This window comes from Muscardinus avellanarius (assembly GCF_963383645.1).
Source record: "Muscardinus avellanarius genome assembly, chromosome: 5".
NCBI lineage: Eukaryota > Metazoa > Chordata > Mammalia > Rodentia > Gliridae > Muscardinus > Muscardinus avellanarius.
In genome coordinates this window covers 87,940,445-88,012,533 of record NC_137790.1, presented here as the reverse complement: position 1 = coordinate 88,012,533, position 72,089 = coordinate 87,940,445, and the positions used below count along the sequence as shown (strand labels likewise).

At 41.9% G+C, this 72,089-nt stretch overlaps 1 protein-coding gene across 1 annotated transcript; it reads left to right on the top strand.

The window, feature by feature from the left end:
- Window positions 1–17,128: 17,128 nt before the first annotated feature.
- On the top strand, window positions 17,129–70,044 carry SENP2 (SUMO specific peptidase 2; the record flags this gene model as incomplete). Its single annotated transcript, XM_080696769.1, has 17 exons — window positions 17,129–17,373; window positions 22,416–22,471; window positions 30,028–30,161; window positions 31,339–31,405; window positions 34,545–34,635; window positions 35,869–36,037; window positions 38,239–38,342; window positions 39,762–39,856; window positions 40,429–40,480; window positions 42,621–42,684; window positions 44,349–44,525; window positions 50,659–50,790; window positions 55,139–55,342; window positions 57,306–57,385; window positions 63,469–63,553; window positions 66,948–67,043; window positions 69,982–70,044. Exons 1-17 carry the CDS (start codon window positions 17,273–17,275, stop codon window positions 70,042–70,044), a joined length of 1,770 nt encoding a protein of 589 aa, XP_080552895.1. The 5' UTR covers window positions 17,129–17,272.
- Window positions 70,045–72,089: the final 2,045 nt, after the last annotated feature.

The following is a 72,089-nucleotide window of genomic DNA, read 5'->3' as shown; positions in this document are numbered from 1 at the left end:
ATCCTGTTTCTTTTCTTTTTTGTTTTGTATTTCTTTGTGGTACTGGGAATGGAACACAGGGACTTTCTACCTCCGGGCTACACTCCCAGACCTATTTTATATTTTATTTGGAAACAGGGTCTCACTAAGTTGCTGAGAGCCTCACTAAGTAGCTGAGGCTGGCTTGGGACCTCCTGTCTCAGCCTTCCAAGTACTGGAATTACAAACATATACCACCACACCTGGCTACCTTGTTTCTAAATAAAGAATAAAAAAATAGGGCTGGTAGTATAGCTTGGAGTTAAAATGCCCCTGGGTTTCATCCCCAGTACTGAAAAAAACAAAACAAAACAAAAAACCATAATTTTGAAGCAGGAGCCTGGATAGGTCCTTGAAGACCTTTGGCTAAAAGCCTAGGACAGCCGGGTGTGGTGGCACATGCATGTAACCCCAGTACTTGTGAGGCTGAGACAGGTGGATCTTGGGTATGTGGCCAGCCTCTGCTACTAGTGAGGCCCTCTGCAATTTAGTGAGACCTGTTTTAAAATAAAGAATAAAAAATAGGGCTGGGGTGTATCTTGGAAGTAGAATGCCCCTGGATTCCATTCCCAGTAGGGGAGGGAGTGTTGGAAAAAGATAGGAGAATAAGGCTTCAGTTGTAGTCCCTCCCCTCCAGTCTCAGCCTCCCTAATGCTGGGATTACAAGCATGTGCCACCATGCCCGGCTATTTTTATCTGTTGAAAGTCATTTGCAACTTCCTTATATCCTCCTTGTACCAATGAACACCCCCTTTTACTTATTGAATTTCATCCATTTAAAACAATCCTTAAAGCCAGGTGTGATGGCATACGCCTTTTTTTTTGGGGGGGGGGGTCTAGGGGCATTCGACCTTGGAGCTACAGCCCCTGCCCTATTTTGTATTCTTTATTTTGAAACCGGTCCGACTGAGTTACAGAGGGCCTCACTAAGTAGCTGAGGCTGTCTGTGAACTCCAATCCTCCGTTCTCAGCCTCCTGAATGCTGGGATTACAAGCCTGCGCCATCACGCCCAGCTGGCATATGCTTTTAATCCCAGCATTTGGGGATCTGAGACAGGAAGATCGTGGATCGAGGACAGCCTCAGCTACTACTTAGTGAGGCCCTTCGCAACTCTCTGAGATCCTGTTTCCAATTAAAGAATAAAAAATAGGGCTGGAGGTGTATCTCGGAGGTAGAATGCCCCTGGGTTCCATCCTCAGTACCGAAAACAACAACAACAAAAAACAATCCTTATAGAACGTGTGTGTATATGTGTGAGAGGCACTTGGGATGGAACCCAGAGGCATTCCAACTTCGTCTACACACCCAGCCCTATTTTTTAATTTTTATTTTGAAGCAGGGCCTGCAATCCTTCCGATCCTTCTGTGTCAGCTTCCCAAGTACTAGGGATTACAAGTGTGCCCACCAGACCCAGCTTTATAGAATCTTTCTTTTTTTTATTTTATTTTATTTTTTTTTTTTTGCGGTACTGAAAATGGAACCCAGAGTCATTCGTTCTACCTCTGAGGTACACCGCCAACCCTATTTTGTTATCCTTTAATTTTGATAAGTCAGGTCCCTCTTTTCCCCCATGTGATCTTATGGTGGGGACAGGAGGCGGAACCCTGGAAGCAGAGATACCGGGAGACTCCAGGCGCCTGGAGACATACTTGAGATCGTAAGACTACAGATGTAGCAAGAGGATAGGCATTCCCATGCTTAGTCCCACTCCCCAAAATACCAGCTTAAAAGCAGGATCATTTCCACCCTGCCACATGGGCAACTCAGCAGGCCAATCAGGACTACTAGCGACTTCCAGGCGGATGGCTCAGTTGGTCCCTTCCCCCGACCTTGTCCCGAACCCCGAAGGTGCCAAGTTCTTTTAGATTAAAGCAAATTTTTGTTACCTCAATGGGTATTTTGTCTCCTTCGCAGTCTCCCCAAGCCCCAACACCCCCAGTTCAACCTTTCAGTTTTGAAACAGGGTCTCACTTAGGTACAGAGGGCCTCACTAAGTAGCTGAGGCTTTCCGGGAACCAAGATCCTCCTGTCTCAGCCTTCCAAATGCTGGGATTACAAGGATGCATCACCATGCCCGGCTTATAGAAATCTTTTAACTTAGACAAAATACTTCTTTTCAGTAAAAATGCTTAATATCCAGCCTGGCGTGGTGACACATGCTTGTAATCCCAGTACTTGGGAGGTTTAGACAGGAGAATCACAGGTTCGAAACTAGCCTCAGCTACTTAGTGAGGCTCTCAGCAACTTAATGAGACCTTGTTTCCAAATATAAAATAGGTCTTGGAGTGTAGACCAGAGGTAGAAGACCCCCGGGTTCCATCACAGTACCACACACACAAACACAAAAAGCTTAATATCCAAAAGAAAGTAATTTAAAACCATTCTTTACATATATGAAAATTCATTTGATAAAACAATATATTGTCCCTTGCAGACATTAAGGGGGATACAGAGCAGGTAAACAGGATGTGGAAAAGCCCAACATGGCAGACTTTATAAAATTAAGCTTTTGTGGGAAACTTTGATGGCTGACCATAGGGAAGAAATCTGGGTTTCTTACTTTATTTTATTTTATTTTTATAGTCTTTTTATATTTTGAAACAGGGTCTCACTGAGGCTATCTGTGAACTGTGATCCTCTGATCTCCACCTCCCAAATTACTGGGATTACAAGCCTGTACTGTTGCGGGGGGTGAAAGGTGCATGGTGTGTGTGTGGGGAGAAGTAATTCCCCCACCACCACCACACAAACAGACAAACAGAAAAACCGTGGATTCTTGTCCTAAGCTAAGAATAAGTATTCATCGCTTGGACAGCTGCTGAAGATTTAAAGGAGTTTATTAGAAAGATAGAAATACAGAAAATAGAAATACAGCCCCATGCCAATATGGCATGAGGGATGACTCAAATGAGTACACCCAAGGGCTTACACGTGGATTTGGCCTTTTTTATACCCATGACCTCCATCTTGTTTGCGTGACTCTGATGTGAACGTCCCTGTAAGGTACCTCCCCTAGCAAGGTGTGGTGAGGTGTCTCCTTTCATGAAGGGCAAGGTCAAACCCTGCCCCATCCCCCCTAGATCATGTAGATCTGTCTTTAGAAAGAGGAATCCCTAGCTCTCCTCTTTTGACTTGTTAAGTACTCTGAGCTAGGTTGATTTACACTGGAATAGCTGCCTGTTGTTAGGCCGAAACCAAGTCCTTTCTTTATCCAAGTCTGCCTACATTCTAACACAACTATTTTGAAATATACCAATTATTTTCTTTTGAAATATATTAATAATCAAAGCTTTCCCAAATCTTCCTAGGCCATTCCCCATACTGGCACATGTACCACCACGCCCGGGTTGGGATTCTTACTTTAGAATCACCACCCTTGCTACCGTAATTACCAACTGTCCAAGCTTTGGACCTTTTTTATTCAAAAATATTTAAATGCCCTAATTCCAATCCTTTTGCTTGTATATTTGTTTTTAAACATTAAGCCTCCCCCCTCCTCTTATTTTCTTTAGCAGCACCTTTCCTCTGCCTTGTCTTTTGCCCTTAACATTTGGTCTATAATTTTTTCCTATGCCCTAGCCCTATTTATTTATTTATTTATTTAGTGGTACTGGGGGTGGAGCCCAGGGGCTTTTCTACCTCTGGGCTATACTCCCAGTCCTATCTTTTATATTTTATTTGGAAACGGGGTGTCACTAAGTTGCTGAGAGCCTCACTAAGTAGCTGAGGCTGGCTTTGAACTGTGCAATCCTTCTGTCTCAGCCTCCCAAGCAATGGGATTACAAGCGTGCGCCACCACACCCGGCCCCCCAGTCCTATTTTCTTTTTATTTTTGTTTGTTTGTTTGTTTTTGGTGCATTGTAATCATACATCACATTGGAATATAAGACTTGAGAGGATATACAAGCACACATCATCCAATTAGCCCTCATCCAGCCCCCATCCTATTCCCTCCCCCTCCCTCGATCCCGTGCTTGTTTGTTGATTAACTTTGATACATATGTTTATGTACCTCCTGCTTTTTAAAGAGGCTCCATCCTCCCCTATTCCATACCCTCTGATTGGTCACCTTAATTGCTTCACTATAGGGCCCTTTCTATAGCTCAACCACTTCCTGTTGCCCATTTCCTCCTAGTTATTGCTGATTAGGGGAAGCATCTGGTTTTAATTTTCTGCGATATTTCTCTGTGCATGCCGCGTTGCAAATACCAATCCCACTCTTGATGGCCCCAGTTGTGGCCTGGCTACCCGGTGGACTGATCAGACCTCGCTGGCTCAAGCAGCAGCCTTGCCTCATGGGAGGCCCTGGTTCTGGCCTCGCTGGCCCTGACATTGGCATAACCCCTCAGCTGGCTCCGATCCCGGCCTCGGAGGCCCCAGCACGGCCTTGCCTCACGGCAGGCTCCAACGTTAGCCAATGGCCCCGACATCGGCCTAACCCCTCGGCAGGCTCTGATCCAGGCCTCGGAGGCCTCAGTAGTGGCCTTGCCTCACGGAAGGCTCTGATGCTGGCCAGTGGCCCCTGCACCAGCCTAACCCCTCAGCTGGCTCCGATCCCGGCCTCAGAGGCCCCAGCACCGGCCTTGCCTCACGGCAGGCTCCAATGTTAGCCGATGGCCCCGGCATCTGCCTAACCCCTCGGCAGGCTCCGATCCAGGCCTCGGAGGCCCCAGCATCGGCCTTCCTCGTGGCAGGCTCCGATCCTGGCCTCGCTGGCCCCAGCACTGGCCTAACCCCTCGGCAGGCTCCGATCCAGGCCTCGGAGGCCTCACTAACAGCCTTGCCTCACGGAAGGCTCCAATGCTGGCTGTTGGCCCCAGCACTGGCCTAATACCTCGGCAGTCTCCGATCCCGGCCTCGGAGGCCCCAGCACCGGCCTTGTGAGGCTGGCTTTGAACTGTGCGATCCTCCTGTCTCAGCCTCCCAAGCAATGGGATTACAAGCATGCACCACCACGCCTGGTCCCCCAGTTCTATTTTCTATTCTTTATTTTGAAACAGGGTCTTACTGAGTTGCAGAAGACTTCACTAAGTAGCTGAAGCAGTCCACGAACCTCAGCCTCCCATGTACTGGGATTACTGGTGAGCCCCACTATGCCTGGCTAAGAATTCACATTACTTCATTTTGAAATAATTTGGTTTTGCTTTTTTTTTTTGCTATTCCTTAAAACTTGTAAATTCAGCCACTAGTTTGTTCCCGCCACCCTCCCTTGCTGCCTCTCCTTAGTCGGCCTCTAAATTTTCTGGAATATAATTTACCGACGCAAACATCACTATCTATAAAGCAGTTTAAATATTTTGCTGTTTGAGACTTTATTTTTCTGCTCATTTTATTAAACTTTCCGTCATTTTTAAATTTGGACTCATGAAACTTCACACCAATCCCAACAATGGACACTATTTCAACACTACACTGAAACAAAATAATTTCTCATTGGCTAGCTTGTATTTGTTAATGATTTATAAGTCACATGAACTAGAAAGTATTTGGGAGCCAGATGTGGTGGCACATGCTTGTAATCCTAGCATTTGGGAGGCTGAGACAGGAGGATCACAGTTCTCAGCCAGTCTCAGCTACCTAGTGAGGCCCTTTGCAACTCAGTGAGACCCTGTTTCAAAATAAAGAATAAAAAATAGGGCTGGGGGTGTAACTCAGAGGTAGAATGTCCCTGGGTTCTATCCTAGTACCGGAAAAAAAAAAAAGTGTTTGGATCCATTTTGTTGTTTTAATTCATGAGTGCTCGTATTATAACTGATGTCCTAAGGGACTATCAGAAGGAATTTGGTTGGTCCTTAATTTATTATTATTATACATATATATGGCACATATAGTATATATAGGTGTTACAAATTGAGAGAATATGTTTTGGGGAAACTGTTCCCCGGGAACCCCTGCTAGGGTTCCGGGCACACTTACCCCCAACCTATAACAAAACCCAAAACGACCAAAACCAGAAAAAGACCGTGGATTCTTGTCCTAAGCTAAGAATAAATATGCATAGCTTGGGCAGTTGCTGAAGATTTAAAGAAGTTTATTAAAAGATAGAAATACAGAGATAGTTACAGCCCTGTGCTGGAAAGCGGCCCAGGGAGGCAATTCGAATGAAAATACCACCGAACTTCAGTTTACTAAGTGTTTTTATCCTGCCCAAGTCAGAGGCAGGTCCTTTGATCTGTAGATATGCTAGCCCAGTATCTCTAGCCCAGTCTCTGCTGTCTCCAGGAGGATTTGCCCCAGAAGGGGTGGGGGGCAGCCCTGTCTCTGAACACCTTTTGTTCCATCCCCCAAGATGTGCTAAATTGTTTCTCCAGGATCTGGGATTTCCTCCCATCCCTGGCTCCAGCCTTCTTCCTCCTCTTTAGAAATGTAAATTACAAGTCCCTCCTTTCTGCTAGCCCTGGCTTTCTTAGTATAAAAGATATATTTTTAAAATTGGAAATCTTTCCCAATACTGGTACATTAATACATTTTAAAACCTCTTCCCAATACTAGTACAATAGGTATGTACCTAAGTGTGTTTATATACATATAGAGAGAGACTCAGCCCTCAACCTCTGCCTAGAGATGTCTTGCCTCTACCATCCTACTATGACAGTATGTGTTCCACTCTGGTCTCAACTCCCTATTTTTCTGGGAGTTTCTTAGACTCTGCTTCCCTGTCCTACCAAGCCTCTCACAAGGAAGCCTTAACCTCTGGGGTTCATAATCCCTTAGATGTCTTTAGACGCCCCCATTATTTGCACATAACCCTCACCTGGGGATATCCTGACCACCAAGGAAATGCTTGGTTCTCCCATGCACAGTTGCCTGGCGGTGCTGTGGGTAAGCAAGGTGCCTCTCCCGCATTGCTGTTCTGCTTTCTTTGAGGTCAGTTTTTGGCCAGAGAATGGCAGTATTTCCTGTCTTGGGGTTGCCAGCAACTCAGAGCAGGTTGAGTCTTCTCCAGAAAGGAACCCACAGGACCCTCTGGTGACAATTTGTTACCCATACAGGCCACCACATTGTCTTAATTATTATGACATTGTAAAAAGAAAAACCCACATTTTTTTTTTGTGTGTGTGTGTGTGGTACTGGGGGTTGAACTCAGAGGCATTCTACCTCTGAACTGCATGCCCAAACTGATTTTATTTCTTATTTGGAAACAGGGTCTCACTAGGTTGCAGACAGCCTCTCTAAATTGTATTAGTATTGGAAAGAGGTTTTAAAATGTATTAATGTATCAGTATTGGGAAAGATTTCCAATTTTAAAAATATATCGTTTGTACTAGAAAAACCAGGATTGGTAGGAAGGAGGGACTTGTAATTTACATTTCTAAAGGGAAAGAAAGAAATCCAGAGCCAGAAAAGAGGCTTCTTTACATTTCTAAAAGAGAAACAAATGGCCTAAGGGAAATCTGAAGAAATCCCAGATCCCTGGAGAAACAATTTCACACATCTTGGGGGATGGAACCAGAGGTGTAGAGGGCTGTGTTTGGAGGCAGGACAGCGCCCCTCCCCCACACACCTTCCGGGGCAAATCCCGCTGGAGACAGCAGAAACGGGGCTAGAGATACTGGGCAAGTATATCTACAGATCAAAGGACCTGCCACGGACTTGGTCGGGATAAAACACTTAGTAAACTGGAGTTCTTCGGTATTTTCATTAGAATTGCCCCCCTGTGCCCCTCTCCGGCACAGGGCTGTAACTATCTCCTGTATTTCTATCTTTTTAATAAACCTCTTTAAATCTTCAGCAACGGTCCAAGCTATGCATATTTATTCTTAGCTTAGGACAAGAATCCACGGGTTTTTTTCTGCTTTTGGTCATTTTGGGTTTTGTTATGGGTTGAGGGAAAGTTTGTCTGGGACCCTAGCAGAAGTTCCCGGGGAACAGTTTCCCTACAACCACATTCTCCCAATCCATAACATAAATTGCTGAGGCTGTCCTTGAACCTGCAATCCTCCAGTGTCAGCCTCCCAAATTTTAGGATAACAAATGTGGGCCACCATGACAGGCTTAAATAAAAACACATATTTGAAAGCAGCTCAGCAAGGAAAATTTTACTTTTTACAAAAAAGGATCCCAAAGCCGGTGTGGCGGCGCATGCTTGTAATCCCAGCATTCGGGAGGCTGAGACAGGAGAATTGCGGTTTGCGGACAGCCTCATTTACTTGGTGATGCACTCCGCAACTTAGGGAGACCTTGTTTCAAAATAAAGAATAAATGCTGGGAGTGGTGGCGCATGCTTGTAATCCCAGCATTTGGGAGGCTGAGACCGGAGGATCGTGGTTCACGGACAGCCTCAGCTACCTCAGCTACTTAGTGAGGTCCTTTGCAACTCAGTGAAACCCGGTTTCAAAATAAAGAATAAAAAATAGGGCAGGGTGTGTAGCTCAGAGGTCAAATGCCCTTGGGTTTCATCCCCAGACCCATAAATAAATAAATAAATAAATAAATAAATAAATAAATAAATAAAAAATAAAATAAAACAAAAAGGGATCCTGCAATGAGTGAGTCAGTGTGCCCAAAGAGCATGTAGGAAAACTCTCGGCCGCTTTATTTTCAGTGCAGGTTTCTGTGCTGTGCTCCTCTTGGTCGGAACGTAGCCTCAAAAGCTTTATACCATTGGCTAAATGGGATGCGGGGGTGGGGTTGGCATTCACAGTTTCTAGGAGATGCTGTCTTTACAACAGTGCCAGCACAGACGAGGTGACACCATGGCAGCTGTACACAATGGAGCCGGAGTCAAGCTATTCCTTTGATAGAAAAGATCTAATTATATTCTCCCTTGAATGTGTATTTCCTACTTGCCTAAATAAACCTCTGGCCATGTCTCTGTTGCATGCTGAAATTCTTTTCTGTTTTGTTAGCCAAGGACCCTGCTGATTCTGAATTCCTCAGCTGAGTAATCAGCTTGTCTCTTCTGACCCCACAGAAGTAGGAGGACATTTTTTTTTTTTTCTGTAGTACTGGAAGAGGTGATCCCTAGTATTAGAATTTCAAACAAAAGTGACTCCATCTTATGAAGATGTGTCATTTTGCAGATCTCTTTGCCTACTAGAAATCCCCAGTTCAATGCTCAGTTCACTCTTCCCTCTGCTTACTGAAAAATGTCCCCACTGTCTAGGATCTTTTTTTTTTTTTTTTTTTTTGGGTACTGGGGATGGAACCCAGGGGCATTCTACCTCTGATCTACACCCCCAAGTCCTATTTTTCTATATTTTGCAACAGGGTCTCACTGAGTTGTAAAGGGCCTCACTAAGTAAATAGCTGAGTCTGTCCAGGAACTGTGATCCTCCTGTCTCAGCCTCCCAAATGCTGGGATTACAAGCATACAAGTGTGCACCATAACACCCAGCTAGAATCTTAACAATTTTACCTTGCCAATAGTTGACAATAACTTTCCTGCCCTATAGAATCTCCCCTTAAACAACCTGTATAAGCTTTTAGTCTGTAAGCAGACATGGGCTCCATTTTTCACTGGAGACCCTCCTCTGCAGGTTTCATCCCAATAAAGCCTATACTGCCATTGAGTTGTCCCCCTTCTTCTCCCTAATCCTTTTGAAATGGGGGGTTTCTTCTGAGCCCCCAAGATGAAGCAGGGGGTTTCCTGAGAAGAAACCTGGAGTTTCATCAAAGATGAAACAGAGTTTTTTTTAGAAGAAACTCGGTGTTCCCTTACCGGGTTCTTGTCTACGGTGAGCGAAGAATGACACCCGCAGACTGCAGGAAGGGGAGTAAATGGTTTATTGGAAGCAGCAGGGAATAAGGAAAGATGGCTGAACACCCCAAAGGGGCTGGAACTCTGAGGTCCGGCAGCTGCCTTCAGGACAATACTTGAAAGTAACCCAAGCCAAATTGCCTTCAGTTGCAGGCTGCTTTCTTCCAGAGTCCATGTGATCTGCCAGAAGGGAATAGGTAAAAGTGGCCGAACACCCCAAAGGGGCTGTCGGGGCTCTGGTGTCCAGTAGCTGCCTTTAGGTCACTACCTGAGTGTCGCCCAAGCCAAGTGCCGTCAGTTGCAAACTACTTTCTCCCAGGGTCCATGTGAACTGCCAGAAAAGAGGTGCAGGTCACCCCTAGGGACCCTGGTCAGTCTTGATGTCCAGCAGAGGCCTTCAGGTCACTACCCGAGAGCATCCCGAGCCACGTGCCCTCAATTGCACTCTGCCTTCTCTCAGGGCTAATATGACCTGTAAGAGAGAGAAAAGCTCCCCCAAAGGGGAGGGGGTTCCTGAGAGGTAAAAACCCCATTTGGTGGCCGGCTAGGGCCTTTGCCAGATGTCTGTGAGTCCTCTTTTGGGTTATGGTGAGTTTGGGATCCCGGGAATTCTGGGAAGCAGCTCTCAGATTTTGCATAGGGTATTTGCAAGTCCTTTGAAGAGTCTCCTTTCAGGAGTGCCAGACTTGCTCTGGTGGTGGCTCCTGGGTTTGTTGATTAGTAAACTGATGGCTTTGTGAAGCTTTGGTCCTTCTTATGTCTGAACCTTGGAATTTCAGATATTCGTCGCCCCTCAGGAAATTAACTTTTTTCTACCGAGGCCTCTTCCCTATCTGCCTGTTTCCTTCTACCTCCTCACTTTCATCTAGAAGGAAATCAACTTTCGGGATGGTCAATTATGTTTGATTTGGGGTACGTAAGGCTGAAACAAAGTCTCATCTTTGGGTTTCTAATCGTTTCTGTAAATGCACTGAATGGGAAAATTGGCGAGGCTAAAGAATGGCAGGTGAAGCCGGCCATGGTGACACATGCTTGTAATCCCAGCATTTGGGAGGCTGAGACAGGAGGATCGCAGTTCAAGGACAGCTTCAGCTACTTAGTGAGTTCCTTTGTAACTCAGTGAGACCCTTTAATTCAAAGTAAAGAATAAAAAACCAGGCTAGGGGTGTAGCTCGGAGGTACAATGCCCCTGGGTTCAATCTCCAGCACTGGAAAAAAAAAAAAAAGGCAGGTGGGACTTTCACTGTTTTTTTGTTTTTTGGGTTTTTGTTTTTGTTTTTGGTGGTACTGGGGTTCCTGGAAACCCTTATACCTCTGGGCTACACTCCTAGACATATTTTATATTATTTGTATTTGGAAACAGGGTCTCTTAAGCCAGAGAGGCTGACTTTGAACCTGCGTGATCCTCCTCTCTTCGCCTCCCAAAATCAGGGATTACAAGTCTGCACTACCATGCCCAGCAAGACTTTCACTGTTTTATAAATGGGAAGTAGTTTTTGCTGTGTGTGTGTGTGTGTGTGTGTGTGTGTGTGTGTGTGTGTGTGTGTGGTACTGAGAGCCCAGGGGCTTGTTTACCTCCTGGCTATACTCCCAGACCTATTTTATATTTTATTTGGAAACAGGGTCTCACTAAGTTGCTGAGAGCCTCACTAAGTAGCTGAGGCCGGCTTTGAACCTGTGCCATCCTCCTGTCTCAACCTCCCAAATGCTGGGATTACACGTGCCACCACGCCTGGCTTGGGAAGAAGGTTTTGAGGATAAGGTGGGGCTGTGGAAGGGCATGAAGAAAAGGATCTCATCAGCAAGAGCTTTTTGGGAAATTGGAGCACTAGTCTGGAACCTTCTGAAGAAGCTTAAGCAATGAGTCTGTGTACCTCCTGTGATACAGTGTTGCAGGTCAGCCAAACCGCCAGCAGAAATCTGTCCTTGTCACTCTGTGTGAACTTGGGACATTCTCCTCACCCCTGTGGTAAAGAGCTCCTGGGTCCAGAAATGACTGTGGCAGTCGTGGGGTTGGGGCTAAGAATGAATCCGAATCGTTGGCAGTTGAACGGGCAGTGGCCTGTGCCACTACTGTGGACCACAGGACCTTGAAGGCCACGACTGTGGGCGGATCTGGAGCAGGAGGGATGATAGGAATGAGGTAAGTAAAGGTGCAGAAGGCAGTGTGTGGGGGCAGGAGGCTGGAGTGTCCACACTCTCACGAGTTATTTGCTGCTGATGCCCTGGGATTCTGTAATCCTAAAGCCTGAGACTTCTCATGTTAGATCACCAATGTTTCAATATTGCATTTATGATGGTGCTATTAATAAGGGGCTAAGAAAAATTGTGTTGCAAAGTTGCACTGGCATGCTGTGAGACTTGATCCAGATGTTTCTTAAAACTGGGTGACCAGACCTGGGATAGGTTGCTATTAAGTAGCAGCTTGTAATTTTCTGATTTGTCTGAATGAAAACTCTTCTTTTTTTGTACGTGTCTATGGTACAGGGGATTGAACTTCAGGGCATTCTACCTCCAAGCCACATCCCCGGCCCTTTTTATTTTATTATTTGGAAACAGGGCCTCACTAAGTTACTGAGGCTGGCTTTGAACCTGTGAGCCTCCAGTCTCAGCCTCCCAAGTACTGGAATTACAAGCCTGTACCACTACACTCAGATTCCTCTTGTTTTGAAGAATCCCCTCCCAATACTGGGTGGGCTTCTTGGTGTGGCAACAGCAAAGACCTACTTTTATACTGATATTGACATTAAGATATAAGTAAACTGAGCCGGGCGTGGTGGCGCACGCTTGTAATCCCTGCACTTGGGAGGCAGAGGCAGGAGGATCGAGGCCAGCCGTGCTGGCTTAAGAGACCCTGTTTCAAAAATACAGAAAATATCTGGGAGTGTAGCCCAGAGGTAGAAGGGCTTCCAGGAACCCCAGTACCACCAAAAAAAAAAAAAAAAAAAAAGATATAAGTAAACTGTTCTGCATTATAATGCCAAGGGTTGTCTTCTTTTAATTAGGGTCCTGGCTTTTTTAGTGTACTCAGAGTCCAGCCTGAAAGAGGCTGGGGTGGGGGTGGTAGAGGGGAAGTTTCTGTTGGAAGCTCACCAAAGATGTTGAGAAAAATGGAGAGATGGGCTTGGAAAGAGAGTCCCTTTTTGAGACAATAGGAAAGAGTCACAAATTCTGTATATCTAATAGCTGCTGTGTGTGTGTGTGTGTGTGTGTGTGTGTGTGTGTGTGTGTGAAAGAGAGAGAGAGGGACTGCGAGAGAGATAGGGGATTGAACCCAGGGGCTATACCCTCAGCTATTTATTTTTGTTACTTTTAATTAAATTAATTAATTAGTTAATTAATTTGCAGTACTAGGGATCGAACCCAGAGACATTCTACCTCACAGCCACATGGCCAGCCATATTTTATTTTGAAAGAGAGTTTCTCTAAATTGCTGAGAGCCTCTCTAAATTGCAGGTGCTGTCTTCAAACCTGCGATCCTCCAGTCTCAGCCTCCCAAGTACTGGGATTACAAGCGTGCACCACCAAGCCTGGCTTTCCCTCTCCAACAAATTTGAGTTGAAGCTGGGTGTAGTGTCTGGGAGGCTAAGACAGGAGGATCGCAGGTTCATGGCTAGCCTTAACAACTTGTGAGGCTCTCCATAACTTAGTGAGACCCAGTTTCAAAATAAAGAATAAAAATATAGGGCTTAGAGTGGAGCTCAGAGGTAGAATGCCCCTGGATACCTGGTACCACAATAAAAAAAAAATTTTAAAGTTGATTTGAGGAAAAGTACCCACAGTACCATTACAACCAGAGCACTTCCATCTGGAAGAGTACATCACTTTCCCTTTGTTTAGCTCTTTTTTTTTTTTTTTTTTTTTTGTAGTACTGGGATTGAATCTTGAACCCTGGGGCCTTCTACCTCTGAACTATATTCCCAGCCCTATTTATTTATTTTTATTTTTTATTTTTGGTACTGGGGCATTCTACCTGCAAGCTACATACCCAGCCCTATTGTGTGTGTGTGTGTGTGTGTGTGTGTGTGTGTGTGTGTGTGTGTGTGTGGTACTGGGGATGGAACCCAGGGGCATTCTGCCTCTGAGCTACATACCCAGCCCTATTTTTTTTTTTTTTTTTTTTTTTTTTTTTTTTTGGTACGGGTCTGGGGATGGAACCTAGGGGCATTCGACCTCCAAGCTACATCCCCTGCCTGATTTTTTATTCTTTATTTTGAAGCCAGGTCTCACTGAGTTGCAGAGGGCCTCACTAAGTAGCTGAGGCTGTCCATGAACAGTGATCCTCCAGTCTCGGCCTCCCGAATGCCGGGATTACAAGCGTGCACCAAACCGCCCGGCCCCAGCCCTAATTTTTATTCTTTATTTTGAAACAGGGTCTCACTGAGTTGCAAAGGGCCTCACTAAGTAGCTGAGGCTGTCCTCAAACTGTGATCCTCCTGTCTCAGGTTCCCAAATGCTGGGATTACAAGCATGTTCCACTATGCCTGGCCCCAGCCCTATTCCTTCCTTTCCCCCTTTCTTACTTCTTTTCTTTCTTTCTTTCTTTATTTGTTTATTTATTTATTTATGGCACTGGGGATGGAACCCAGGGGCATTTGACCTCCAAGTTACACTCCCAGTCTTATTTTTTTTCTTTTTGGTGGTACTGGGGTTCCTGGAAACTACTTCTACCTCCAGGCTACACTCCCAGACCTATTTTATATTTTTTAATTTGGAAACAGGGTCTCTTAAACCAGTGAGGTTGGCTTTGAACCTGCGCGATCCTCCTGTCTCTGCCTCCCAAGCGCGGGGATTACAAGTGTGCACCGCCATGCCGGGCTTATTCTTTAGTTTGAAACAGTCTCACTGAGTTGCAAATAGCCTCACTAAATAGCTGAGGCAGTTCATGAATCGTGATCCTCCTGTCTCAGCCTTCCAAATGCTGGGATTATAAGCATGTGCCACCACGCCTAGCTCTTAATTCTTTATTTTGAAACAAGTTCTCACTAGGTTGATGAGGCTGTCCTTGAACCTGCCATTCTCTTGTCTCAGCCTTCCAACTATGAGGATTGCAAGAATACGCCACCATGCCCATCCTCCTAACTCTATTTTATTTTATTTTTTATTTGAACCTGGGTCTCACAAACTGGGCATGGTGTGTACACTCGTAATTCCAGTACTTGGGAGGGTGAGACAAATTCCAGTTCCAAGGACAGCTTCAGCAAGTAGTGAGACTCTCCATCAACCTAGTAAGACCCTGATTTTGTTTTTGTTTTTCTTCTGTGGTACAGGGGATTGATCCCAGGGGTATTCTACCTCCAAACTACATCCCTAGCCCTATTTTATTTTTTATTTTGAAACAGGGTCTCACTGGGTTGATGACAATCTCACTACTTGCTACGGCTGTCCTCGAACCTGCAATGCTCCTGTCTCAGCTCCCAGCACTGGGATTACAGGTATGTGCCACAAAACTCAGCAACCACTTATGTATAGATACCTTCCTTCCTTCCTTCCTTCCTTCCTTTCTTTTTTTTTTATGGTACTGGGGATGGAACCCAGGGGCATTCTATGTCCGAGCTACACCTCCTCCACCTCTAACTCTTTTTAATTTTTAATTTTTTGTGGTACTAGAGATGGAACAGAGGGATATTCTACCTCTGATCTGCACCCCCAGCCTATTTTTTATTCTTTATTTTGAAACAGGGTCTCACTGAGTTGCAAAGGGACTCATAAAATTGCTGAGGCTGTCTGCAAACCGCGATCCTCTGGTCTCAACCTCCCAAATGCTGGGATTACAAGCGTGTGCCACCATGCCCAGCTTCCTTTCCTTTCCTTTCTTTCTTTCTTTCTTTCTTTCTTTCTTTCTTTCTTTCTTTCTTTCTTTCTTTCTTTCTTTCTTTTTTTGTAGTACTGGGGATGGAACCCAGGGGCATTCTATCTCCAAGCTACATCCCCAGTCCTATTTTTTAGCCTTTATATTTTTTAAAACAGGGTCTCACTGAGTTATGAAGGGCCTTGCTAAGTAGCTGAGGCTGTCCACGAACTGCTATCCTCCAATCTTCTGGTCTCTGCCTCCCAAATGCTGGGATGACAAGCATGCACCACCACACCCTTATTTTTTATTTTTATTTTTATTTTGAAACAGGGTTTCACTTAGTTGCAAAGGGCCTCACTAAGTTGCCAAGGCTACTCTTGAATTTATGATCCTCCTGTCTCAGCCTCCCAAATGCTGGGATTACAAGTGTGCGGCACCATGCCCGGCTGGTTTGACAGTAGATTTTTCTCTCACCAAATAGGCTAAAATTTGTTCATAGTTGATCATTAGAAGTTTGACTTGTAAGCTGGGCATGGTGGCACATACTTGTAATTTTAGTACTGGGGAGGTTGAGACAGGAAGATTGCAGGTTGGGGACAGCTTTAGCTACTTAGTGAGGCCCTCCGCAACTTAGTGAGACCTTATTTCAAATAAAGAATTAAAAATAGGGCTGAGGGGGTAGTTTGGAGGTAGAATGCCCCTGGGTTCTATCCCCAGTACCGCAAAAAAGAAAAAAAAAAGGAAAAAAAGAAAAAAAAGAAGTTTGTCTTATAGATTTTGCAAGGAGGATATTGAGAATCACACCTTCTCAGCCTATGTGAGGAAACAAGTATATTAGAAGACCACAGATATCTTTGCATTCTTAGGAGTTTCTATGAAGCCTTGCTTAGGAGATCTACCCATTCTTTCCCTCCACAGCGTGTGGAGTTGCTTTCTCTAGCTCCACTGCACTTTACACGCTCCTTTATCATAGAAGCCAAATATCTTGTAATTCTTAATTATCTCTGTGCATTGCATCTCCTAATGGATGGACCTCAAGAGTGTGGAACCGATGCTGGCACTTTGACCCCGGTTCACATTCCAACATTGCCAGTACTAGCTTTATGATTTTAGGCAAATTACTTAATTGCCATATGCCTAGAGTGCATTGATTTATAAAACGGTCATAAGACGTCCTATTGCATTCGTGTTGACAATGAGTGTAAAATATGTGCACAAGTATATCAATATTAAGGGCTACTGTCACGGTAAGCAATTGTTAACTAACCTGGCCTACTTTTATCTTGTGTACTTGACAATCATTGACTGAGCACCAACTGAGCTAGGGACCCCAGGCGGCTCCCTCCACACTCCTGTAATCCGCACCCGTGGGCGTGGGCCCGGTTCTGCGGGCTGACTCGGGACTGGCTCCCGCAGAGAGAAAGCCCCGCCCACAGCTCTTTCGTCGATAGCGATTGGACCCGAGCGGTCCTTCAGGCTTTCTTGTTGCTAGACTCGCGAGTGGGAGGAGGTGCTAGGGCACGCATGCGCAGGTCGAGCTCGAAGCTTTCCGGTGGGGGGGGGGAGGTGACGTCGGGAGCGCTGGCGGGTGGGGGCCTCAGCCCTGGGGACGTTGTATCTATGGGCCCACGGGTCGCGTCACAAGCCAGCGACTGAGCCTTGGCGGTGGTGGCCGAGGCAGCGGAGGCGGCAGCGGCGGCGACAGCTCTGGGGTTTGTGTCTCGGGGTGTGTCGGCCGCCGCTGCTGCTCGGGCCTGGTATGTACAGATGGCTGGTTAGGATTCTCGGCACCATTTTCCGTTTCTGCGACCGGTCGGCGCCCCCTGCCCAGGCCCTCCTGAAGAGGCGGCGCTCGAACAGGTGAGACGTGAGGGGCGAGTGCCGGCCTGGCTGTCCCCGTGCCCACCGCGGGCCGCGCGGCCGGGGCGGTGGAGCCAGCGGGCCGGGCCTTGTCCAGCCCAGCTGGCCGCCGGGATGCAGTCCTGGAGCTGATTGCCGGTATCCTGATGACGTCGTCGCTCCGGCCACGCTATTGGGGACGCGGCTCCTGATGAAGGAGCTGGTTGTCTTTAGAGTGGCGGGAGAGGCTAGGATCTTTCATGTATTTATCAGAGTCCAAGCTGTTTGCCGACCTCAAGTGAGGCTTTGTCGTATTTTACTGCTTTTAGGCTAACAACTAAAAATTAGCCGGGCATAGTGACGCACACCTGTAAGCCCAGTACTTGGGATGCTGAGGCAGAAGGATCGCAGGTTCTCAGCCAGCCTCAGCAACCTTCAGCCTCAGCAACCTTGCGAGGTCCTCCGGAACTTTTCAAGACACTGTTTCCAATTAAAATAGGGCTGGGGATGAGCTCCGAGGTAGAATTCCCCTAGGGTTCAATCCTCAGTACCACACCAATAAATAAATAAGTAAATTAATTAATTAATTAAAAAAGAAAAGAAATACAATAGAGAAAAGAAGGAAGAGAAAAACTAAAAATTAAAGGAATAGAGTTTTCATTGTGATCACTGTTTACAGAGCACACCTTATTTCAGACAGTAAGTGCGGTAAGGGGAGGTGAGATTCGTAGCTTTCCTCCAAGCCTTTGACTGCAATACTTGTTCTTTTAGCATAAGAAACAGCAGCTGTCTCCAAAAACAGCTGTCAAACCATGTGTGTATGGGGCCTGCAAAGGGTAGGGGAATGGTTCTAGGCTTTAGAATTAAAGCACGGGGGTGGGGAAGGTACCTCACTCATTTTATTTTACTTTATTATTTGCGGTACTGTGATGGAACCCAGGGGCATTCTTTTACCTCCGAGCTACATTCTCAGCCCTATTTTTTTATTCTTTATTTTGAAACAGGGTCTCACCAAGTAGCTGAGGCTGTCTGAGAACCGCAGTCCTCCTGTCTCAGCCTCCCAAATGCTGGAATTGCAAGTGTGGGCCACCATGCCCAGCTTATCTCACTCATTTTAAAAGAGCAGTAGCATACTCTAAATAAAGTTAAAACGTGTAGGGGGGAGTCTACAAATTATTATTAGCATTAATCCTTTTATTTTCTCATTTTATAGTACCTACCCCTTGCCTAAAAATTAATTTAGGAAGTTGTGTGTGGTGGTGCATGCTTGTAAGCTTGAGAGGCTGAGACAGGTTTGCGGCCAGCCTCAGCTACTTAATGATACCCTGTTTCAAAATAAAGAATAAAAAAGTGGGGCTGGCACTGGGTGTGGTGGCACACACTTGTAATCCCAGCATTTGGGAGACTGAGACAGGAGGATCAAGGTTTTCAGCCAGCCTCAGCTACTTAGTGAGGCCCTTTGCAACTCAGTGAGACTGTTTCAAAATAAATTAAAAAAAAATAGGGCTGGGGGTATAATTTGGAGGTAGAATGCCTCTGGGTTCCATCCCCAGTACCACACACAAAAAAAAGGCTGGGGGTATACCACCAAGGTAGAAGGCCCATGGGTTCAACCTCCAGTACCACAAAAAGAAGAAAAAAAAAAAAAGAATTAATTTAGGAAATAAAATACAAATTCTATACACTGCCTAACTTTTAGTGACCAAGTGTCAATTTTACTTATTTATGGTGCAGTGGGTGGGGTGAATTAGCCCAGTGTCTCCTCCATGTCAAGACAGATGTAAGGATTCTCACACTAAATCATACCCCAGCCTGATTTTTCTTTTATTCTATGTGGGGGTGGGGTGGGAGGTCCTGGAGATTGAGCCCAGCAACTTTCTACCTCTGATCTACAGGCCCAGCTATATTTTAAATTTATGTATTTTATCTATCTTTTTGGTGATACTGGCAATTGAGCCTTGGTGCATTCTATCTCCAGGCAACACTTCCAGCCCTATTTTTTATTTTTATTTTGAAATAGGATCTCACTAGGTTGATGATATTCTCACTACTTGCTGAAGCTGTCCTTGAACCTGCAATTTTCCTGTCTCAGCCTCCCAAGTACTGGGATTACCACCATGCCTGGCTTCTATTTTATTTTTATTTTTGAAACAGGGTTTCACTAAGTTGTAGCTGGCCACCAACCCACAATCTTCCTGTCTCAGACCCCCGTGTACTGGGATTACAAGTGTGTGCCACCACACCCAACTTTATTCTTTATTTTGAAACAAGGTCTGGCTAAATTGCTGAGGCTGTCTTCGTGGAACCTGAGATCCTCCTGTCTCAGCCTCCCAAGTACTGGGATTTTAGACATGCACCACCACTCCTAGCTTAATTTCATTCTTTAAGCCTCAAGGTCAATAGAGGAGGACAAGAAGTTTTTTGGGAGCTTGAGACAACAAGATGATTAATACATGAGAAAGCAGGTCATTGAAATAATTGGTTGTTGGAAGTTATAGTGTGTATTTCAGAGACATGTGGTTTCAACTTATCTCCCTACCTTTCAGTAGGATTGATTGCTAGGCTTATTTGAGAATGTGTTATTAAGTGCTTAAACTGATGCTTAATATGTAAGGGTAATGCTTGTTTATACTACTACTTTTGCAGGGTCGAGTGCATGATAAGCACTTGGTTTATATTTATTAGATAAGGATCTCTTGCTTCTTTTACCCTTATTCTTTTTTGTGGTACTGGAGATTGAACCCAGATGCAGTCTACCTTTGAGCAATACCCCAGCCCTTTATTTTTTGTTTTGAAACAGGATCTCACTAATTTGCTGAGTCTCACTAAGTTGCTGAAGCTGGCTGCAAACCTTTGATCCTCTTGTCTCTACTTGCAAGTACTGAGATCACAGGTGTGTGCCACCATGCCCACCCAGCTCCTTATTCTTTTTTTGATGTCAGTTACTGTAAATTCGGAGAACAGCGGTTTAGAGATCAAACCCCTATTCTTTACCACACTTTAGGTGCTGATATCCTTCATTTAACAAAACTCTTCTTAGGCACAGGGATGTAGTTCAGTAGTAGAGCACTTATGTAGCATGCATGAGGCTCTGGGGTACATTCCCAACATTGCAAAATATAAATAAATAAAATTCTTTTTCCTCGAAACCTATTTTCAGTCAAAATGAAAATTGGGGTGTTTAAAGTTATAATCACTCCTGGGATCTCTTTATTTGTGTGTGTGGTACTGGGATTGAACCCAGAGGCATTCTACTTTTGAGTTATACTCCCACGCCAATTTTTATTTTTTTATTTGGAAATGGGGTCTCACTAGATTGACAAGAGTCACTACTTGCTGAGGCTGTTCTTGAACCTGTGCTCCTCCTGGGATTACAGGCGTGTACCACCACATCCCACTATGATTAACTTTTAAGAATTCAGAAAGATGATATTCCATAAGCCTTTAACATTCTTTTTTTTTTTTTTTTTTTTTTTGCAGTATTGGGGATGGAACCTAGGGGCATTCTACCTCTGAGCTCCATCCCAACCCTATTTTTTATTCTTTATTTTTTGAAGTAGGGTCTCACCGAGTTGCAAATGGCCTAAGTAGCTGAGACTGTCCACGAACTGCAATCCTGTCTCATCCTCCCAAATGCTGGGGTTACAAACGTTCACCACTGTGCCTGGCTAGCCTTTAACATTTTTGACATGGGTCCAGATACTTAACTGAATTTCCCAACTCTTTATTACCACTGTAATATTCCTATTATAACAATGCAATTAAATATAACACCTTTTTCTAGATAAGAACTGTCTTTTAAGGCTGCTTATAGCCAGGCATGGTGGCACATGCTTGTAACCCCAGTACTTGAGAGGCTGAGACAGGGGATCACAGGTTCAAGGACAACCTCAGCAAGTAGAGAGACTCTCATTACCTAGCAAGACCCCATTTCAAAATACAAATAAGAAGCCGGGCATGGTGGCTTACGCTTGTAATTCCATCACTTGGGAGGCTGAGACAGGAGGATCGTACAGGTTCGAAGCCAGCCTCATCTACTTAGTGAGGCTCTCAGCAACTTAGTGAGATCCTGTTTCCAAATAAATTATAAAATAGGGCTAGGATGTAGCCTGGAGGTAGAAAGCCCCTGGGTTCCACCCCCAGTAACACACACACACACACACACACACACACACACACACACAAAATAAAAATAAAAATAAATAAAAAGACCAAAAAAAATAAAAAGACCAAAAAAAATAAAAAAAAAAGACTGGGGGTGTAGCTTGGAGGTAGAATGCCCCTGAGTTCCATCCTCAGTACCACAATCAATCAATCAATCAATGATAGGGTTGGGGGGGTGTAGCTTGGAGGTAGAATGCCTCTGGGTTCAACCCCCAGTACCAAAAAATAAAAAAATAAAAAATATTGGCTGCTTATAGTGTCACCTGAACTAAAAGATGACTTTCTTTGGGAGTCATTATTCCAAAGGAAATTATTTATTATTTGAATTTTACCCAGATTACAGATTATTCATGTGGTGAGGAGTTTTGGATTTTTCTCAAGTAGTTGAAGCAATAGTATTAAATCCTAAAACTAAGCTGGGCGTGGTGGCACATGCTTGTAGTCCCAGTACTTGAGACACAGACAGGAGGATCACAGGTATTTGGTCAGCCTCAGCTACTTAGTGAGGCCATCTGCAACTTAGACCCTGTTTCACAATAAAGAATAAAAACAGGGCTGGGGTATAGCTCAGAGATAGAAAGCCCCTTGGTTCCATCCCCAGTATTGGAAACAACACTAACAAATAAATCCTCAAATGCTAAAAGTCTACTATAGAATAATATTCCCTTTTTGAACATTAGTTGTATCTTGTTTTATGACAAGTGGATGGGAAAGTCATGTGTTATATGAATAGTAAAGTTTTTTGTTTGTTTTTGTGCTGGAAAGTGAACCCAGGACCCCATGTATGCTAAGCACATGCCCTACAACTGAGCTATGTCCCCAGGCCTGGAAAGTAAGTTTATTTATAGAAATGGATGGGTATATAAGTATTACATACTTTTTTTTTCCTTTTTTTTCAGCTCTCTGTTTTCTACAGTGGACACTGATGAAATACCAGCTAAAAGACCAAGATTAGGTACTAACCATAAATTTTAAAAATTAGTTTTTTAAAAAAAATGCGTGGAGCTGGGCATGGTGGTGCACACTTGTAATCCTAGCATTCAGGAGGCTGAGAAAGGAGGATTGTAGGTTTGCAGCTAGCTTCAGCTACTTAGTGAGGCCCCTTGCAACTCAGTGAGACCCTGTTTCAAAATAAGAAATAAAAAATAGGGCAGGGGAGAGGTTCAGAGGTAGAATGCCCCTGGGTTCCATCCCAGTACTGCAAAAAAAAAAAAAAAAAAAAAAAAATGCATGGAACAAAATTCAAAAAATAAAAAGTATATGCAATGAAGAATCTCATTCTTGTCCCTTTCCTACTGCTATCTTTTCCAGAGGTAATCACTATTGCTAGGGACATGTGTAGCTTTCCAGACAAATAAGTGTACATATAGAGCATGCATTTAAACTTTTCTAAATTTCTGTATGGAAAAAAAAAATAAAAACATAGGGCTGGGGGTGTAGCTCGGAGGTAGAATAATATTCCCTTCTATAAAGAAAAAATACTTATTTTTGCCATACTGGCGATTGAACACAGTGGTTCTCTACCACTGAGCTTCATCCTCAGCCTTCTTTATGTTTTATTTTAAGACAGGGTCTTGTTAAGTTGTTCAGGCTGGCTTCAAACTCCTGCCCTATCTTCCCAGGTAGCTGAGATCACAGGCGTGGACAGTTGCACCATGCAAGATGCTTTTTATTCTTGAACGGAAAATGTTGTAAAAATTACTTCAAACTGTGATCAAGTTCACATAGCTAAGTGCCCACCTAATATATTGTCACAGATCTTTTACTTTTGTATATCTGAATGACCAGAAGAAAATAAAACTAGATTAAAGGGAAAGGTGTAATAGAAATCATAATATATTACTTCAACAATGACTGAATTTGGATCTTCTTAAGATGTGATAGTGTGAACTTATTTATGTTAATATTTCATTTAAATCCAACAGGGACTTATTGGGAATGTCTGGATGTTAAGCAATGTGTTAGGTTCTACAGGAAATACAAATGTAGGTAAAACAGGTCTCTATCTGTAAAGGCCTTATATGATAAAAGATATAAACACATAAATAATATGAATGTCAATGGGGACATGATAAATGGAATAAAAGAGGTAGTAACAAAATCCTAATTTCAAATGATTCAGAGTCTTAGCAGATGTTTGATTATGTGAATGGGTGTTGAAAGATGTTTAAGAGATCAAGAAAGAAAAGTATTCTAGGCAGAGAGAACAGTGGAGCAAGGTTGTGCAAATCCACAAAATAGTGATTAGAGGTCAGGAAAAAAACTGGCTGAAAACAAGTGAAGTTACGGAAGATTTTACTATAGAAATTTATACTATGTTCATTAGGACGGTATGTCCCCAAACAAGAAGTGATTTTAGAGAATACGACATTCATAACATTGCATTTGAATTATGATTGTATACTAAACATTTTTTTTTCTAGTATTGGGGATTAAACTCTGGGGCACTCTACCACTAACCTACATCCCTACCCCATTTTATTTTATTTTATTTTATTTTATTTTATTTTATTTTATTTTATTTTATTTTATTTTATTTTTTGCAGTGCTGGGGATTGAACTCAGGGCTATCCCAACTCCAAGCTACATCCCAGCTCTATTTTTTATTCTTTACTTTGAAACAGGGTCTCACTGAGTTGCAGAGTGTCTAAGTAAGTGAGGTTGGCTGATAATTTACAATCCTCCTGTACTGGGTTACAAGTGTGCATCACCAAGCTTGGCTCCTTTTTATTTTTTATTTTGAGATGGGAGTCTCGCTAAATTGCTCAGGCTGCCTTTGATCTTGTGATCCTCCTGCCCCTGCCTCCAAAGTAGCTGTGCCACTTATAGGCATGTGCTGCAGTGCCTGGTGCTTTCCAGTTTTTTGTTTGTTTGCTTTTTGCAGTACTTGGGATGGAACCCAGGGACATTCTGCTTCCAAGCTACACCCCGGCCCTATTTATTTTATTTTATTTTATTTATTTATTTTTGTGGTACTGGGGGTGGAACCCAGTGGCTTTTCTACCTCTGGACTATACTTCCAGACCTGTTTTATACTTTATTTGGAAATAGGGTCTCACTAAGTTGCTAAGAGCCTCACTATAAGTAGCTAAGGCTGGCTTCGAACTTGTGTGATCCTCTTGTCTCAGCCTCCCAAGTATTGGGATTACAAGCGTGCGTTACCACACCCAACTTGTATTTTTATTTTAAAACAGGTCTCACTGAGTTGCAAAGGACTAAGCAGCTGAGGCTGTCTGCAAACTGTGATCCTCCTGTCTCAGCCTCCCAAATGCTGGGATTACAAGTGTGCGCCACCACGCCTGGCTTCCAGTTGTTTTAAATTTTCTGATTATTTCAAACAAAATCTTGGCTTTAGTGCTAGTATGTCTTCAATACTTGTAGGATACAGTGTAATGGGTTTTATTAGTTGGCCCAGCCAGAACTTAGTATGTTTTCATTTTATCATAAAGCATATGATGTTGGCTTCATATTTATAGTAGTAAGTAAAATAAATATAAATATTTAAATTAAAATTTTTTTTTTTTGTGGTACTGGGGTTCCTGGCAACCCTTCTACTTCCGGGCTACACTCTCAGACCAATTTTTATACTTTTTTCTTAATTTGGAAACAGGGTCTCTTAAGCCAGCACGGCTGACTTTGAACCTGCGCGATCCTCCTGTCTCCGCCTCCCAAGCGCGCACCACCATGCCCGGCTTAAATAAAAATTTTTAAATTTTATTGGCACATTGTAATTATCTATGATAGTGGGATTCATAGTGATGCATTTATATCCCTGTAATCACTTCAGTAGCTACTTGAAATTATCTTTTTTGTGGTAGTGGGGATTGAGCCCAGAGGAATTCTACCTCTTAGCTAAACCACCAACCCTAGTTTATTTTGAAATAGGATATCACTAGGTTTATAAGAGATTCACTGCTTGTTGAGGGTGTCTTCAAACTTGAGAGCCTTCTGTCTCAGCCTCCTAAGTACCGGTATTATGAGTGTGTGCCACCGTACCCCAGTTTGAATTTATCTGTTGAATTTATCTGTTAAGAATGTTTATTTAAGGAAAAAAGGGTCAATTTTAAATATAAATAAATATAAATATGAGATTTTAAACTACTTGCTGTAGTTAAAAAAAACTTTGATGTTCACTTGGCATGTACCACACACACACACACACACCTTTGATGTTGTGGATGGTTCCTGAATTATTATTTATGGTAATCATCTGTTTTATGGCCTTTTATGTTAAGGATTACCCACTCCATCATTTCCATTAAAAAGGTATTAGGATTTTCAGAATGACAAATTATAGAAGGGAATCCAAACCAAGGAAGAAACAGAGTGTAGCAGAGAGAATACGTGTTAAGAGAGTTTGTAAAGGTCTATGAAGTGCTGTCCAGTAGAACTGAACACTCAAAATACAGCTAGTTTGACTTAGTAGCTGATTTTTTTTTGTAGGTGTGTGTGTTTGTGCTGGGGATAAACACCCTTCTATTTTTTTTTTTTTTTGCGTGTGTATGTATGCACGCACATGAACATATGTGCGTCACATGTGCGTGTGGTACTAGGGATTGAACCCAATCATGTTAACTTGTGAGCTACACCTCCAGCCCGATTTTATATTTTATTTGGAAACAGAGTCTCACTAAATTGTTAAGGGCCTAAGGTGCTGAGGCTGTTCTTGAACTTGTGATACTCCTGTCTCAGCCTCCCAAGTACTGAATTACAGGCATGTTCTGTCACGCTGGCTAAGATTGTCCTATTTCCATGTTACAGATGAGATAGACCTGCCTTCATTCCTCCTTAAAAGTGCATTGAAGCCGGGCGTGGTGGCGCACGCTTGTAATCCCCGCGCTTGGGAGGCAGAGACAGGAGGATCGCGCAGGTTCGAAGCCAGCCGCGCGCGCTGGCTTAGGAGACCCTGTTTCCAAATAAAAATGTAAAAATAGGTCTGGGAGTGTAGCCCGGAGGTAGAAGGGCTTCCAGGAACCCCAGTACCACCAAAAAAAAAAAAAAAAAAAAAAAAAAAAAAAAGTGCATTGAAATAATCTCAGGGTATACAGACTTTGACAATGTTTGTAGCACAGTACAATATGATAGTGTTTTTTTGTTTGTTTGTTTGTTTGCAGTAGTGGGAATGGAACCCAGGGGCATTCTACCTCTGAGTGACACCCCCAGCCCTATTTTTTATTCTTTATTTTGAAAAAGGGTCTCACTGAGTTGCAAATGGCCTCACTAAGTAGTAGCTGAGGCTGTCTTCGAATCACGATCCCCCTGTCTCAGCCTCAAATGCTGAGATGACAAGCATGCACCACCATGCCTGGCTTATTATAGTGCTTTTTAGTGGCAGGTATTTGCTGTGTTATCATGAGTACCATTGGTTCTCTGAGGTCTGAATGACAATCTGTGGGCAAATATGCAAATGTTTATCAATAGTCAGGTGTGGTGGCACACAATTGTAATCCCAGTACTTGGGAAGCTAAGACAGAAGAATCACAGGTGCAGCTACTTAGTGAGGCCCTCTGCAACTTAATGAGACTGTGTTTCAAAATAAAGAATAAAAAATAGGGCTGGGACCAGGCATGGTGGCACACGCTTATAATCCCAGCACTTGAGAGGCTGAGACAGGAGGATCGCGGTTGGTGGACAGCCTCAGCTACTACTTATTGAGGCCCTTTGCAACTCAGTGAGACCCTGTTTCAAAATAAAGAATAAAAAATAGGGTTATTAGGGTATATCTCAGAGGTAGAATGCCCCTGGGTTCCATCCCTAGTACTGCAAAAAAAAAAAAAAAAGTTTATCAATTCCTATCCCTTTTTCACTCTCTTAGAAAGCACAGTAAAACATAAGTAGTATCCCTCAACATTATTACAGTAGTAACATGGAATTTCTAAAATTAAAAGCAGCTCATTTGCAAACTTTGGTACTTTTAACTATTATTGAGTACTTCAAGTTGGATTCTACTTTCCTGGACATTAATCACATCGTTCCATTTGTTTTAAGTTTTTCCTCTGTCTTTCTGAAAAAAATTTATATTTTCAGGAGCTCTTATTACTTAAAGCCACCATTGCAGGTTATTTTTCTTGGAAGGAGAAGCTAGTGCTTTAGAATGCTCTTAATTAGAACATAGCAGGGAAATTGAAGCCCAGTGTGGTGGTACATGCTTGCAATCTCAGTATTTGGGAAGCTGAGGCAACAGGATTGCAGGTTCAAAACCAACCTGGGCAATTTAGGAAAACTTTATCCCAAAATTAAAAAAAAAAAAAATGGCTAGGGTTATAGCTCAGAGGTAAAATACCTCTGGATTAAATCCCCTGAACCACAACACATAAAGAAACCAACCCCAAAGATAACATAGATGTGTGAGGTAGTACTATAAAAGGAGAAAGGGCTGGGTGTGGGGGGCGTGCTTGTAATCCCAGCATTTGGGAGGCTGAGACAGGAGGATCGCGATTCTAGGACAGCCTCAGCTATTACTTAGTGAGGTCCTTCGCAACTCAGTGAGACCCTGTTTCAAAAATAAAAAGGCTAGAAAATAGGGCTGGGAGTGTATCTCAGAGGTAGAATGCCCCTGGATTCCATCCCCGGTATGGCAAAAACAAAAAACAAAAAACAAACAAACAGTAGGGCTGAGGGTGTAGCTCAGAGGTAGAATGCACCTGGGTTCCAAATAAAATTTTTAAAAAAGGAAGTACTGAAATCTACCTCCCTTCCTTATTTATATACTTATCTGTTTTGTAATCTTTGTTTTTGGTGGCAGGAAGAGTCGAGTCAGATCTTCATCAAACCTAGTAGAGAAGCCGGGCGTGGTGGCGCATGCTTGGTAATCCCCGCACTTGGGAGGCTGAGACAGGAGAATCGCACAGGTTCGAAGCCAGCCTCAGCTACTTAGGCTCTCAGCACCTTAGTGAGACCCTGTTTCCAAGTAAAGTATAAAATTAGGTCTGGGAGTATAGGCCGGAGGTAGAAAAGCTTCTGGGTTCGACTCCCAGTACTACAAAAACAAAAACAAAAACAAAACAAAACAAAAAAATCAGTAGAGAGATAGCTTTGTTTCACAGATGCTTAAGAGCTGTGTATTTTATCTTCTTACATTTTTTTTTTTTTTTTTTTTTTGGTGGTGCTGGGGTTCCTGGAAGCCCTTCTACCTCAGGGCTACACTCCCAGACCTATTTTATTTTTTGGAAACAGGGTCTCCTAAGCCAAACCTGCACGATCCTCCTGTCTCCGCCTCCCAAGCGCGGGGATTACAAGCGTGCGCCACCACGCCCGGCGCATCTTCTTACATTTTTTTTGAAACATGATCTCACTAAGTTGCTGAGGCTGGCCTTGAACCTGTCATCCTTCTGTCTCAGCATCCCACATACTAGGATTGCAAGCATTTGCCACTTCGCCAAGCTAAGAGCCCTGTAGTTTATATTTTACCTAGTCAAGATATAATAGGGGCTTAGTAAGTAGTTGTTGAGGGCAAGTATATCTGCCTGGGAAGTAAGGACAAACCAGTAAATAGATGACAGTGCTTCCTGTGGGATTCTGCCACACCAGCAGTACCTGGACCTTGTTTCATTATGACTGCATCTCTCTGGTAAAATTCTTTTTATGAGCTGGGTGTGGTGGCACATGCTTGTAATCCCATTGCTTGGGAGGCTGAGACAGGAGGATCAGGGTTTGCAGACAGCCTCAGCTACTTAGGCACTCCACAACTTAGTGAGACTCTGTTTCAAAATAATAAAAAATAGGGCTGGGATGCCAGCTGTGGTGGTGCATGCTTGTAATCCCATTTGGACAGCCTCAGCTACTTAGTGAAGCTCTTTGCAACTTAGTGAGATCTTGTTTCTAAATAAAGAATTAAAAATAGGGCTGGGGGTAAGGCTTGGAGGTAGAATGCACCTATATTTCATCCCCAGTACCGCAAAAAAAAAAAAAAAAAATAGGGGTGGGAGTGTAGCTTGGAGGTAGAATTCCCCTGGGTTCAATCCCCAGCACAACATACACACACACAAATTTTTTATATATTCTGGGGAACTCACTGCTTGAAAGTTACAATTTCAGGACATTTTTCCTTGTGAATCACTTTGTGATTTTCTTTTTTTTTTATTTTTTCCCCCCCGCAGTACTAGAGATGGACCCCAGGGACATTCTACCTCTGAGCTACACACTCACCCCTACTTTTTATTCTTTATTTTGAAACAGGGCCTCACTATTGTAAAAGGCGCGAACCCAGATCCTCCTGTCTGTCTCCCAAATGTTGGGATCTGGGATCACAAGTGTGTGCCACCATGCCCGGCTCACTTAGTGATTTTCTAATGTGATAGTTTTTTTTTTTTTTTTTTTTAGCATCTCATATCTTATTAAAATACTAGAATTTTACTCAGTTAAAATATATTTTTGTACATGCTTCTTTATTTCAGTGTTTAGAAATAAGAATTTTAATAAAAATTGAGAGAGGTTCTTTCTAAGATATAATCTTACTTTTGTTTGCAGGAAGTTTGTTACTCTGCATTTATAGTTTGTTCACCTTTCTAGATTGCTTTGTTCACCAAGTGAAAAACAGTCTCTACAATGCTGCCAGTTTATTTGGATTCCCATTCCAGCTGACCACAAAGCCCATGGTGACTTCTACTTGTAATGGAACACGGAATGTGGCCCCTTCAGGAGAGGTGAGTGGAGATGGGGCCTCGTTGGGGACACTGATCTTCTTCTTTTGGCTTTATGGTGCTAGAGATGGAACCGGGGTTCTCGTGCATGCTAAGCATGTCCTCTCCCCCTGAGTTCATCTTCACCAAGAGCTGCTGATCTTTGTACTTAATCATTAAAGCTAAATCTTAGAAATGTTTCTCTTTGGGAATTAATGATATTTCTTGCCAGAAATGTCCATGTCGTTTTTGGTACTGGGGATGGAACCCAGGGGCATTCTACATCGGAGCCACAGCCCCAGCCCTATTTTTTATTCTTTATTTTGAAACAGTGTGTCGCTGAGTTGCAAGGGACCTCACTAAGTAGCTGAGGCTATCCGTGAACTGTGATCCTCCTGTCTCAGCCTCCTCTCTCAGCGCCTTCTGGGATCACAAGCGGGCGCCACCATGCCTGGCTTTATGTCTTAAATAATTGTAATCTAAAGGTGGAGAAATTTAGATTTTAAGCCGGGCATGGTGTCTCATGCTTTTAATCCCAGTACTTGGGAGGCTGAGACAGGAGGATCACAGATTTGAGGCCAGCCTCAGCTACTTAGTGAGGTCTTTTGAAACTCAGCGAGACCCTGCTTCAATATAAAGAATAAAAAAGGACTGGAAGTTTAGCTGAGGTAGAATGCTCCTGGGTTCCATCCTCAGTGCTGAAAAAAAAAAAAAAAGAAATCAAAGATTTAAAATTTAACTATTTAATAAGTATTTATAAAGAATATTACAGCTTCTCCTTTTCTTAATATAAGTATGTGTACAGATCCTGGAGTTGTTTTTTTAACATCATTTTGTGAGTCTTGACGGTTTTTTTTTTTTTTCTTTTTTGGTGGTACTGCAGGTGGAACCCAGGGACTTTTCTACCTCCAGGCTCTACTCCCAGACCTATTTTATATTTTATTTGGAAACAGGGTCTCACTAAGTTGCTGAGAGCCTCACTAAGTAGTCGAGGCTGGCTTCGAACCCTTGCGATCCTCCTTTCTCAGCGTGCGCCACCACGCCTGGCTGAGTCTTGACATATTAAGTCTTTGAACTTAATGATATTTTTCTGTGAGCTAGCTAAGAATATAACCACCAGTAGAGTGAGGTTTTTTTATATTAGAAACTTACTTAAATTGCAAAATTTATATGCTCAGCGGTGATTCTGTTTGACTTTAAGGTATTTCCAAACTCTTCGTCTTGTGAACTGACAGGTTCTGGATCCTGGAACAACATGCTGAAACTGGGTGAGGTGGTCAAAAGTACTTTTGCTTCCTTTTACTTCCTCTTGTTTATTTTTTTTCCTAAGCCTTGAGAATATGAAAGAAAAACACCAATTTGGATTGGGATGAGAATAAAGACATATTTTATCTTCCATTCTAAAAAGCAAATACAAGCTGGGTGTGTTGGCTTACACCTGTAAACCACCACACCTGTGAATTGGGAGGCTAAAATAGGAGGATCACAGGTTTGAGGACAGCCTCAACAACTTACCAAAGAGGCCCTCAGCAATTTAGAGAGACCTTGTTTCAAAATAATTTTAAAAAGGTCTGGGGCTGGGCGTGGTGGCACACTCTTGTAATCCCAGCCTTGGGGAGGCTGAGACCAGAGGATCGCGGTTCGAGGATAGCCTCAGCTACTTAGTGAGGCCCTCCAAGGGCTAGGGAGAAGTAGAATGTCCCTGGGTTCAATTAAAAATAAGTACAGATTGGGCTGGGCGTGGTGGCGCACACTTGTAATCCCCGCGCTTGGGAGGCGGAGACAGGAGGATTGCGCTGGTTCGAAGCCAAGCGCGCTGGCTTAAGAGACCCTGTTTCCAAATAAAAATATAAAATAGGTCTGGGAGTGTAGCCCGGAGGTAGAAGAGCTTCCACGAACCCCAGTACCACCCCCCCCCAAAATAAATGAATAAAATAAAATAAAAAATAAATAAAAAATAGGTGTCTGGGAGTGTAGCCCAGAGGTAGAAGGGTTTCCAGGAACCCCAGTACCACCAAAAAAAAAAAAAAGTACAGATTGAATAAGTATTTTTTTCCAAGATGCTTGGGATCAGACATGTTTCAGTTTTGGGAGTTTTTCTTAGCTTATTATTTTTTTTTAAGGGGTTCTCTTTTTTTGTCTTTTTTTGGAACCGGGGATCAAACCCAGAGCGCCATACCTGCAAAACAGGCGCTTTGCCACTGAGCTACATCCTGGCCTCGTTTGGGAGTTTTTCTGATTTTGTAATATTTGCATGGAATTTACCAAATGAGCACCCCTGATTAAAAAATCCTAGCCGGGCGTGGTGGCGCACGCTTGTAATCCCCGCGCTTGGGAGACTGAGACAGGAGGATCACACAGGTTCGAAGCCAGCCTCAGCTACTTAGTGAGGCTCTCAGCAACTTAGTGAGACCCTGTTTCCAAATAAAGTATAAAATAGGTCTGAGAGTATAGCCCGGAGGTAGAAAGCCTCTGGGTTCCACCCCTAGTACCACACACACACACAAAAATCCTAAATCTGAAGTTAGAAACCTTTTTTTTTTTTTCCAGTACTGGAGATGGAACTCAGGGGGCATTCTACCTCTAAGCTACAACCTTATTTTGAAACAGAGTCTCATTGAGTTGCAAAGGGCCTCACTAAGTAGCTGACACCGTGAACCATGATCCTTCTGTCTCAGCCTCCCGAATGCTGGGATTACAAGTGTGCGCCACCTTTTCTGGCTTTGAAGTTAGAAACTATTTGAGCATTAGCACTCAGATTTTCTGAGGGATGCGCAACCTATAGCTTTTTCTTTAGAATTGTTTTCTTTAGAATTTACTGTTGTGCTTTCTGTCTGTATTTTCAGTGTCCCTAATGTGATTTAGAAAAAGAGTCATTCATTAAAGAAAAAAATTATTATTTTTTTTCCATGAGCTGTCTCCGTGCCAGGCACTGTGCTAAGTTAATATCAGGAATAGTACAAGAATAAAAACTTTTTATTTTTTCCTTCAGGAACCCATCATCTTATTGGTAAGTAACTTTAGGTTCCCAGTTCTCCCAGATCTATAGATTAGGGACTTTCCTATCATTGTTAGAAACTGAAGTAGCATTGAATTATTCTATATACTATACAACGTGAAATGATGGGGAAATGTAAGGAAAAGCCAGAGTTCTAAGAAATGGTTGTGCTGTCTGTCATATAGGCAGGGTTATAATGTTTGAGAAGAAAGATTTTAGGGAAACCAAGGATTAGAGAATTTGTGGGTTCAGAAGTTAAAAGTGGAAGAAGCTAAGGCCTAAGGATGTGGTAAGTACCAGAGAATGAGAGAGAGTGAGAGAGTGTGCTTTCCTAGTTTTTTTTTTTTAATTTTGTTTTTGTAAAGTACTTCTAGTGGCAGAGAAGAGTAGAGGAAAATAAACATATCCCTGTGTCTGAGAAACTAGTTCCAAAGGACTTGGGACAAAGGTGTTACTTCTTTTTTTTTTTTCTTGTGGTGCTGGGGATGGAACCCAGGGGCATTCTACCTTCAAGCTACACTCCCAGCCCTATTTTTTATTCTTTCTTTCTTTCTTTTTTTTTTTGCGGGTCTGGGGATGAAACCCAGGGGCATTCAACCTCTGAGCTATATAGCCCCTGCCCTATTTTTTATTCTTTATTTTGAAACAGGGTCTCACTGAGTTGCAGAGGGCCTCATTAAGTAGCTGAGGCTGTCCGCGAACCGTGATCCTCCAGGTCTCAGCCTCCCGAATGCTGGGATTACAAGCGTGCGCCACCACGCCTGACTATTCTTTATTTTGAAACGGTCTCACTGAGTTACAAAGGGCCTCACTAAATAGCTGAGGCTGTCTGCAAACTGTGATCCTCTTGTCTCAGCCTCCCCACAGATGTTATTTCTTTGAAATCTTTCATTTTATTTTAAAAAGTTAAGGTAAATTGCATTTGATATGTTCATACTATTTGAGTATTAAATTATCATTGTCATTTTTTTTTTTTTTTGCAGTGCTAGGAATCAAATCCAGGGCCTCACATACCCTAGGCAAAGTACTCTACCCCTAAGCTATGTCCCCAACCTCAATTATTACTTTCCCTTAACTTTTTTTTTTGTGGTACTGGGGATAGAACCTCCGAGCTACACCTTCAGCCCTTTTTATTTTTCGTTTTGAAGTAGGGTCTTGTTAGATTAATGAGAATCTCACTAATTACTGAGACTATCCTCCCCAAGTATTGGGAATACAGCCATGTGCTGCCATACCTGGCTTCCTTTAACTTTTTACAACATTTATACTAAATTCCTATGCTGTCTATTAATAGAATTGAAAAAAAATGAGATATTTAGTTCTAAAATGTAAAACTCACAAATTCTCTCATAATGCAGCTATTCACAAGTTTTTTTTTTCTCACAATTACAAATATCTTCTTAAAATAGGTAATAAATCTCCTAATGGAATAAGTGACTATCCAAAGATCAGAGTGACAGTAACCCGAGATCAGCCACGTAGAGTCCTGCCTTCTTTTGGGTAAGTGTTAAATTTTGCTGTTCTGTAAATGGAAACTTGACATTTCACTTTTGTTATGTATATACACATACAATTTTATTTTTTGTGTTACTAAGGATTGAACCTAGGGGTATTCTCATTCTACCACTGAGCTATGCCCTCACCCCTTTCTATTTTTTTGTTTTGAAACAGGGTCTCACTAGGTTGTTGCTGAGTCTCACTAAGTTGCCGATGCTGGTCTTGAACCTACAATCCTTCCTGTCTCAGCCCCTCAAGTACTGGGGTTTCAGGCCAAAATTAAATTTTGAAATATTGGTTTTAATTTTCATTCAGCTTAAAATATTTTCTAAGTGGGCATGGTGGTGCACGCTTATAATCCCAGCATTTGGGAGGCTGAGATGGGAGGATCAAGGTTCACAGCCAGCCTCGGCTATTTAGTGAGGCCCTTTGCAACTCAGTGAGATCTTGTTTCAAAAATAAAGAATAAAAGCCGGGCGTGGTGGTGCATGCTGGTAATCCCCGTGCTTGGGAGGTGGAGACAGGAGGATTGCACAGGTTTGAAGCCAGCTGCGCTGGCTTAAGAGACCCTGTTTCCAAATAAAAATATAAAATAGGTCTGGGAGTGTAACCCGGAGGTAGAAGGACTCCCAGGAACCCCAGTACCACCGATAAATAAATAAATAAATAAATAAATAAATAAATAAATAAATAAATAAATAATAAATAAATAAATAATAGGGCTGGGTATAGCTCAGAGGTAGAATGCCCCTGGATTCCATCCCCAATACCGAAGGAAAAAAAAGAGTAACTTTTGGCTTAGATCCTATACCAACATATATAAGTTTTGTTGGTAAATAATATAATCTCTCTTTTCAAAGTCTTCAAAGTTTAGTGTGGGATATAGACATTAAACATAATCACACCAATAATGAAGTCTCCTGGTGTCCAGTGGTTAAAGGATGTGGGTGTCGGGGGGTGGGGTTACGTGTAACAGGGGAGGTAAATCTGGAGCTGGGTTGGAAAATGTGCCATGAGGGGTAGGGCTTTTATGTGGCAGCATCAGTGACTGGACAGACATTCCACAGTGGAATGTAGGGGTGCTCTGTATTCTGGGGATAGATCTAACTTTTGCAAATGGCATTTGTCTGACAACTAGCAACTTTTGGGAGGACAGTGTAACTACAGGATGGCCTAGGAGCTTGAACTCCAGCTCTTTAGGCAGTTTAGTGATACATTTCTCTTTCTTTCTGACAGTTTCACTTTGAACTCAGAAGGCTATAATAGAAGACCAACTGGCCGTCGCCATAGCAAAGGCAATCCAGAGAGTTCCTTAATGTGGAAACCTCAGGAACAGGCCATAACAGAGATGATTTCTGAAGAGAGTGGCAAGGGTCTGAGGCGTCCCCATTGTACTGTGGAGGAGGTAAGCCCTTTTAGCTCAACTTAGCCTGATTTCCTTAAAAAAGATTTTTTAATGCTTATTTTTAGAATAAACAATGTGTGTTCTATGGTACAAAATTCAAAAGGTCTGAAAGGGTGTACAATGACTATACGTTCCCCAGCATCCATTCTGGTCTCTCTTACCCTCCTTGACTTTTAGCAAGTAACTACTATTACTACATATATCTTCCTAGAGATATTCTGTATATATAGTTGAGTCAATTTTCAGTTATACAGAAAGGAAAGGAATCACATTAGAAAGAGATAAAATTATAGATTCTTTCATTTTGGTTGCCTGATTATTTTAACTTGTCTCTTTTATAAACTATGATAACTGTAATTAAGTATGGGAAGTAAGTGGTGTGCTTTCTGCTTTTTCCTTCCTTTTTCAGAGCACTTAGCATGATGAAGAGATAATCTTTTCTTTTTTCTCTAAGGGGGGGTCCTCACTTATCCCAGGAAAATTAATTAATTAGTTAATTAATTTTATTTTTTGTGGTACTGGGGGTGGAACCCAGGGGCATTCTACCTCCGAGTTACACACCCAGCCCTATTTTTTTTTAATTCTTTATTTTGAAACAGGGTCTCACTGAGTTGCAAAGGGACTCACTAAGTAGTAGCTGAGGCTGTCCTCGAACTGCAATCCTCCTGTCTCAGCCTTCCAAATGCTGGGATCACAAGCATGCACCACCACACCCGGCTAAGAAAATTTAGAATTATTTCCCTTTTAAAATTATTTTTTATTTTTGTTGTGGTACTGGGGAGTGAACCCAGGGGCATTCTACCTCTGAGCTATACTCCTAGCTCTATTTTTTTGTTTGTTTGTTTGTTTGAAACAGGGTCTCACTAAGTTGTAGAGGGCCTCACTAAGTTTCTGAAGCTGTTTTTGAACCTGTGATCCTTCTGTCTCAATATCCCAAGTATTGGGATTACAGAGTGCACCACTACATCCAGTTCAAAATTATTTCTATATGTGGCATTCCAGGACCATCAGCTATTTCAGCATGCTATCTGGCTTTCTGAGGTAGTTGTTTGTTTATCAGAGCAATATTTATTTGAATTCCAGGCACTGTGCTAGTTAGCAATTCAAAGTTGAATAAAATGTGTTCCCTGCCCTCTAGGAGTTTTTATATATATAATTGTAACCCCAAGAGACAAGTATGCAGAGAGAGAGAAATAGACCACATACCCAGGAAGGGGTTTTAAGGAGAAGTATTAAAGGTTTTACTCTTAGGTGAGAAACCAAAGAGGGGACAAGCAAATGTCAATACGCAGAGGATATAGTCTCAAAGCAGTGGCAGGTAACATTAGCAAGGGCTTTTTTTTGTTAAGTGTGATATAACATAGAGGGAAGAGCCTGAGTTCCAAATTTCAGTCTTGGATAAATACGCATCACTGACCAAGATACCCTATGTGTTTAGGGGGAAGATGATGACTTCAGTTTTGGACATTGTTTAAAGTGCCTGTGAAACACGCAAGAAGACCTCTCCTGTAGACTCTTGGATATAGGTGATGGGAGTTTTGAGAAGAAGGCAGGGTTAGAAATACATTTTTAAATTTTTTCCATATTGATGTCATTTAAGTCAAGGGAGCTGGTGAGATTATTGAGGGGGAAAAGTGTAGTGGGAGAAGAGATATGGGCAAAATCCTCAGCATTTATGTCAGGCAAAAGGAATAATCTGCAGTGGAGACTGAGAAGAGAAGAAGAATCAGGAGAGTTTATTGTCCAGGAAGGCAAGGCAAGGCCAGCTGGGTGAGATGCTGAAGGTAGACCATGTAACACAAAGGCTGTAAAAGTGCATATTGAATGTCGTCATTAGGCCATTGGTGATTTTGGTGAGACCAGTGCCATTTTGGAAGCTGCAAATTCTGACTATGCAAGTGGATTATTTCTGTGAGCCAATTCTGTTCAACATAGGTCTGTCAGAAACTCAGGTGTCATTAAGATCTAGTAGATAACACAAATGAATGAAGTGGGATGGATAATAAATGTCCCTTTTCAAGGGGATAGTCCTTTCAAAAGAGGACAGATACTTGGTTATTTTTACTCGAAGAAACTTTAAAAATACTGTGCTGGCAAATAAAATATATCTTTGGACTGCATTTGACCTTTTAGTTTCTGATGATGATTTAATTTTAGGCTTAATATGCTAGTTCTTATTCATCTTGCTCTCTTTTATTCAGGGTGTTCAAAAAGAGGAAAGAGAGAAGTACCGAAGGTTATTAGAGCGACTTAAAGAAAGTGGTCATGGAAACTCTGTCCCGCCTATGACTTCACATCATCACAGGTTAAAATGAGCTAATATGATAAATGCTTTGTTAGATAACTTAATCTGTTTTTGGAGAGAGATTGGTAAGAAGGACTTGTTGATAAAAGTTTCATACTGAGAGAACTAGTCCTACAACTTGCCTGGACTTTGTATATAGTAATGTATTATATAGAACTCTGGTTTTATAAAATAGAGTTTCCTGTTAGCTTTAGAATCCTTTGTCCAAGTGAACTCAAACTTGAAATTCTAATCTAAAACAGTGGATCACTGGTTGAATTGGGGCTCTCAGGAGACAGAATTTTTTCCAATCTCCCCAACACTCACATTTTCCATAATTTCTCAGTCTACCTCAGGAATACCTGCTCCTCCTACTCTCCTGGCCACCCCTCCCCCCTCCTCCCTCCTCTTTCTTCCTTTCCCTCAACTTCCTCATAGTCTCTATTTCTTTTTCTTTTCTTCTGCCTCCATCCACATCCCCCCACCCCATGACACACACAGTCCCTAGAGGCATCTTAGTGATTGCATTTTAACACTCTTGGAAACCCTCAAATTTAGAAATAGGATTAAAGTCATCAGAGCATAAGAATTTTTCTTATGAGATTGTTAAATATTCTAATGATTTGAGCATATAAATTAGTGTGGCAGAAGGAGGTAATGTTAGGCCTTCTATTTGCCTGTGAAAAGGGGACAAAAATGTGTGAGGTCAGGATTCAGGTTGACTTGGTAATTCTAACAAGTGGTATGAGAAAACAGAGTTCATGAATTATGTAACAGTACATTAAAGGTGAAAGAGTCACATCTAGCTCATTGAATGAAGAAATAGCAAATTATTTGAGAATTTAACTTTGATTGGGAACTGTTTTTTGCTTTTTAATTTGCTTAGTCAGTTATGGTATATATTTTTCTATTTTGACTATCTACTGTTGGAGACAGTATGTTTTTCCTTTTGCCAAAATCCTCAAAGTATTTTGCTTTTTTAAATTTCTGCTTTTAATGTAGTACTTTAGAATCCACTTAAGAACATAGTTTAAATTTTTCCATCTTTTTAAAATTTTTTTGTGGTGCTGGGGATTGTGCCCCTTCCTCATGCATGTCATGCTCTGCCACTGAGCTACCACCCAGCGCTTTTTCATCTTTTCATCTGACTTTTATCAGACTGAGATTTTCTTAGTCAGGGTGGCACTAGGAATAAAGAACATCTAATATTACAAGTACAGAAAGTAGAGGTTAGGTAACTTGGCTGAAATATGAGAATCAGGATTAGATTCCTTTCATCTTTGTCCCAGATGGAACTATGTTGCTTCCTCTTTGTTATAGTTTGATGTTATAGGATAATCAGTAACTCCCATTTGGAGAAGCTTGCCATACAGAGGTAATGAATATTTAAGGTGGACTTTCCTTTTGTATCTGATCTTCCTCACTTTTTGTGTTTCTAAGTTCTCAAAGAAGTCAGATGGACACATTAAAGACCAAAGGCTGGGGGGAAGAGCAGAATCACGGTGTCAGAGCAACTCAGTTTGTTCCAAAACAATGTGAGTTCCCAGATTTAGCCCTGTCTTAATGTATTGACCTTAGTTCATATTAGAATGTGTCCGTGAGGTTGAAAATTAACATGCAAGTTGAAAGACAGTATACCTAGCCTTAAAACATTCTCAAACCTTAAGACATTGACTAGCACTTATCTAGTGGCAGGAATTTCATTTAAGAAGTTTTTAAAGATTGAGTTGATTCATAAATGGCTCTTGATTTTTATTTTTTAGGCTCAAGAGAATGTTGTATTTTGTGAGCCCTGAATTAATTTACCTGCATTCCTTATGTTAACTGCCTATATTTTTCCATTGACTCTCCACTGAGTGACACTAAATCATAGCTTACCAAATGAGTTTGTATCAGTTATGTTACACTGAAGATTTTATTTAAAGAACAAAGAGATTTATGCAGTTTTTAGTGTACTTAGTTTGTTAGGAGGCTAGTATCTTTGGAATTCACTTGAGCTTTTCAGCATAAATGAATGTTCTGATGCTTTGAAAACTATAAATTGAAATTCTAATTAATGATTAATTAGCAAAGGAAACACTTAACCTTTTCTTTGCCATCCCCACAGATAGAGTTGTTGAAACAAGGGGACCTCTATGTCCAATGAGAAGTGAAAAGAGGTACATAGTTCATTTCATTCTAAGTTTTCTTTTAACATATATTTTCTCACTTTATAAGTTACATGTATGAACAACTAGAGTTTGAGGAAATTGTAAACCTCTTCAGCTCTGGAAGCTATATGGATTCATAATAGCTCTCTTTCTCTTTCTTTGTAATACTGGGGATTCAGTAGCTGAGGCTGGCCGCAAACTGCGATCTTCCTGTCTTAGCCTCCCAAATGCTGGGATTACAAGCATGCGCCACCACACTCTATTACTGGGGATTACATACAGGGCTTTGTGCATGCTAGGCAAATGCTTTACCATTGAGCTCCACACCCCAGGCCTTTTTATTTTAGTTTGAGACTGGGTCTCACTAAGTTGCCCAGGCTGACCTTAAAACGTGTGATCATCCTGCTCTTGGAAGCTAGAATCACAGAAGTATGTCACCATACCTGGCTCTAGCAATAGCTCTTGAGTCAGATGCCTACCCTGGCTTGGGAGTGTGCCCCTTAATCTCCTAGGTATCAGGACTTGGGAAAGTAGGTGCTTCTTAGGACTATGGGCAAGGTGGCAACTCTAGTAATCAGTTCCTCTAATACAGGAACAGTGAAGGTAGTTCTACATATTTTAGGATTTTTGGATGTAGTTAGTCTGTCAACCAGGGCCCATGGACCAATGCTGTGCCACCTTCCTGTTTTTGTAAGTAAAGTTTTATTGGAGCATGGTTATACTTACTTATTTATATCCTGTCTGTGGCTGCTTTTAAACTTTTCGTTTGTTTGTTTGTACTGGGGATTGGACCAAGGGGCATTTTACCTCTGAGCTTTACCCCCAGCCTTATTTTATTTATATTTATTTATTTACTTTTTGTGTGGTACTGGGATTGAACCCAGGAGCATTCTTCCTCTGAGCTACACTCTCAGGCCTATTTTTTATTCTTTATTTTGAAATAGGGTCTCACAGAGTTGCAAAGGGTCTCACTAAGTAGTATCTGAGGCTGTCTGCAAACTGCGATCCTCCTGTCTCAGCCTCCCAAATGCTGGGATTACAAGCATGCGCCACCACACCCGGCTCATACTTTATTTTTACTTTTGAAACGGTCTTGCTATGTTGATAAGAGTCTCATTACTTGCTGAGGCTGTCATTGAACTTTCCATCTTCCTGCCTAAGTCTCCCAAGTACTGGGATTGCAGGTGTGTGCCCCCATCCCCAGCTTAAAGTACTTTTTAAATTAGTGGTAGAGTTGAGAAGATGCAACTGAGGCTATAAAATCTGCCAAGCCTGAAGTATTTACTATATAGTTGTTGTGTTTTTTTCAGAAAGATTTTCTGACTACTGAATTAGAGAATTATATAAATTTTAGGAAAATTTTGTTTATAAATTAATCTTAGCCAGGTATGGTGGCACATGCTTATAATCCCAGTACTTGGGAGGCTGAAACAGGTAGATTGCAGGTTCACAGCCATCCTCAGAAATTTAGTGAGGCCCTCAGCAACTTAGTGAGACAATGTTTCAAAATAAAAAATAAAATTGGGCTGGAGTATAGCTGAGAGGTAGAAAACCCCTGGGGTCTAGTCAGGCGTGGTGGTACATGTTTATAATCCCAGTGTTTGGGAGGCTGAGATAGGAGGATTGTTAGGTTTGTGGTCAGCCTCAGCTACTTAGTGAGGCCTTCCATAACTTAGTGAGACCCTGTTTCAAAATAAAGAATAAAAATAAAAACTAGGGCTGGGAGTGTAGCTTGGAGGTAGAATGCCCCTGGGTTCCACCCCCAGTACTGCAAAAACCCAAAAAACCCAAAACCAAAACCAAAAACCTTGGGGGTCAATTTTTAGTACCGCAAAATTAATTAATCTTTCTTTCTTTTTTTTGGTTGTACCGAGGGTGGAACCCAGGGGCCTTCTACATCCAGGCTATACCATTAGCCCTATTTTATATTTTTTATTTGGAAACAGAGTCTCACTAAGGTGCTGAGAGCCTCACTAAGTTACTGAGGCTGGCTTTGACCCTGGGATCCTTCTGTCTCAGGCTCCCAAGTAACTGGGATTACAGGTGTGCACCACCATGCCTGGCTAATTTTTATTTCTAAAACTAGTCTTACATATACCAGGTTAAAGTCAACCTGCAGAAATCAATAGTCTCAAATTTTTTTCCTCAGATGTTCAAAGGGGAAAATTTCTGATACAGAGAAGATAGTTGGAATAAGACTTGAAAATGACACTGTAAGTAGAAACCCTAGTTAAATTTTATATCTACTCTTTCACTGGACTTATGTTTTGGTGCCCATGAAAAGTAAAGAAAGACATTCAATATTACTTTTGTTTCTAATTCCATTTTTTTTTCCCAAAAAGCAAAAAGCTTTGAAAATGTACTTTTTGCTTCCTTCTGAGTTTCTAGTTTTCTCTCTTCCCTATCCACCTTTGTTCATGAGAAGACAACCTGACTCTACACGAACCCTTATATGTATTGTATCACTTCTACTTTAAATATATTCTCTATTTTCTATTAAAAATTCTCTATTTTAAAAATAGCTTAACTGGCCGGGCATGGTGGCACATGCTTGTTATCCCTGCGCTTGGGAGGCAGAGACAGGAGGATCACGCCAGCCACGCTGGCTTAAGAGACCCTGTTTCCAAATAAAATATAAAAAATAGGTCTAGGAGTATAGCCCGGAGGTAAAAAGAGTTCCATTCCCCAGTACCACCGGAGGGGGAAAAAAAATAGCTTAACTGGGCATGGTGGTGCACACTTGTGATCCCAGAACTTGGGAGGCTGAGACAGGAGGATCACAGGTTCAGGGCCAGCCCCAGCAACTTGTGAAGCCCTCTGCAACTTAGTGAGACCCTGTTTCAAAATAAAGAATAAAATGTGGTTGAGGGTATAGCTCAGAGGTAGAATCCTCCTGAGTTCAATCCCTAGTACCGCCAAAATAAATAAATGTAGCCGGGCGTGGTGGCGCACACTTGTAATCCCCGCGCTTGGGAGGCAGAGACAGGAGGATCATGCAGGTTCGAAGCCAGCCGCGCGTGCTGGCTTAGGAGACCCTGTTTCCAAATAAAAATGTGAAAATAGGTCTGGGAGTGTAGCCCAGAGGTAGAAGGGCTTCCAGGAACCCCAGTACCAAAAAAAAAAAAAAATGTAGTTTGCTTACTTAGATGACTTAAATCTGATATCAAGTTTATATAGGGTTCTGAAAGGGAGATGTGTCAGTTTCTGGGATGCTGGCAGGATTCTTTTTGTTGACCATATACAGTTAACACAGCTACACCTTTTATAAAAATTAAGTGGTGGGGATGGAACCCAGGGGCATTTGACCTCTGAGCTACACCCCCTGCACTATTTTTTATTCTTTATTTTGAAACTGAATTGCAGAGGGCCTCACTAAGCAGAACTGTGATCCTCCAGTCTCAGCCTCTTGAATGCTGGGATTACAAGCGTGCGCTACCATGCCTGGCTTAGTCTTTTTATTTTTGAAACAGGGTCTCACTGAGTTGCAAAGGGCCTCACTAAGTAGCTGAGGATGTCTGGGAACCGCGAGATTGTCTGGTCTCTGCCTCACCAATGCTGGGATTACATGTGTGTACCACCACGCCCGGCAACACATTGTTTTTAATTGGGATAGGAAAACCAAAAATACTTTTTTTGTTATTTTCAGGGGAAATTTTGAGTATTTGATCTATTGGCTTGTAATTGAAGTTTCTGTAAAACTTAACTCTGGAGCTTTTTTGTTCTCTCTTGCAAGGCCAGACAGATATGCTAAGTCTACATTTTTCATTTGGAGTATTTGCTAATTCTCTTTCTTTCAAGATAATGGCAGTGCTTTATATTTCATGTGTAATGTCTGTAATAAGTGCAATCAATAGAATATAGAAACTTTTTTGACCAGAGGAGGGCACACCACCTGGAGCCTGACCTCTCGGAAGAAGTATCTGCCCGACTCCGCCTGGGCAGTGGAAGCAATGGTTTACTCAGGAGGAAAATGTCAATACTTGAGGCAAAGGAAAAGAATTTCTCAGGCAAAGAGAGGGATAGAAGAACAGACGATCTTCTTGAACTTACAGAGGTATTGTTTCTTGTATTGATCAAAATATGGCACATGTTTGTAAATAACCTCATGTACTCTAAATTTGAATGAGTGTTTTGTTTTGAAGCGTTTCTGCATGCAAGAATTGAATGCAGCTGGACGTGGTGGCACACGCTTGTAATACCTGTACTTGGGAGGTGGAGACAGGAGAATCGTGCAGATTTGAAGCCAGCCTTGCTGGCTTAAGAGACCCTGTTTCCAAAATAAAAATATAAAAAATAGGTCTGGGAGTGTAGCCCGGAGGTAGAAGGGTTTCCAGGAACCCCAGTACCACCAAAAAAAAAAAAAAAAAAAGAATGTGGTATTGGTGCCCTACACCTGTAATCCCAGTACTTGGGAGGCTGAGAGAGGAGGAGCACAAGTTCAAGACCAGTCTTAGTAATTTTTTGAAATCCTGTTTCAAAATAAACAAACAACAACAACAAAAAAAACCCTGCCAGCCGGGCGTGGTGGCACACGCTTGTAATCCCCGTGCTTGGGAGGCTGAGACAGGAGGATCACACAGGTTCAAAGCCAGCCTCAGCTGGCTTAAGAGACCCTGTTTCCAAGTAAAATATAAAAATATAAAATAGGTCTGGGAGTGTAGCCCAGAGGTAAAAGGCCCCTGGGTTCCATCCCAGGACCACCACCAAAAAAAAAAAAAAAAAAAGAGTTGAATGCATGGGAAAAAAAGCAGGCTCAAGGTCTGTTCACTTTGGGTATATTGATCATTGGTGAGCTGTGAAGATGGACTAATGAATCAATATATAATGGATTCTTTTTGTACTCTTTAAATCTGGGTTGAGTTATACAGTGTTTGTTTAGCATTAAGAATGAAAGCACTAATCAGGTATGGTGATGCATGACTTTAATCTCAGTACTTGGAAGACTGAGACAAGAGGATTGCAGGTGGGAGGCTGGCCTCAGCAAATTAGCAAGATCCTGTTTCAAAATAAAAAATAAAAAAAGTATCTGTGCTTGGTAGTGCACACTTATAGTCCCAGTACTTGGGAGGCAGAGACAGGATTGCAGGTTCATAGCCAACCTCAGCAACTTAGTGAGGCTCTCTACAACTTAGACCTTGTTTCAAAATAAAAATAAAATAGGGCTAGAAGTGTAACTCAGAGGTAAAATGCCCCTGGGTTTAATCTCCAGTATATATAATAAAAAGGGCTGAAGATATAGCTTAGAGGTAGAATGCCCCTAGTTCAGCTGAGATTATAAAGTAGCACACACTTGTAGTCTCATTATTTGGGAGGCTGAGACAGGAGAATCGCAGGTTGGAAGTCAGCCTCAGCCACTTAGTGAAGCTCTCAGTAACTTAAGTGAGACTGTTTCCAGATTAAAATAAATAAATAAATAAAAGGTAGCACATGCTTATAATCCCAGTACTTGCGAGGCTGAGACAGGAGGATCACAGGTTTCCGGCCAGCCTTGGCTACTTAGCAAGACCCCCCCGCAATTTATTGAGACCTTTATTAAAAATAAAGAATAAGCCGGGCGTGGTGGCGCATGCTTGTAATCCCAGCATTTGGGAGGCTGAGAACGGAGGATTGTGGTCGCAGACAGCCTCAGCTACTTAGAGAGGCCTTCTGCAACTCAGTGAAACCCTGTTTCAAAATAAAGAATAAAAAATAGGGCAGAGGTTAATGCCCCTGGGTTGCATCCCCAGACCCTCAAAAAAATAAAAAAAAAAGTAAATAAAGAATAAAAAAATAGGGCTAGGGGTGTAGCTCAGAGGTAGAATGCCCCTGGGTTCCATCCCCAGTACCTCAAAAAAATAAATAAAATAAATAGGTAAATAAAAGGTGTAGGAGGTGATACCAGAGTGAGAAAATTCCTGGGTTTTAATCCCCAGTAATGAACACACACACACACACACACACACACACACACACACACCATTTCTTTTCTTTTTTCTTTTTTCTTTTTTTTTTTTTTTGTGGTACTGGGGTTCCTGGAAGCCCTTCTTCCTCCGGGCTACACTCCCAGACCTATTTTTTTTTTATTTTTGGAAACAGGGTCTCTTAAGCCAGCGCGGCTGGCTTTGAACCTGTGCAATCCTCCTGTCTCCGCCTCCCAAGCGCGGGGATTACAAGTGTGCGCCACCACGCCCGGCTTCACACACACACCATTTCTAAGTATGGTGGCACATGACTATAATCCCAGCTACTCAGGAGGCTGAGGCAGGAAAGCCCAAGTTTGAGGCTAAACTGAGTGATTTAGCAAAACCCTGACTCAAAATGAAATTTAAAAAGGGCTAAGATTTTCCATCCAACAGACAACTAAGATTGGTTATCTGTGGAGATTCATTATTTATGTTAGTCTTTTACCTATCTAAATTGTATTGTTTGCTTTTATTGTTGCTAATTTTTAGGATTTCTAGTTGGAATATTAATATACCTTCAGATATAGCATTTGGAAATATTTTATCCCATTCTATCAGTAACTTTTAATTCTGTTTACATTGTCTTTGGATATACAATATTTTTTTATTTTTTGGGAGTTTGTTTACCCTTCTGTTGCCTGTGCTATTGAAATCATATCCAAGAAATCACTGCCAATTTCAATGTTGTGAGGTTTTATGACCCAGATTATCTTCTAAAAGTTTATAGTCTTCAGATTTATATTTAGGTCTTTTATCTATTTTGAGTTAATATTTGTATATGGTGTTAGGTAAGGGTCCAATTTTATTCTTTTTCATTATTTTTCAACAATATTTAGTTAAAGATTATTATTTCCTCCACCAAATGTTTGTGGAAACCTTGTCAAAAATAACTTGATAATATATGGAAGGATTTATCTCTAGGCTTTTATTTAACTCTAATGGTTTATATATCTGCCTTTAGAACAGTACTACACTGTTTCAATTATTGTAGCTTTATATGGTTTGAAATCAGAAAATATACATCTTCTAGCTTTGTTCTTTTTTGAGATCATTTTGGGTATCTAGAATCCATATTCCATATTAGGATAGATTTTTTCTGAAAAATAAATAAATAAATGATAGTTTCACCTAAAAATAAAAAGAAAAAAAATTCTCTGGTAAGAAAGAAAGCAAAAAGAAATATTGAAATGTTATCTTTAAGTCATCAAAAGCTTGGTATCAGACAAATGAAACTGTTATGTGAGATTATCATTTTTAATTTTGGATAAATTGCTATAAAACTAGATGTCAACCACTAAGCCAAGCATGGGAAGGAGGGATGGGGAGGGAACGGGGTGGGGCCCGGGTACGGGCTGACTGGGCGATGTGTGCATGTATGTCTACAAAACTATTTTTTTTATCCCATTATGATGTATGAATACAGTGCACCAATAAAAAAAATAAAATAAAATAGGTCTGGGAGTGTAGCCCGGAGGTAGAAGGGCTTCCAGGAACCCCAGTACCCCACACACGCGCGTGCGCACACACACACACACACACTCAAATATATATATATATATATATATATATATATATATATATATATATATATATATATATATATATAATAAAAAGGGCTGAGGGAAGCTGGATGTGGTGGCACATGCTTGTAATCCCAGCTTTTGGGAGGCTGAGACAAGAGGATTGTGCAGGTTTAAAGTCAGCCTCAACTACTTAGTGAGGCCCTTTGTAACTCAGTGAGACCCTGTTTGAAATAAAGAATAAAAAATAGAGCTGGATGTATCTCTCAGTGGTAGAATGCCGCTGGGTTCCATCCCCAGTACGACAAAAATGAAAAGGACTGGGGATGTAGCTTAGTGATCGAATGCTTGCCTAGCATGGTGGGAAGTCCTGAGTTCTCCTCAAACTGCAGAGAGAGAGAAGGCAGGAGGGAGGGAGGAAGGGAGAAAGAGAGGAAGGGAGAGAAAGAGAGAATGAATGTGTTGAGGGTTTTTTGTTTTGTTTTGTTGGTACTGGGGATTGAACCGAGAGGCATTCTACCTTCAAGCTATACCTCCAGCTGGATTTTGTTTCTTTTTTTAATGTGTGTAGGTCTGGGGATGGAACCCAGGGGCATTTGACCTCGGAACTACACCCCCAGCCCTATTTTGTATTTTTATTTTGAAACAGGGTCTCACTAAGTTGCACAGGGCCCTCACTAAGTAGCTGAGGCTGTCTGCAAACTGCGATCCTCTAGTCTCAGGCTCCCGAATGCTGGGATTACAAGCCTGCGCCACCACGCTCGGCCCAATTTTGTTTCTTATTTGGAAACAAGAGTCTTGCTAGGTCGATGAGACTCTCATTACTTGCTGAGGCTGTCCTCGAACCTGTGATCCTCCTGTTTCAGCCTTGCAAGTACTAGGATTATAAGCATGTTCCACCATTCCTGGCTGTGTTGCGATTTTTAAGTTAGCGATTAAAAAAGCTGAGCATGGCACACATCTGTAAACCCAGTATTTTGGAGGCTGAAAGAGGTTCAAGGACAGCCTCAGCAAGTAGTGAGACACTCACCAACTTAGGGAGACCCTGTTTCAAAATAAAAATATAGGGCTGGGGTTTCAGTCTAGAGGTAGAATGCCACTGTGTTCAGTCTCCAGTACCAAAATAAATGAAATAAATAAGTTGTTATGGCTTACTAAAACATCCCTTTCACTGATTATTGTATTTAAAAAATTGTAAAGACTTACACAAAACAAGAGAATGAAAAGTTAAAATTCTTATTTTATTATTATTATTTTTTTTGGTGGTACTGGGGTTCCTGGAAGCCCTTCTACCTCCAGGATACACTCCCAGACCTATTTTTACATTTTCATTTTTGGAAACAGGGTCTCCTAAGCCAGCGCGTGCGGCTGGCTTCGAACCTGCGCTATCCTCCTGTCTCCGCCTCCCAAGCGCGGGGATTACAAGCGTGTGCCACCACGCCTGGCTATTTTATTTCTTTTATTTTGTTTTTTGTGGAACTGGGGATGGAATCCAGGGGCATTCTATCTCCAAGCTACACCCCAGCCCTGTTTTTTATTCGTTACTTTGCTTATTTATTTTTTTATGGTACTGGGGCTGGAACCCAGGGGCTTTCCTACTTCCAGGCTATACTCCCAGACCTATTTTATACTTTATTTGGAAACAGGGTCTCACGAAGTTGCTGAGAGCCTCACTGAGTAGCTGATGCTGGCTTTGAACCTATGCGATCCTCCTGAGCAAGGGGCTCAGCAATAGAGACTTTCACCTGGCATGCCCAAGGTCCTGGGTTCAATTCCCAACCAAACAAAAAATAAGAAATAAAATCAACACTGGAAGTCTTAGCCCTTGCCTAGCATGCATGAGGGCCCTGGATTCAATCCTGAGAAGGATAAATACATACATACATTTTTTTTTGGTAATACTGGGGTTGGAACCCAGGAGCATTCTAACTCTGAGCTATGCCCCTTGCCCAGTTTGAATATTTCCATACTGAATTTAGTAGGTCTTTTTGTTTTTGTTACTGGGGGTAGATTCCAGGAGCATATCACCTTTAAGCTCTACCCCCAGCTCTTTTTATTTTTTATTTTGAAACAGGATGTCCCTAAGTTGCTGAGGCTGGCTTTGAACCTGCAATTCTGCTGTAGGTCTTTGATTAGTATGTGAGTGTGTGTGTGTATTTTTTTTTTTTTTTTTTTTTTTGTGTGTGTGTGTGGTACTGGGAATGGAACCCAGGGGTATTCTACCTCTGAGCTATATCCCCAGCCCTATTTTTTATTCTTTATTTTGAAACAGTGTCTCACTGAGTTGTAAAGGCCCTCACTAAGTAGCTGAGGCTGTCTGTGTACCATCATCCTCCTGACTCAGCCCCCCAAATGCTGGGATTACAAGCACGCCACCATGCCTGGCTCCCCCTACTCCTGTCCCCCGTACAGGTCTGGGTATGGAACCTCTGAGCAATACCCACTGCCCTATTTTTTATTCTTTATTTTGAAACAGAGTCTCACTAAGTTGCAGAAGGCCTTGCTAAGTAGCTAAAGCTGTCCAGGAACTGTAATCCTCCTGTCTTAGCCTCCTGAATGCTGGGATCACAAGCGTGCGCCACCATGCCTGGCATGCCTGGCTTTGATGGTATATTTTTATCAAGGGTCAGGTGTTGCTGAGATGAAAACTTTTTTTAGTCCCAGATTTTTAATATCTGATAGTGATTCTATGATAAAATGGCAACTTCTGGACTTTCTAATTCAGGACATGGAAAAGGAAATCAGTAATGCCCTAGGCCATGGCCCACAGGATGAGATCCTAAGTAGCGCTTTCAAATTGCGAATTACTCGTGGAGATATCCAGACCTTAAAGAACTATCACTGGCTCAATGATGAGGTAAGTTCTGTTCTTTTATGTTTGTTTGTTTGTTTTTTTCACTTGGACTATGATCATGTTAAATACATCTGTGCTTATTTACTATTTCATTTTCATTTAGTGACTTTTTTTTTTCCAGTACTGGGGGTGGAACGAACCCAGGGGCATTCTACCTCCAAGCTATACCCCCAGCCCTATTTTTTATTTTTTATTTTGAAACAGGGTCTTACTAAGTTATGAAGGGCCTCACTAAGTATCTGAGGCTGGCCACGAACTGGAATCCTGTCTTAACCTTCCAAGTACTGGGATTATAAGCATATCCCACCATGCCTGGCTTTTAGTGAAATTTTTATAAATCTTGGTTGTATCTAATGAATGGAAGATATTTTATTTGAATGATATCTTAGTCTTTCCTGCTGCTATAACAATACCACAGAATAGGAATGTAATTTATAAGCAGAAATTTATTGCTTACAGTTCTAGAGACTGGCACGTCCCAGGTCAGGCATCAGCAAGTTGATTGTGTGGTGAGGGCCAGGTCCCTTGCTTCTAACATGATGGTAGAAAGTAATTGGAGTCCTCACACATGGTGTGGGGGCCAAAAGGAGCTGTGATCTTTCCCTTCAACATCTTTTATAAAAGCACTAATCCCATCCATGAAGGTGGAACACTCATGACTTAATTGTTTCCCCAAAGGCCCCACTTTATTTATTTGTTTGTTTGTTTGTTTATGGTATTGGGGAGTGAACCAGGGACATTCTTCCACAAGCTACACCTCAGGCCTTTTTTAATTTTTTGTTTTTGAACCAGTCTTGCTTGGTTGCCAAGAATCATGCTAAGTTGCTGAGGCTGTTTTTGAACCTCTTGTCTCAGCCTCCCAAGTACTAGGATAACAGATATATGCCACAGTGTCAGCGAGGCCCCATGTATTTAATTGTAAACATTTTTTTTTTTTTTTTTTGGTACTGGGGGAATCAAACCCAGAGGCATTCTAGTTTCAAGCTACATCCCCAGTCCAGTTTTATTTCTCATTTGGTAACAAAGTCTCACTAGATTTTTGAGAGTCACACTAAATTGCTGAGGTTGGCTTTGAACCTGGGAGCCTTCTGTGTCAGCCTCCCAAGTACTGGGATTATAAGCGTGTACCACCATACCTGACTTGCCTCCACTTATTAGTACTGTCACATTGAGTATTAGATTGGTATGGTGGCGCATGCTTGTAATCTCAATACTTAGGAGGCTGAGACAGGAGGATGGAAGGTTCAAAGCCAGCCTCAGTAATTTAGAGAAGTTCTCAGCAACTAATGAAACTCTGTTTCCAAATAAATAAAATTGGTCTGTGGGTATAGATTGGAGGCAGAATGCCTCTGGGTTCAATCCCCAGGATCAAAAAATAAATAAAGATTCCAATACATTAGTTTTGGATAGATAAACAGATTTAAACTATTGCAACAGGACATGGTGGTAAACACCTATAATCCCAGTTCTTAGGAGGCTGAAATAGTAGGACCACAGGTTCAAGGCCAGTCTCAGCAAGCTGGTGAGACCTTGTTTTAAAATAAAAACTAGAGTCGTGCATGCTTGTAATCCCAGCATTTGGGAGGCTGAGACGGGAGGATCCAGGTTCAAGGACAGCCTCAGCTATTTAGTGAGAATCTTTGCAACTCAGTGAAACCCTGTTTCAAAATAAAGAATAAAAAATAGGCCTGAGGGTATAGCTCAGAGGTAGAATGCCCCTGGGTTTCATTTCCAGTATTGCAAAAAATATAAAAAATAAATAAATAAAATTAAAAATAAAATTGGGCTGGGTGGTGTAGCTCAGAGGTAGAATGCCCCAAGTGATAAGTTCAAAGCTTGCCTAATTTGTTTATTTATGCAGTACTGGGGATGGAACCCAAGGGCATTCTATCTCTGAGCTACACTACCAGCCCTATTTTTTATTCTTTATTTTGAAACAGGGTCTCACTGAGTTGCAAAGGGCCTCACTAAGTAGCTGAGGCTGGTTGTTATCTTGCATCTTATATACTTTTTTTTGCTTTACTAGGAATTTAACCCAGGGGCGTTCTACCTCTGAGCTACATCCCCAGCCCTGTTTTTATTCTTTATTTTGAGACAGGTTCTGAGTTTCAGGAGGCCTCACTAAGTAGTCTAGGCTCGCCACAACCCTGTGATCCTCCTGTCTCAGCCTCCCAAGTAATGCCACTACACTCAACTAGCCTTTTATTCTTATGAAAGCTAATTCTTAGTTCTTCTGGTAATGTTATTATTCTTTTTTCCTATGGCTCAGTCTCTATATTCTCTCCCTTTGCCTTCCCTCTTCCTCTCCCATGCCTAGTTACCTATAAACACCTTCCCTTTCTCTCGTTTTCTTCCATAGTACTCAGGAACTGTTTACCTCTTAGCTACATCCCCAGTGTTTTTATTAATTGTATTTTTTGACAGGTTGGCAGTCAGCCTCAGCAACTTAATGAGGCCCTGATTTAAAATAAAAAATAAAATAGGTCTGTAGTAAGTTCTGAGGTAGGAAGACCCTGGATTCAATCTCCAGTTCCCCCCCCCAAAAGAAAAAACTAGAATGTTTTTGTTTTATATCATAAATGTGATAGGTTTATGTGTGTGTGTGTGTATATATTATGGGGATTGAACTTTGGAGTATTCTACCTCCAAGGTATACTCCCAGCCTTTTTTTTTTTTTCTTATTTTCAAATAGGGTCGCATGTCACTAAGTTGCCAAGGCTGACTGCAAACCTGCTATCCTCCTGTCTCAGCCTCTCAAGTAATACTGGGATTACAGATGTGTGCTATGGCACCTGGCTAAGAAAAGTAAATTATTGTTTAAAAGTGCTATATGGTGGGCATGGTGGCATACACTTGTAATCCTAGTACTTGGGAGGCTGAGACTGAAGGATCACAGATTCAAGGACAGCCTCAGTAATTTAGTGAGGCTTTTAGCAACCTAGTGACACCCTATTTCCAAATAAGAAATAAAATTGATCTGGGTATAATCAATCTGGGTATATAGCTTGGAGGTAGAATGCTTTTGGGTTCAATTCCCAGTTCCACACACAAACAAAAGTACTAAAATTATTTGGGCACATTTTTTTTCAGGTTTTTTTTTTTGTTGTTGTTATTGTTTTTTGTTTTTTATAGTAATGGGGATTGAACCCAGGGACATTCTACCTCTGAGCTACACTCCCAGCCCTATTTCTTATTTGGAAACAGGGTCTCACTAAGGTACAGAGGGCCTCTCTAAAGTAGCTGATGCTGGCTTCGAACCTGCACGATCTTCTTGTCTCAGCCTCCCAAGTACTGGGATTATAAGTGTGCACCACCATATTTCAGTTAAGTTTTTATTTATTTATTTGTATGTATGTATGTATGTATGTATTTATTATTTTTGCGGTACTGGGGATGGAACCCAGGGACATTCTACCTCTGAGCTACACCACCAGCCCTATTTTTTATTTTGAAACAGAGACTCACTGAGTTGCAAGGGTCCTCACTAAGTAGCTGAGGCTGTCCTTGAACCACGACCCTCTTGTCTCAGCCTCCCAAATGCTGGGGTTAGAAGTGTGCGCCACCACATCCGGCTTATTTTTTTTTGGGGGGGGGGGTCTTGCTAAGTTGCTGAGTCTGGCCTTGAACCTGTGATCTGTCTCAGCCTCCCCAAGTATTCCATTACAGGCATGTGCTACCACACCTGGTTTATACTTACTTTTTTATTTTTTGTGGTACTGGGGGTTAGAACCCAGGGGCTTTTCTACCTCAGGGCTATACTCCCAGAGTTATTTTATATTTTATTTGGAAACAGGGTCTCACTAAGTTTCTCAGAGCCTCACTAAGTAGCTGAGGCTGGCTTCAAATCTGTGCGATTCTCCTGTCTCAGCCTCCCAAGTACTGGGATTACAAGCGTGCACTACCACACCTGTCTTCAGTTAAGTTTTTAAATTGAGATATAATTTATATATAGTAAAACTCACTTATAGTTCATTTTTCTGCATATCTTTTGTATAATACAGTTGCAGGCATCTTTTCATAATTATTACCTCTTGGCTCATAAGTGTTACTCATATTTCTCAAGATCACAGTGACCTTAGCTTTTCCCTCCTGGTGCTGGGGATTGAATCTATAGCCCTCTGCATGCGAGGCAAGCGCTCCACCACTGAGCTACATCCAGCCCTTCATTCCTTCTCCACTTCTCCCATCTGTACTGATCAGCTTCTTTCTGTGTTTCTTGATAGATAGCCCTTCTATCTCCTTTAGTACCTTCTCTCTCTGAGAATCTCACTGTACTAATTTAGGTAGACATTTAGTTTTGATAATAATGCACATGCTATGTTTCAACATTTACTCTTTTGATATTTTATAGGTCATTAATTTCTACATGAATCTTCTAGTGGAAAGAAATAAAAAGCAAGGCTATCCAGCACTTCATGCATTCAGTACTTTCTTCTATCCTAAATTAAAGTCTGGGGGTTATCAAGCGGTGAAAAGATGGACCAAAGGGGTAAATCTCTTCGAACAAGAACTTGTTCTGGTGCCTATTCATCGGAAAGTACATTGGAGCCTGGTGGTGAGTGGAGAGGGTTAATTGTTGAAGTTTGGATACTGGTTTTTGTTTGTTTGTTTGTTTGTTTGTTTGTTTTTTCGGTGGTACTGAGGATGGAACCCAGAGGCATTCTACCTCCAGGCTACACCCCTATAAAAACATTATATATATATAAAATGTTTTTTTTTTTAAGTCTTTATAGTTTTTGAAGCAGGGTCTCACTGAGTTGTGAAGGGCCTTGCTAAGTAGCTGAGGCTCTCCATGAGCCGTAATCCTCCAGTAAACCTCCCCAATGCTGGGATTATAAGCATGTCACCATGCCCAGCTATTGGTGTGTGTGTGTGTGTGTGTGTGTGTGTGTGTGTGTGTGTGTGTGTGTTTGGAGCCAGGGGCATATTACCAACATAAATGAATTTAGTCATATATTTTATCTTTTTTAAAAAAAAAGAAGTTAGAAGCCAGGTGTGTAAGCACACTTGTAATCCCAGTACTCGGGAAGCTGAGACAGGAGGATCGCAAGTTCATTGCCAGCCTCAGCTACTTATGCCTCAGCAACTTAAGTGAGACCTTGTGTCAAAATAAAGAACAAAATAGGGGGCTGGGGATTTAATTTGGAGGTAGAATGCTCCTGGGTTTAATCTCCAGCACCACACACACACAAAAGTAATGAGACAGGGATAGTGGCACACACCTGTAATCTTAGTATTTGGGAGGCTAATCAAGAGAATTGCTGGTTTGGGCCTGGCAATTTAGTGAGACATTGTTTCAAAATAAAAAAAAAATTATAAAGGGATTCAGTAGCCAGGCTTGGTAGCACATGTTTGTAATTCTAGCATTTAGTAGATTGAAACAGGAGGACTGTGGTTCATTGACAGCCTCAGCAATTTAGCAAGACCCAAAATAAAAAATAAGCTGGATGTGGTGGCTCACACTTCTAACCCCAGCATTTGGGAGGCTGAGACAAGAGGGTCATGGTTCAAGGACAGCCTTAGCTACTTAGTGAAGACCCTGTTTCAAAATAAAGAATAAAAAATAGCATAGGGGTATAGATTTGAGGTTCTAAGTACTGGGATTACGGGTGTGCACCACCACTGTTCTTTTGCAACAGGGAGGTTATTTTACCTACGTATTTAATTTTATCTATTGATGGTTTATTACAGAAAAGTGAAGGTAAAAGGAGAAAGAAGGAAAAGAGTCCCAAGTATTGTTTTTATGAAAGTTTCTAGGCCTTTATGTAGGAATAGAAATATATGATATTAAGTTTCTATCATCTGGGATGTTTTGTAACCTTTGTTCTTTTTTGGTTATACTGGGGATGAAACCCAGGGGTATGTTATCTTTGAGTTATACTCTGAATTCCTTTTGTCCTTTTTTTTTTTTTTTTTGGTACTGGGGATGGAACCCAGGGACATTCTACCTCTGAGCCACCTCTGAGCTCAGCAACTTAAGTGAGACCCTGTGTCTCTCTTACCTTTGAGCTATATCTCCAGCCCTAAGTTTTATTCTTTATTTTGAAACAGGATCTCACTGAGATGAAATGGGCCTCACTAAGTAGCTGAATTTTTTTTTTTGTACTGGGGATCGAACTCAAGGGTATTTTATATTTGAACTACACTCTAAACCCCTTTTAACATTTTTTATTTTGAAACAGTCTCACTAAATTGCCAAAGCTGGCCTTGAACCAGCAATCCTCTTTTTTTCGGGTCTAGGGATGAAATCCAGGGGCATTTGACTTCCAAGCTATACCCCCTGCCCTATTTTTAATTTCTAATTTTTTGAAACAGTGTCTTACTAAGTTGAGGAGGGCCTCTCTAAGTAGCTGAGGCTGTCCTCAAACTGTGATACACCTGTCTCAGCTTCCGGAATGCTGGGATTACAAGTTACCACACCCGGCACAATCCTCTTATTTTAGCCTCTTAGAACTGGAATTACAGGAGTGCACCAATGCACATGGCTTGAAAATAAATTTTTTATTTTCCCATTATAGGTGATGGACCTAAGAAAAAAGTGTCTTAAATATCTGGATTCTATGGGACAAAAGGGCCACCGGATCTGTGAGATTCTTCTGTAAGTAAAAGCTGAAAAACTGCATAGTTGTCCCATTGCACCTAGTTAGGTAATCTGTCTTCTGTGTGATCCTAGGAAGCCCTGGGTGGCAGTCTTAATGTATAATTAAGGCTGTTTTCCCAGTGGCTACTTAAATCAAATCCACTTTTTTTGTTGTTTAAAAATAACCTATTTGATCTAACGTGAGAAGTCCTAAATAGTAGCATCATTGAAAACATGTTTGTCACGTGTTATAATGTAAAATAATTTTTAGAATCCCGTGATTTTCTTGTATTCCCAGTACTTGGGAGGCCCAGGAGGATTGCAGATTCAGAGCCAACCTTAGCAATTTAATGAGTCTCTCAGCAACTTAGCAAGACCTTGTTTTCAAATAAAAAATTAAGTAGGGCTGAGGTCTGGCCCAGAGGTAGAAGGCCCCTGGGTTCAATCCTCAGTAACACACACACACACACACACACACACACACACACACACACACACGCATGTGTGTGCGCATGCATGCCTGTGATTTGAAATAAATTTCTTTGAAATTGGCACATTATTCTGGATGTCCTAAAGACCTTAGCTGCAGAATACTAGTCCTGTAAATTCATTTTTTGTATGTGGTGCTTGGGATTGAACACAGGGGCAATCTACCTCAGAGCTACATCCCCCAGCCTGATTTTTTATTCTTTATTTTGAAACAGGGCCTCACTAAGTATCTGAGGCTGGGCACAAACCGCGATCCTCCCGTCTCAAGCTCCCAAGCACTGAGGTTACATAGTGTGCACCACTGTGGCTGGCTTCTGTCCTGGTTTTTTGCTCCTGAGCTTTCTTTGCATCATTATCCTTGCCCTTTGGTGCCACTAAAATAAATGTTACGTGAACACAATTACTGTGAGAGCACAACAGTCTATCTGATAACCAACATGGCCGTTAAGCGTAGGGGGATAGTATAGAGAGGTGGATACGCTGGACAAAGGGATGTTTCATTTCCCAGATTGGATAGAATGCATGGCTAGAGATTTGTCATGCTGCTTAGAACAGTGCTTAATTTTTATTTTATTTTATTTGTTGTGGTACTGTGGATTGAATGCAGGGACATTTTACCTCTTAGCTAATACCCTTAGCTCTTTTTTTTTTTTTTTTTTTGGTGGTACTGGGGTTCCTGGAAGCCCGTCTATCTCCGGGCTACATTCCCAGACCTATTTTATTTTATTTTTTTTGGAAACAGGGTCTCCTAAGCCAGTGCGGCTGGCTTTGAACCTGCGTGATCCTCCTGTCTCTGCCTCCCAAGCGCGGGGATTACAAGCCTGCGCCACCACGCCCGGACTAGCTCTTTTTTTTGTTGTTTTGAAACAAGGTCTCTCTAGGTTGTTGAGAGTCTCGCTAAGTTGCTGAGTGAGGATGGTCTTGAATCTGCCATCCTCCTATCTTAGCTTCCCAAGTACTGGGGTTACAGGCATGTGCCACCACACCTGGTTAACAGTGTGAACTTATGAATTATTTATTTCTAGAACTTTTCATTTGGTATCTTTGGATAATAGGTAGCTGAAACTTCAGAAAGTAAAACCACAGATAAAACGTCTATAGTAATTGCTAGAAACCTGTCTTTAAAGCATAGCTACTTCTTAGCTGTGTAAATCAGTGACATGAATTGCACAGTGAAGTAACATATCAGGAAGATAATCCCCTTTCTTTCCTTCCCCTTTTTTGAGTACTCTGGAATGAACATAGGAGCTTGATCATGTAAAGCATGGACTCTGCCACTGAGCTATTTCACAGCCCCCCCCACCTTTTTTTTTTTCTTTTGTACTGGGGGATGGAACCCTTCTCTGGGCTACACTCCCAGACCTGTTTTATATTTTTATTTGGAAACAGGGTGTCTTAAAGCCAGCAAGGCTGACTTCGAACCTGCGTGATCCTCCTGTCTCCACCTCCCAAGCACGGGGATTACACCCGGCCTCCCCAGCCCTTTTTAAAGTTTTTATTTCAGCCAGGTGTGGTGGCACTCGCTTGTGATCCCAGCACTTGGGAGGATGAGACAGAAGGATCACAGGTTCATGGCTGGCCTCAGCTACTTAGTGAGACACTCTGCAATTTAGTGAGACCCTATTTCAAAATAAAGAAAAATAGGGTTAGCAGTGTAGCTCAGAAGTAGAATGCCCCTGGGTTCATTCCTCAGTACTGAAAATAAAAAAAAAATAGAGATTTTATTTTGAATCAGGGTTTCACAAAATTGCCCTTGTAAACTCTAATATGTGATTCTCCAACCTCAGTCTCCTGAGTAGCTGGAATTACAGGCATGCATCACCCTGCCCAGCAAGGTAAAACCCCTTGAACCTCTTCTGCTTACTGGAAGCAAATGCAGGCTTCTTTTGATAACTTTAGTAAGGATGAATGAACTCATGAAATGAATCTTATAAAGAAAAGTTATTAACTATAATTAGTTCTTTTCTCTTTTATGGCTTGGGGGTTTAACCCAGGGTCATTCTAGCTCCAAGCCACACCCTCAGCCCTTTCCAAATTTTGTTTGAAGTGGTCTCTATAGGTTGCTGAGAATCTTGCTGAGGCTGGTCTTAAATCTATGATCCTCCTGTCTCAGCCTCTCAAAACTGGGATTATAGGCATGTATCATCACACCCGGCTTAATTGGTTCATTTCTTTTATTCCAATATTAGTGTAAAAGATCTTGTAAGCTGGGCACAGTGGTGCATGCCTATGCAGGAGGATTGCAAGTTTGAGGTTGGCCTGGGCAACTTTGCAAGACCTTCCCTCAAAATAAAAAAATAAAAAGGTTGGTGACCTCAGTGATAGAGCACCTTAGTGCCTAGCAGGTGTGAGGCACCAGATTCAACTCCCAGTATTGAAAACAACAACAACAACAAAAACCTTCATAGAGCCAGGCATGGTGGTGCACGCTTGTAATTCCAGTATTTAGGAGGCTGAGACAAGAGGACTGCGCAGGTTCAAAGCCAGCCTCAGCTACTTACTGAGGCTCTCGGCAACTTAGTGAGACCCTGTTTCCAAATAAAAATATAAAATAGGTCTGGGAGTGTAACCTGGAGGTAGAAAGCCCCTGGGTTCCATCTCAAGTACCAAAACAAAACAAAACAAAACCTTTTAAGTGTTACAGTTGTTTTTCTTGAATAAGAAGTAGAGAGGGAAAATGTTTATTTTTAATATTTATTTATTTATTTATTTACTTATTTATTTATTTATGCAGTACTGGAGATGGAACCTAGGGGCATTCTTCATCTGAGCTATATCCCCAGTCCTATTTTTTTATTCTTTATTTTGAAACAGGGTCTCACTGAGTTGCGGAGGGCCTCACTAAGTAGCTGAGGCTGTCCGTGATCCATGATCATCCTGTCTCAGCCTCTTGAATGCTGGGATTACAAGCGTGCGCCACCATGCTGGGACTGTAGGTGTATACCACGACATCTGGCTTTTTTTTAGTATTTGAAGTAGTTTTTTGTTTTTGTGATACTGGGGATTGAACTGAGTGTTTTTGGCACGTTAGACAAGTGCTCTTCCACGAAGTAACACCTGACTCTTATGGATTTCTGTTTTGAAACAGGGTTTCTCTAGTTGTCCAGGCTGGCCTGGAAGTCATGCTGCTTCTGCCTCAGCCTCTGGGTGGCTGGGAATCCAGTAGGATAGAGAACTAGAAAAATTTGTAGGAAAGTGGCAATTGCAATTAATTGTTTCTGGAGAGATTATTGTAGGAGTCTTTTTTTGTGGGGGTGGTGGTAGAGTATGGAACCCAAGGGCATTCTACATTGAGCTACACTTCCAGCCCTATTTTTATTCTTTGTTTTGAACAAGGTCTCACTAAGTTGCAGAAGGCATCTCTAAGTAGCTGAGGCTGTCTGTGAACCTGTGATCCTCCTGTCTTAGACTCCCAAGTACTAGGATTATAAACATGTACCACCATGCCTCGATTTATAGGGGTCTTTTGATGTTTACATTTTTTTTTTTTTTTTCAGATCTGGGGATGGAACCTAGGGGCATTCGACCTCTGAGCTACACTCCCTGCCCTATTTTTTATTCTTTATTTTGAAACGGGGTCTCACTGAGTTGCAGAGGGCCTCACTATGTAGCTGAGGCTGTCCACGAACTGCGAGCCTTCTGTCTCAGTCTCCTGAATGCTGGGATTACAAGTGTGTACCACCACGCCCGGCTTGATGTTTACATTATTTTATATGTTTTAATTTTTTTCCTGTACTGGAGATTGAACCCAGGGGCATTCTATTTCTGAGTAATACTCCTAGCCCTTTTTATTCTTTATTTTGAAATAGGGTCTTGCTAAGTTGCTGAGGCTAGCCTCAATCCTGCGATCCTCTTTTCTCAACCTTGCAAGTACTGTGATTACAGGCCTGGTCTGCCACGCCTGACTTATTTATTTATTTATTTATTTATTTATTTATTTATTTATTTAATATGGTACTACTGAGAATTGCAGACAGGGTATTCTACCTCTAAGCTATACCCACAGCCCTATTTTATTTTTTTTATTCTGAAACAGGGTCTCACTAGGTTGATGAGAGTCTTACTACTTGCTGATACTGTACTCAAACTTGTGATCCTCCTGTCTCAGTTTCCCAAAACTGAGATTACAAGCATGCATCATCATGCTCATCATGTTGTTATGTTGTATGTATGTATGTATGTATGTATGCATGTATTTGTACTGAGGATGGAATGCATGGGCCTTCTACCTCCGGGCTACATCTCCAGATCTATTTTTTTTTTTTTTAATTTGGAAACAGGGTCTCCCTAAGTTGCTGAGAGCCTCACTAAATTGCTAAAGTTGGCTTTGAACCTAAGATCCTCCTGTCTTAGACTCCCAAGTACTGGATTTCAAGCATGCGCCACTATACCCGGCTGTTTGTGTGTGTTTGTGTGTGTGTGTGTTACTGGGGATGGAACCCAGGGGCATTCTACCTTTGAGGTAAACACCCAGCCCTATTTTTTGTTGTTTTATTTGCAGGTCTGGGTATGGAATCCAGGGGCATTTGACCTCCAGGCTACATCCCCTGCCCTATTTTTTTTTTTTTTTTTTTTTTGTGGTACTGGGGAACCCTTCTATATGTGGGCTACACTCCCAGACCTATTATATATATATTTTTTATTTGGAAACAGGGTCTCTTAAGCCAGCGAGGCTGGCTTCGAACCTACGCGATCCTCCTGTCTCTGCCTCCCGAGTAAGGATTACAAGCATGCGCCACCACGCCCGGCTTCTTGCCCTATTTTTTATTCTTTATTTTGAAACAGGGTCTCACTAAGTTACGGGGTGTCTCACTAAGTAGCTGAGGCTGTCCTTGAACAGCAATCCTCCAGTCTTAGCCTCCCAAATGCTGGGATTACAAGCGTGTGTCACCACGCCTGGCTCCAGCCCTATTTTTTATTCTTTATTTTGAAACAGGGTCTTACTGAGTTGCAAAGGGCCTTGCTTAGTAGCTGAGACTGTCTGCAAACCCAGATCCTCCTGTCTCAGTCTCCCAAATGCTGGGATTACAAGCATACATCACTAAGCCCGGTTTTACTTTTTTTTTGTTTTTGAAACAGGGTCTCACTGAAGTGCAAAGGGCCTCACTTAGTAGCTGAGGCTATCTACGAACTGTGATCCTCCTATTTCAGCCTCCCAAATGCTGGGATTACAATAGCAGGTGTCACCATGCCCGGCTATTACAATTTTTGTTCGAAAAAGAAAGCCCATTGCTGGGCATCATGGTTTACGTTTGTAATCCCAGTTCTTTGGAGGCTGAGACAGGAGGACCGCAGGTTCGCAGCCAGCCTCAGCTACTTAGTGAGGCCCTCTGCAACTTAGTGAGATCCTGTTTCAAAATAAAGAGTAAAAAAATAGGCCGAGGGGTGTAGCTCAGAGATAGAATGCTCCTGGGTTCAACCCCCAATGCTTAAAAAAAAAAAAAAAAAAAAACCACCCAAATTAAAAAGTCAAAAAGCAGTCACATTTTTATAAAGCTAATTAATATGGGTTTGAGAATGGCATACCTGTTAAACATCACAATGTCTTTTGTAATCATAATGGTTCATCTAGAGATTCATTGATAAATTCATTCTTTGTTTTTTTTCTTTAGACAGTATTTACAGGACGAAAGTAAGACCAAAAGAAATATTGATCTAAATCTTTTAGAGTGGACCCATTACAGCATGAAGCCCCACGTGAGTGTTGGCCATCTGTATTTGACATGTGTGATTGCAGTTACTGACAGTATCCTATTATTCAGACCTAGCTTTCTTCCTCTCCTCACTTTGCACACTGCTTTAAGCATGCCTTCTCCTCAAGTAGACATCTGTGGTTGTTTTTTGTTTGTTTTTGGTGCTTGGGATTGAACTCAGGGTCCCATGCACACTAAGCACATATTCTGTTGAGCTACATCTCCAGTTCTAGGATATACCTTTTAGGAATAACCTGCTTTTAACTTGTTAGCTATTTCTTAACCACGATAGTGCCTTCTTAGCTTTTGTCTTCTTTCTCCAAATGTAAGTGTTACTTCTATTATTTTAAAAAAGCCCTATTCCAAGCACCAAGCCATGCATCAAGATGCCATGAGACCAAAGAACATGAGGCAGACAGATCCCTATTGCACAGAGTGCCAGTCATTGGAGAGGGGTGCTCTCGTGCAGAACATGACCAGTGGGTCTCCATGATCTGAGTCAGAAGGGGGCCTAGAAAATGGTCAGGATGAAGCCAGGTGTGGTGGCGCACACTTGTAATCCCAGCATTCGGGAGGCTGAGACCAAAGGATCGCGGTTCATGGACAGCCTCAGCTACTTAGTGAGGCCCTCTGCAACTTAGTGAGGCCCTGTTTCAAAATAAAAAATACAGAATAGGGCAGGGTATGGTCGAAAATCAAATGCCCCTGGGTTCCATCCCCAGACCCACTAAATAAATAATAATAAGTCAGGATGAAAGTGACTTCATTCAAGCCAGAATGTATCTGGTTTATCTCAAGCACATTCCTCACACTCAGTGTGCCAGGGGTGGGTCATAAAGCTCCACTCTACTGGTTTTGTCTATTTATAGTGTCTTGGGAGAGTATGTAGGGAAAACTGACCAGAATTAGGAGCAATTATGGTGGCTATAGCTTAAGACTGCAGTCATGTCAAACTTAATCCCTACATATATGCTAGCAAATCGTGCATAGAACTGGGAACGGGGAGAAGCAATAAATTTAAGTCAGCTACTTTTTCTGGTTGGTGCTAATGAAAGTTATACCTTGCTGGGCCTGGTGGTACCTGCTTGTTATCCCAGTACTTGGGAGGCTGAGACAGGAGGACCTCAGGTTCAAAGCCAGCATTAGCAACATAGGGAGACTCTAAGAAACCTAGTGAGACCCTGATTCCAAAAAAAGAATTAAAGTCAGGCTAGGGACACAGCTTGGAGGTGAAATGCCTTTAAGTTAATCCCCAGTAACCCCCCCCCCAAAAAAAAAAAAAAGAAGAGAGAGAGAAAGAAAGAAAGAAAGTTAAACTTTGAAATTTCCTGAGGAGTATTAGGATGGATGCTGTGTTCCAGCATGGGAAACATAATGAAGGAAACAAATAATCTTTGTAGATTGGAATCTTTTTCTGCCTACATCTCTCTGACCTTGTGGGAAAAATATAAAGCACCTAGCGTATATATGGGTGGTTACATGTTCTCTTTTACAATAATCAACAGCATATCTGTGAAATAAAATCAGACTTTTGTCATTGAGTGTGTTTCAGCAGTGCAGTCAGTTTCTCCCATGTTCTTGCTGTATCTTGTGCTCCTTATGACTGACAGAATATGAAGAACCAGCACAAATAGGTCAACACAGGCCCGGGCAGTGTGTGAAGTTACCTCACGTTGGTCTGGAATCTGCCATCTTTGGCTGATGAAGCTATTAGAACTGCTTGAGCACTCAATCAGGATCTTAATTGTTTAAAGCCTATCCGATGCTTCTTTGCCCCTCTTGAAACTGTAGAGGCTCAAAAGAGTAGGTCTGTTTTTCTCACTAGAGTTGACAGGGTAATCCCTGTTGAAGTAGGTTAGTTATATTTTAAGCATACCTCTGATTAATCCACATTTAGCCCTTTTTAAAGTGTTGTTGTTGTTGTTGTTGTTGTTGTTGTTGTTGTTGTGTTTGTTTGTGGCACTAAGGATTGAATCCAGGGTCATTCTACCTCCAAGCTACAACCCATCTACTACTGAGGCCTCACTGAGGTTGTCACGAATCTGTCTCAGCCTCCCAAATGCTGGGATTACAAGCATGCGCCACCATGCCCAGCTCTATTTTGTTTTGTTTTGTTTTGCTTTGCTTTAGACAAGGTCTTGCTTTGTTGACTAGGCTGTCCTTGAACTCCTGGGCTCAAGTGATCCTCTTGCCTCAGCCTCCTGAATGCTGAGATTACATGTGTGTGCCATCACGTCCAGCCCTTTTTAGAGTTTTTAACTGCATCTGAAATAATTTAGACTAATATTCCTGTTTCTGATAATATGCCTTCCAGTTTGATTTACTTTTCACCTCCTTCCCTTCATTCCTCTGTCCCCCTCCTCCCTTCCCTCTCTCTCTTCCTTTCTGGGGTGGAATCCAGGGTGTCATGTGTGCTAGGAAAGTTCTGTCCCACTGAGTTACATCCCCAGCCCTCAGTGTGTGTGTGTGTGTTTGTGTGTGTGTGTGTGTGTGTGTGTGTGTGTGTGTGTAATTGAGGATTGAACCCAGGGACATTTTATCTCTCAGTTACACTCCCAGATTTATTTTATTTTTTATTTTGAAACAAGGTCTCACTAATTTGCTGAGGCTGGCCTCGAACCTGCAATCATCCTCTGTCTCAGCCTCCCGAGTACTGGAATTATAAGTGTGCATCACCACTCCTGGCTCAGTTTGGTTTCTTTGAGTGAGAGCTGAGACATGGAACCCTGAGTTTTCACTTTTCTCCTCTCTTCTCTTGTCCTTCTTTCTATACCCCTTCCTTTTCTATCTCCCTTCTCCTTTTTTTTTTTCTTTGATACTAGGGATTGAACCTGGGAACAGTCTACATCTAGGCTACACCCCAGCCCCTGCCCCTCTTAAATTTCATTGGTACACTGTAATCTACATCATGCTGAAGTTCAGAGGCACACAGCACACTGCACTCCGTGACCGCCTCCCCAGCCCCCACTCTACTCTCTCCCTGCCAGTGTGGGGCATTGTGATTGCCCGGCCCTTTTTTATTTTTATTTTGAAAACAGAGTCTCGCTAGGTTGCTGAAAGTCTCCACTAATATAGTTGCTGAGGAGGTTGGCCAGCCTTAGCAACCTGCAATCCTCCTGTCTCAGCCTCCCAAATCTTAGGATTACAGGCATGTGCCACCATACCTAGCTCTCTCTTTTCTTCTGAAAAACATTTCCCTTGGTACCCATACTCTATGTCATGTTTGGGTTTTTGTACACAGAGTAAAGCTAATTTTGTTTGTGTGTGTTCTGTGTTTGTGCAATAGCAGATTTAAAACTTTTGTAATATTGTTTTTCCACAGTGATATTTAGAAAACAACTATAGAATTTGTATTCAGTAATATTTTAACCCTTTCCCTTGTGTTTTTAAAATCTTAGGAGATTCCTCAACAGTTGAATGGGAGTGATTGTGGAATGTTTACTTGTAAATATGCAGATTATATTTCTAGGGACAAGCCTATCACATTTACTCAGGTGGGTGAAGATGCTTCTTTATTTACTTACTTTTTACTATTTAAGAATAAATACCCTGCCGGTGTTAAAGTTGTAAAGATATGGTGTCAGTGTTTCTGTAAACCTTGGCCATAGCCTTGCTCTTGCAGGAATCAGTTTGTCCTGGTGTTTTTTCTGGGGTTTGTCCTGGTCTTTGGTGCCACTTTGATAATCTGCGTGCTTTTGAGTTCCATTGTTTGCTGCTTCATGTGTATAACTGTTATTTTTAGCTAAAGAGGGAAGCATAGGAGAACATGTAATAGTAAGGGGAAAGTCAGGCCTTGTTAGAGCTTAAGCCACAGGTCTAAGATAGAACTATGAATACCGAAGGCTAGTTTTTCTTCCTGTTGTGGTTAGTTTGGGTTCTCTGCGGCTCTGCATTTTAGTGGAAACTAAAGTGTGCTGAGAATTCTTTTTTTTTTTTTTTTTTTTTTTTGTGATACTGGGAATGGAACCCAGGGTCATTCGGCATTCAACCTCCAAGCTACACCCCCTGCCCTATATTTTATTCTTTATTTTGAAACGGGCTCACTAAGTTGCGGAAGGCCTCAGTAAGTAGTTGAGGCTGTCTACGAACCACTATCCTCCAGTCTCAGCCTCCCAAATGCTGGGATTACAAGCCTGCGCCACCACGCCTGGCTGAGAATTCTTGAGAATTTCTAACAGTGGATTCTCAGCCTTTTACAACCAACAACAATTGCTCTTAAACAGTATTTCTTGCACCAGGCACAAACCTGTAATCCTAGTACTTGGGAGGCTGAGACAGGAGGATCACAGGTTCCAGGACAAACTTAGCTCTGTCAACCTAGTGAGATCCCATTTCAAAATAAAAATAAAATAGGCTGAGGGTGTAGCTCAGAGGTAAAATGCCCCTGGGTTCAAGCCGCAGTACCAAACACACACACAAATTCTCATCAGCAGACCTCTATTTGATAGATGTCTGACAAACAAATGATGTGTGTGTGTGTGTGTGTGTGTGTGTGTGTGTGTGTGTGTTTCTATCTCTGAGCCATACTCCCAGTCTTATTTATTTATTTATTTATTTATTTATTTGTTTATTTATTTACGGGTCTGGCGATGGAACCCAGGGGCATTCAGCCTCTGAGCTACACCCTTGCCCTATTTTTTATTCTTTATTTTGAAATAGGGTCTCACTAAGTTGCAGAGGGCCTCACTAAGTAGCTGAGGCTGTCCACGAACCACAATCCTAAGGTCTCAGCCTCTTGAATGTTGGGATTACAAGTATGTACCACCATGCCTGGCTTCCAGCCCTATTTATGATTCTTTTGAAACAGAGCCTCACTGAGTTGCAGAGAGCCTCACTAAGTAGCTGAGGCTGGCTGTGAACCTGCTATCCTCCTATCTCAGCCTTTTAATTATTGGGATTATAAGTACGTGCCACCATGCCTAGCTAAACAAATTGTATTTTTTGAGTACTAAGACTGATAAGTCCATTCTCAGTTTTGGAAGAATATGAAGTAACTAGGGCTCCCATACAACTCATACAATTCCAATCTAAAAATAAATATATTTATTATTGGCTAGTCTCACAGTTTTACTAAGAATAAATATATAGTTTTTTACTAAGTGTTCTGAAGTATTTAAAATAATTTAGGAGTGGGATGTAGTGGCATGTGCTTGTAATATTTGTACTTGAGGCTGTGACAGGAGGCTCCTCAGTAACTTAGCAAAAGCCTCTTTCATTCATTCATTCATTCATTCTTTCTCTCTCTCTTTTTCTTTCTTGTACTGGGGATTAAACTCACGATCATTCTGCCTCTGAGCTACAACCCCCAGCCATTTTTTAAATTTATTTATTTATTTATTTATTTATTTATTTATTTATTTATTTATTTTTGTGGGTCTGGAGATGGAATGAACCCAGGAGCATTCGACCTCTGAGCTACAACCCCTGACCTTTTTTTTTTTTTTTTTTAAATTATTCTGTTTATTTTGAAATAGGGTCTCACTAAGTTGCAGAGGGCCTCACTAGCTGAGGCTGTCTGCGAACTGCGATCCTTCAGGCTCGGCTTCCCAAATTCTGGGATTACAAAGTGTGCACCACCACGCTTGGCTGTATATCCAACTGTATATGATACATCAGGAACACTTCAAGAGTGTGAACTTTTGATTTTGTCAAAAAGTTAAAATGGGGCATTTGAGTTTTGTGTTCTGTTGCAAAAAAAAAAAAAAAAAAGGTCTGGGAGTGTAGCCCAGAGGTAGAAGGGTTCCATTCCCAGTACCACCACCACCACCACCAAAGAAAAGCAAAAGAAAAAAGTATATGAGTAGAAAAGTTGCCTGTTGTGCCATCACTTTTACATTTCCATTTTTCGTAGAGTGTGTGTGTGTGTGTGTGTGTGTGTGTGTGTGTGTGTGTGTGTCGCCGAGGATAGAACCCAGGGCCTGGAGCATGCTAGGCCAGTGCTTTGTCACCGAGCTCTACCCTAGTCCTATACATTTTTACTGTAAAGTGGATTATGGTACTGGGGATTGAACCCAGGGGCAGTCTACCTCTGAGCTATACCACCCCCCAGCCCTAGTGTTTTATTTTTCTCTTGAAATAGCATCTCTAAGTTGATGAGAGTCTCATTAGTTGCTGAGGCTGTCCTCAGAACTATAATCCTCCCGACTCAGCCTCCCAATACTGGGATTGTGAGGATGGGCATGTGCCACCATGCCCATCTTATATAATTCTGCATTCTGCTTTGGTTTCCCTTCAAAATGTAAAACTGCGTACGGTACATACAATGTAATTACATACATTATGCTTTATAAGTTTATACCATGAATAAGTGTCAAGGCTGACATAAAGGACACGGACAGCCTACTTCATTTATGCGATTGACACCCAGTGGTTGTGATGTGCACATCAGCATGGAATATTATGTAATGAGCATGTTTGTGGAATTCTTTGCAGCACCAGATGCCTCTCTTCCGGAAGAAGATGGTGTGGGAAATCCTTCATCAGCAGTTGCTGTGAGAATGCCCTGCCTGCTCCCTCTAGCTGCTGGTGGTTCTTTTTCGGACGTTCCATATACCTCATGCATTGTGGGTTCAAAATCCCTGCATCATTTCTGTTCTCACAGGTACTGAGCTGTCAAAGAGCGCATGAAGGCCCCTCATACACCATGGTCCTGACTTGGGGTATGGGGGGCTGCTTGCAACCCTGTCTGTAAGGCTGTGCCTGCTCAGAGCCCTGGACTGTTCGACCCACACAAGAACAAATGCTAATTATTATATTTTTGTTTTAAAGAGTTGTTTCCCTATGAATGTGGGAAATGCAGGATTTATTCTATGAATTTTTTTTCTGTGTGTTTGTTCACGTGAATTCATTTGCTCACGCATTTGCAAACTATTGAGCAGTGGCCATTTCCCACTGCTCTATTACAGTTAATTCTAAATTACTTGTTTGAACTATTTATTTCTGAAAGGAATGTTATCAGACTGCCACTCCCTACTGAAGATCAGAAGGGACTTCGGTGGGGAGAGGGAGGAAGTGTTCATTCACTCTTCAAATGCTGGAGCAGTAACTCTAACTTGAAGTTAGGGGTCGCCCTTGAGAATGCCAGAAGAAATGAAAATGCTGTGGCACAGGGTCCCATTCCTTTTCAGAGAAAGTCCGATGGTTTCAGCGTATGGCTGAGGAACTCTGACTGTCCCGTCTTCAGAAGAGTATCATGAGCATCTTAAAGAGATGGCCCTTTCTGGAATTGAAGCGACTTCGCTTACTCTTGAAACTGGATTCGAAGTAACTGTAGACCCTACTTTATTTTCATTCCCAGATCTGGTTGAATATAAACCTCAGAATTCTAAGGGCTGGCCTGAGCTGTTTGTTTCAAAAGATACTATTCAATTTAAAGCTATTTTTCCTCAAAGTTTTTTTTATATATATATATTAAGCTGAAATTAAGTTTTGTACTCATTAGGATTAACATCCCCCCACTCCACTCCACCCCACTGAGGTCTGTGGAAGAAGATTTAGTATTTGGCTCTGAGGTTGTCAGTTAGACAATAATCTATTTTGCATATGAAAGTTTGTATTTAACTTTTTTGTTCATTAAAAATCTTACAGATGTGGTTATGCATTTTTAATTTCGGAAAGCTTTAGAGTTGGTCAGAACATATTTTACAAGATCTAGTAGTGCCTAGTGTTGCTTTTATGATGTAATAAAAGGTTGTCTGGCAGAACCTGAAAAGTATATGCTGAAATGATTTCTCACCCTTTCCCGACTTCAACCTTCCAAACATGTTGTGGTGCATAAAAACAAGAGGTAAAACTGGAAAAACTGGGTGTGTGTTAGCTGCAAATCTACATGCCACTCGGAGACCCAGACACACTGGTTGTAGCCATTGCAACCAGTTCTCCCTGAGACTTACAGAGGTCTTGACATGGGACCTGCCATGTGGACTGAAACTGCTCTGCCTACTTGATGTCCAGATCAGAGACCATGTGTCAGGTGAGGACTGAACGCTGAGCTGCTCCTAAATCTCCCTCAGGCGAAGGCTGTACTGAGGCCCTTGCTGCAGCCTTGCTACCCACCTCCTGAGTGGTAATGGGATCAGGCAGTTGGCACAGAGTTTTACTGGGTCTGCACTGTGCTAAAGACCATGTTTCCATCGTGCTCTAGCATATTTCACCTGATAACTTAGACCTTGGTTCAGATTTCTTCCATGATAGGTAAGTCCTATTTGAAATGGAAGTTTGAATTCTGCCCAAAAGAGCATCTTTCAGTGAGCTTTCCATTAATGTGCACTCTTCAGAATAATGCTAAAAAGCTGGGTGTGGTGGCCCACGCTTGTAATCCCAGCATTCAGGAGGCTGAGACAGGAGGATCCTGGTTCTTGGACAGCCTCAGCTACCTAGGCCCTTTGCAACTTAGTGAGACCCTGTTTCAAAATAAAGAATAGGGCTGGGATGTAGCTCAGAGGAAGAATGCTCCTGGGTTCTATCCCTAGCAACACACACACACACACACACACACACACACACACACACACACTAATCTCCTAGAACATAATGAAATT